This window comes from Macrosteles quadrilineatus, unplaced genomic scaffold (genome assembly GCF_028750875.1).
Source record: "Macrosteles quadrilineatus isolate MER2022 unplaced genomic scaffold, UCM_ALF_1.0 Scaffold_4__1_contigs__length_99947679, whole genome shotgun sequence".
NCBI lineage: Eukaryota > Metazoa > Arthropoda > Insecta > Hemiptera > Cicadellidae > Macrosteles > Macrosteles quadrilineatus.
The window spans coordinates 54,397,241-54,469,329 of NW_026542597.1; the positions used below are offsets into that span (position 1 = coordinate 54,397,241).

The window sequence follows — 72,089 nt, forward strand, 5'->3', positions numbered from 1 at the left end:
TCTAAAATACAGTTTACAAATCCATTTTCTTTACAAACATAATATGCTTCCGTTTTGAATAATATAATTTTTTTTTAAGAAATTATATCATAAATAATTAGCACTTGATTTTGTTGAATTACAATCAAATATGGCGTAAATAAATATTTCATAGAATGCCATGTTTGTTTACTTTTAAGCTAATCATCGCCTAACTTTAAATCGACAATATGAATTTTTCTTACATCAGATAGATCACTAACATTTTGCACCAGAACTGTTACATCAGTTATAAAGTATAAAATGCGATAAGGTCCGATGTATCTGAAAGCTAACTTCTTCGAGAATTTATTCAACTCGTTGCTCAAATAATGAGTCTTTATATACACAGTTGAATTTTTCTTGAAGGGGTGTTTGTTTCTTGGATCACAATATTTAAGTCGATTTCTATTCTTCATGTTACTCCTCTTGATATTATTTATGGCTTTCTTCAAGTTTTCTCTCTTCTCATCTTCACTAAGCTTGCTTGAAGTTAGATCTTGAATATCCCACAAGTTAGACAATGTATTGTTGCAGTCGTGGTAAAACATCATCTTGAATGCTGATTGTCCGGTTGATGAGTTTTGTGCAGTATTGAGGCTTGTTTGAATTAATCCCAAGTTCTGATCCCAATTTGTTTGATCGTGGTGATAAAAACAGCGCAAAAGACTATTAACTTCTCTGATATAACGTTCACAACGATTTCCATTCGCTCTGTATGCTGCTATTCGCCTGTGTTGGATGTAGTTCTTAAATAAATATGATTTAAATTCTTTTGAAACAAAGTAGCTGGCGTTGTCTGAGACTAAGATTCTTGGTATGGAGAAATCTGTGAATATTAGCTGTAATTTATTGATAATTAATTTAGAGTTGCATTCCCTCATTGCATGTAGCCATACATATAGACTGAAGCCATCCACCACAACTAACATAAATTTATTTTAATTCTTGGATCTTGGCAGTGGTCCTAATATATCAATAAATACAGTATTCATTGTTTGTTCCACAGGGATTGAAATTAATTTGCCCTCATACTTAATTTGACTGCTTTTTGACATCATACATATTTTACACTTCTTCACTTTTTCCCGTACGATGTTATTTAAGTCTGGGTGGTAAAAATATTCATTTATCTTGCTTTGTGTGCGTGCGATGCCTAGATGTCCACCTAATAATGAATTGTGATAAAATGTAAATATCATGTTTATCAATCTCTCGGGTAGATAAATCCTAGCTTTGTTAGATGCCGCTTTATACATCAAAACATCATTTTTCATAAAATAACACTCTTGATTTGTTTTGTTATTTATACTCTGAATAATTTCACAACATTTTGCATCATTTTCTTGATGATACTTTAAGTCATTAAATTCTAACGGTATTTCACTTATCAAATTGTTAAAATATAAGTTTTCTTTCATCATCCTTTGTTTCATCTTACAACTACTATTTACAGATTCATTTCTTTCAAAATGTTTATTTACATTGTTATTTAGTTCTCTTGTGATATTTACAATTTCCTTAGTTTGCGATGTAGATTCAATTTTATTGTCCTCAATCGTTGTATCATCAGTTGATTCTTCATATAGCCTAGACAATGTGTCGGCTAAAATGTTGTCCACACCTTTCCTGTGCTCTACAGTAAATGGCAAGTTTAACAATCGTTCTACCCATCTAGATAGTCTACCAAGTTTCCTTTGGGTGTTCAATACATAGCTTAAGGCTTGATTATCTATAAGTGTGAATAAGTGTGAATGGTCGAACTTCCAAAAATTCGTGCCATTTTTCTACGCATAAAATCACACTATAAGCCTCTTTCTCGTAGACGCTGTATTTAAGTTCATTGCCGTTAAACTTTTTGGAGTAATAGGCTACTGGTAATAAGTCGTTTTCTTCATTTGCTTGCAGTAATACTCCACCAGCTGCGCGGTTAGATGCATCAGTTTGAAGGACAAACGGCTTATTAAAATCAGCCAATTGTAATATAGGAGGGTGTGAAATATTCTTCTTAAGTTCTTCGAAGGCGTTCTGGCAATCCGCAGTCCAAATAAATCTAGCTCCTTTCTTTTTCAAAGCGTGGAGTGGTACACAAATGTCCGCAAATCGTGGTATATATTTTGCCCAGTAGGAACACATTCCCGTAAATTGGCGCACTTGTTTAACATTTTTAGGCACAGGGAAGTTCTTAACAGCAACTGTGCGTTCGGGATCAATCGTTACTGTATTGTTCTTAATAATGTGGCCTAAGAAACTGATCTCTTGACAAAAGAATCTTGCTTTATCTACATTCACAGTTAACTTGTGTTTAGCTAATCTGCCTATAACATCCTTGACGTCCTTCAAGTGATTTTCTTTATCTTTGCTGTAGATAATGATGTCATCGCAGAAATTAATGACGTATTTAAATTTGATGTCATTGAAAACTTTATCTAAGTATCTTGATAACACAGAACTCCCAACCTGTAAACCAAAACAAACTCTTTTCATTCGGTATTTCCCAAAGATTGTACTGAATGAAGTTATATCCCGTGAGTTCTTTGCTAATGGACACTGTAAAAAAGCTTTGTTAAGGTCGATGACTGTGAAATAATTTGCACCTCTTAAATGCTGGTACATGTTCTGTAAATCCCCAATTGGGTAATTCATTTTAACTAACTTTTTGTTTAGCTCCGAATAGTTAACTACTAGCCTATCTTTAGCTGTTAAAAATGCCGGACTACTCCATTCACTTGTGGAAGGTTCTATTATGTCTTGTTTTAACCATTCATCTACAATTTTCTTCATTTTATTCAAAGTAGGGGGACTTAGGAAGTATGGTCGAATGCAGATAGGTTTGTCGTCTGTTAACTTAAGTTCAACTTCAAGGTCCAAAGCTTCGCCAATGCTGTCTGTAAAAACATTTGGATAGGCTGTTATTAACTCTTCTACATCTTTCTTCATTTCCGAACTTCCGATCTTGATATTGTTAATACTTAGGTCGTCCAAGTCCATATTTAATTTAATCTTCATTTCAGGGTCAAATTTAAAATAACAATTTTGTTCTTCTAAGTCTATCATCAAACCTTTGTTTCTCATAAAGGGAGCGCCTAATATCATTTGGAAATGATTTTGCTTTATAACTAAGAATTCTTCTGTCCAAGATTTGTCATCTATTTTTATTCTTAGTTTGCATGCCATAATTATATCCATTGGATTATCATTCGCTGCAAGTATAACGCCAGACCATTTATGACGCCTCAAAATTTGTTTTGACTTGCTTAACTTGTCATATAATTCTTTACTAATAACATTTTTACTTGCTCCTGTATCTAGTAAAGAGTTGACCGTTATGTCTTTATTTAAGGATACATTTATGCATGGTAAAGATTCAATTACTTTTCCCTTTACTTTGGTTAGGTTGGGTTGTTTTAGTTTATTCCAGGATTTTACTATACGTCTTAAATGTGTCTTAAATTGTTTCTCATTTCTATCCTTGCAATTATTGTTTTGTGAGTTGCATATGGGAGTATAAGAGGTAGGGTGTGTTGTACAAGAACTTATAACTCCCAGCGTTACTCGTTTTTTGGAGCTCTAAAACAATGTCTAGCAATGTGTCCTTTACGGTTGCATTGATAACAAATCTTGACTTGGCCTTTATCTTCACACTTGAAATATCTCCTATTCCCTTGATTGGAAAATTGATTACGTCTGTCTTGGTAATAATGATGATTCGATGAGCTGGGAAACATATGTTCTCTAACGTAGTCATTAAAATGGACGTTATTTAGGTTTATACAGAGCTGATCCAGATCTTTGAATGTCTGAGGGACTTTTTCGAAAACCAACTTGTTTCTAATTTCTGGATGGATTCCATTTTTAATAAAACACACCAATTCACTTTCATTTAGATTACTTCTTAATACTTTGCTATTTATTTTTATCTCGTTGATGTAGATAGATAACGGTTCTTGAGGTTGCTGTGGTCTGAAGATAAGATCTTGTTTGAGTTTTTCCCTGAGTGTAATAGGTATGAATGTGTTTAAAATGTCCAAATGCAGGTTTTCAAGGGACTGCCCATTGTTTCTGAACTCTAAAATGTTGCTGGTTAAGGGAGGTTTAGTGTAGATTGGTAGTATCTCATATAACTCTTGTGAAGTTAGGCTAGTCTCCATTTGGATAGCTACTAGGTTCCTCAAAAATTGCAATAATGGATTAATCTCCAAGCCGTTACATATAGTAAACTTTTCCAGATAGGTTTGTAAAGGATTACTGAGTTTGTTGAAGATTTGTGAACCAGGCTGAATTGAATGGCTTAGATTTGTTAGCTACCTGTGGATGATTTAGGTTAGTCGCAGGTAAAATAAAGGAGGGTTGTGTGATAGGAAGTTCCTCATTTATATTTATTTGTTCAGTTGATGATGTACCTTCTTTATTTATATGCACGTGTTTACCTATTTCTGAATCCATTTCTTCCTCTTCTATCATAGAATCATTCAATTTTTGTTCAAATGCAGCTAATGTTTCCTCTTGAACTCCTGTCTTGAGTTTTTCAAATTTAGTTTTATTTTGTGGTAATTTTTCCGCAATGCTTTTCAGTTTTTCAAAGTAGGATTCACCTAGCTTACAATTACTTAGATTGCTTATTCTCAGCGTTAAGTGGGCGATTTTTGCGTTTATCTTAGCAATTTGTAAGTTTGAGGTGCATTCTATACATTGCTCAAGAAGCAATTCTAAGGTAGAAATTTTACTTTCAATATTCTCATCGCTTAGTGATAATTTCCCTTGTAGATAGTTTACACTTGTAGGTATCTCCTGAGCGGATCTTAGCTGTTTTCTCAAAGCTTCTACATTATTGTGAACAATAGTCTGACCTCTACAAATTAGTTCATAGGCCAGTTCTTCCTTGGCTAAATAATTTAGATTAAAACTAGCCATGACAATAAGTCTTAATATAGTTATTTACAACGATTCTACTTGATGGTAATGTTCCTTTAGATTTATCATCCAAAATTACCCATACCTGTGATCCATTTGTGAGATTAATAGGGTTGGTAGCCTATTTATTTTTGAAAGCAGAGTCACGCATAATATTTATACCCTTTACAAGATACCAATTGGATATAAATATAAAAGATTTTGGGGCTGATTATCTCACAATTTAATTTGTTCTCTGGATCACGGGTTTCAATTAAATCAATGCCATCACATGTTAAATCAATATACGTATTTATTAAATAAAATAAAATTTACTCTTCAAATAATACAGTATTCTCAAAATTAGCTTTAACCTCGTATCATATGCTTTAATTAATTAAATTACTCATCCATTTAAATTATAGTAATGTCTACTACCTTACAATGACGTATACTTGGCAAATCTCCCTTATTCCACTCGAACTCGTCTGTGAAAAATAACCCCACAGAGCATTAATAAATTATATTAATAAGTTAACAAAATAAAATTTCCTGATCTCTGAAACCATTTGAAACATGAATAATTGATTTGCTAAAAGAAAAGATTTGCAAAAGTGACTAACAAGATTTCAAATAAAATACAATTATTGACAATTTACATTTGGTTTAAGACTAGTTTTACAAATGAATCTTTTGGCTTGGAAATTAGACATCAGACAATAAATTAATTAAATAAAGAAACTTACATTTTCTACGAGTAGTGTTCGTTTCGGAAGATGCCAATACAGTGACAGTTTATTCAAATCAACCTAGGTTAAGTCGGCGTTGTCAATGCCTTTTGAATCTACTAGTCTTAACCTATAATATATAGTACAAAATGACTATCGATTTCATACATAGTTTATATTTCTGTGAAGACTTTTTTTGAATCTAATATTCGGTATATTGTTTATACAGATATACAACAATGCAGTCAGACACTGACACTCTGCCAGCTACATAGTGCTGATTTGTGTAACTATACAGTCTAACTGTGTTGGTTAAGTTCTACTCTGAGAGGTTCATTGTATCTTTTTTGTTGTTTATACAGATAAACCACAATCATGTCAGACACTGACACTCTGCCAGCTACATAGTGCTGATTTGTGTAACTATACTGTCTAACTGTGTTGGTTATGTTCTACTCTGAGAGGTTCATTGTATCTTGTTTGTTGTTTATACAGGTAAACCACAATGATGTCAGACACTGACACTCTGCCAGCTACATAGTGCTGATTTGTGCAACACTATACAGTCTAACTGTGTTGGTTATGTTCTACTCTGAGAGGTTCATTGTATCTTGTTTGTTGTTTATACAGATAAACCACAATGAAGTCAGACACTGACACTCTGCCAGCTACATAGTGCTGATTTGTGTAACACTATACAGTCTAACTGTGTTGGTTATGTTCTACTCTGAGAGGTTCATTGTATCTTGTTTGTTGTTTATACAGATAAACCACAATGAAGTCAGACACTGACACTCTGCCAGCTACATAGTGCTGATTTGTGTAACACTATACAGTCTAACTGTGTTGGTTATGTTCTACTCTGAGAGGTTCATTGTATCTTGTTTGTTGTTTATACAGAATAACCACAATGAAGTCAGACACTGACACTCTGCCAGCTACATAGTGCTGATTTGTGCAACACTATACAGTCTAACTGTGTTGGTTATGTTCTACTCTGAGAGGTTCATTGTATCTTGTTTGTTGTTTATACAGATAAACCACAATGAAGTCAGACACTGACACTCTGCCAGCTACATAGTGCTGATTTGTGCAACACTATACAGTCTAACTGTGTTGGTTATGTTCTACTCTGAGAGGTTCATTGTATCTTGTTTGTTGTTTATACAGATAAACCACAATGAAGTCAGACACTGACACTCTGCCAGCTACATAGTGCTGATTTGTGTAACACTATACAGTCTAACTGTGTTGGTTATGTTCTACTCTGAGAGGTTCATTGTATCTTGTTTGTTGTTCATACAGATACAGATAACCAACAAAATAGATATTGTAGTTTATATTAAAGCCAGGCCAAACTGTAGTAGTCTGAACTAGAATATCTTATCCTAGGAATATCTTACTATAAATAATTACTGGAATAATAATACTTACAGTTTCTTAATTGAAAGTGGATATCATAAAAATGTATAGACAACTAAATCATTATAGATATTTTTTTTAATTATAGATATGAATTTCACGGAATAGTAAAGGTTCAATAATATTCATAAGATTAATAACGATGATAACTAAAAAAAAGTTATTTTTAGGCATAAACTTTACCTCAAAATCATTGAATCCTCGTGTATAAACACTCAAATAAATTTTAGAGACTTAATAGAAAATCCGTTCAAACTAAAATGTTTGTTAAGATTTTATAATCAAAATCGATTCCTCTCCTCTATATTTTACGAACATTTACCATCTTGAAAGTTATAAATCGTCATTCAGTAACAAGCAATCTTCTGCAGCCAGATGGGTTTTTTAAGCTTTACCGACGCCTATCGATTCCTTATCAGATTTTAGTTACTTTTTCCAGAAATATCTAGCTGGTATTTTTGTTGATAAATGATATTTCATAAAGAGATTTGATATTAATACATTTTCGCGACATAGTCAGCAATTTTACCCGTATTGCGTTATGAATGTTTCAATATAATTAGAAATCTAATGGAACTCTAATGGTTAAAAAGAATATAATGTATACTATATATACAGTTTTAAATTCTCATTTTAGTCAGATTTCCCCCACATTGCTAACAGCTGATTTTTAAATTTGAAATTTAATAGGAAACATTAAATGGAATCAATAGAAAATCTACAATGGGGTTGGTGCACAAATTTTTTTTCCAAAAATGATTTTATACTGCCATTTTGTAGCCTGAAATTTCCAGTTTCCTACTATATACAACAGTAAGTAAGTTATTGACCCTAAATATAATATAAAAATTATTCTTTAAGGGTATTTTAGCTGTTTACCAGTTGGGGCAGAGGACACTTTGACTTTTGTATATTTTTAGTCCTTTGAAAAAATATTTTTTTCAAATAGATTTTATAATACTATTTTGTAGCCTGAATCTTCCCGTTTCCAACGATATGCAACAATAAGTAAACTTTTGATCCTAAATATAGTATAAATTTTTTATTTTTTTTTATAAGAGTATGTCAGCTGTTCTTTTAGCACATATGTTCTTTTTTCTCAATAACCGGTAAAGATATCAATTTGAATTTTTTGTGAATAACCGGTAAAGATATCAATTTGAATTTTTTGTGCTCATAAAAGTTGCCTAGATTCATAATTGGAATGAATAAAAAATCACAATTACCAACAGTAAAAATAAAAAAAATATATATATATATATATATATATATATATATATATATATATTTATTGTAATTTTTATTTAAAACTATCAATTTGTCTTTGTCGGAAAAATCTAAAAAAATCGAAACAACTCAAAAGGTTATATTTTTTACATTCCAAATGTGCAGGAAGACTAGATCTGTCATGTAAAAAAAAGTCAGCTATCTTTAATAGTTTTTGAAAAGAGGTACATGTTAAGAAGGATGAGGATAGGGCGTACGAACACCAATAGTAAAAAACATGATTTTAGTAGCAGATTCAATAGGTTCGACTTAGTAAAGAAGAAACTAATTTTACAACAAGTATACGAAACTCAAAAGCAAAAATAAAAAATAATCAAAATAAGATATTTGATTACACATGTTTAACTCAACGAAAAACATTAATTGACTAACCATATACATTTTAATTAAAAAAGTATACCTTATTCTACTACGTATTATATGTAAATTCTCTAATTGATACTTAATTTCGAAAATACGTGTTGAAAAATAAAACGACAAACTTGACTTGCTTTATTACATTGGAAACGATGTAACATTCTCTAGCGCAGGCTTTGTAAGCAATTTTCCTTTAATATCAGTCTTCTTTAGCTCCATAGTGCTGACTCGAGTAATACAATAAAGTCTAACCTAGTTACAGACGTCTGTTGTACTCAGTGTATCTTTGATGTTGATATTTTATAGTTTAATTTAGATTTTAGATAGACTTGATATATTTACACCTGTACAGTACTGTAATTCTACATAGAAGGATACGAACAAGTATTAGGCTAAATGGTAGGCTGCGTATAGAGATAGACTTTAAACATTATGAACATTGGTATTGGTGTGATTTCATAATGGTTATAGGTGTTTAGATTTAACACTAAATAGTAGGCAATTAAATAAATATAGTTTTAAAATAGTAGCTGAGAAGAAATACTGTATACGGTTAAAAAAGCCAATTTGATTCTGCTTTCAAAAAAATGATATAAATACGATTTAATAAGGGTTATGGAATTATATTACAACGAATTCATATTATTTTATTTAACTTTGTTTTTACTTTGTTACATAAGGGAAAAAAGATTCATTTTGCGATTTCATTCTCTCGTAGAAAGTATAAAATGTTGGATTGTCCATTTCTTTACTGTTATAAACTTGGAGTCTACAGGGAAATACTGTCCAAATACTTTTAAAAAGATCTGCCCCTCGCCTAATTGCGAAAGTGTAAAATCATAATACATATAGATAATTAAAGTATATATTTAAAGCAAATGCCATTTTGATAACTGGTTACAAGAAATAAAATAGACTATAGTTTAGCTACAAGAATAATATTTAAATAATATAACTCTTGATTTATCATTCATCATATGAATATAAGAATCATACAGAATAAAATATAATCTATAAATTTATAATATACACATACCGTTTAGACTCTAATAATGTTATTCTCTATCAATGCTTTTTTATCCCTCATAATTTGAACTCTCAACTAAAGGTATTTAGTTGAATCAAGTTACGTTTAAAAATCGCTCATTGGAAAATTAAAAATATAGGTACAACAAAAAAACAGAGTTATAATAGTTTAAAATCATTATTAAACTTCAATAGAAAAATTAAAGGATCGAAATTTGTCTGAAACAATGTATGGCGTGTTTATAAATCAAAACTTTGATTAATATGATTTTATACTTTTAATAGTTTTTACGAAATTTTAATATTTAAGTATAAAATGCATAGAGGGATTTTTCTGACAGTTTTGCTTGCTTGCAGTTTATAAGTAAAATACCAGGTACTAAGTTGATTTAAAAATCTTTAGATTATTTTAATTGATCGTCAATCTTTTAAAAGACACTCTCAGTACATAAAGTTTTACCCTTTTATTCAAGCCGCAAAATGTTATTTATCAATTTTTAATTTAAAGTTATGACTTTGAAATATTTAGTTAAGTTAAAAGAAAAATAACATTAAAATGTATACAAGAATGACAATTAACCGGCATACATTAATATTCTCCCAGCTAACTAATCTAAAGAAATGTAACATTGTAGTGTTATCACGGCTCACAATGGTCTTTGCTGATAATGAATAGCAGGTGCAAAAGGTTAAACGTTGTCCTTTGTAAGCGTTACGTGACCTTTTAACACAATTTATAGCTCTCATTACAATGGGTATTTAGAAGATAAGGAGAAAAATAAATTGGTTTAATTTAAGGGATTAAACATTGAATCGACGTTCGTTGGATAAGAAACATAAAGTGGGTGCTAAGAAAATGCTTATATGGGTGTTTATTTGACTGCAACGGATCCTTTAGTTAAGGATTCTTTCTCAAATATTCATACACGCAACTACTACTGAGATCTAAAAAAGTAAATAATTAAAAGATAATTGTAATATATTAAATCATAATAAGAATAATAGAAAAAGTATAAATGTAACAGTCAAAAGAAGATTAAATGTAATATGCAACAACAATCTAATTAAAAATTAGTATCACCACCTGTAGACTAAGTTATTCTGACTGGATTTTACTAAAATACTTTCTTAAACAAGTAATTTGTATTCCCTGTTTCAATAATATTAGATCTAACGAGTATTTAGGTTAGTGTTTTTGGAGACAAATGTTAATAGTATAGGATAAAATAAATAAATTTGCCAAATTTGGTTTAAATATAATCTATTTGCCCCTAACAAGCATATCTGACAGTTTTATATTTCGACATATGAATAACATGGTGATTTTGAATTACTTTTTTTAACTTAGACTATACCTAGTTAATATAGGCTAGGTAGGGTTGTACCATTGACTATTGGATACTCAATAACTCAATAACTCAATAACTCATTTATTTAGCAAGATTAACATTACAAATGCATTAGCCAAGTCAAATTTACTAAAAATAACTATTAACTAACTTTTAAAATAATTAAAATTAAAATTCATTAGGACTGTCCGTCAGCGAGAAAGGCGCGGACACTGTAGTAGCCTTTACCCACGAGAAATGACCTCAAGTGCCTTTTCAAGCATCCCGGATCTGATGTGGACTTGATTTGAAGTGGGAGAGCATTGAACAGTTTGATGGCATTATAGTTTAGATGTCTTTCAAAGAATGTGGTTGAATGGGCTGGAATTCTCAGATTGAAAGTATTGCGAAGCAGATACGAGTGGGTGGATGTGGTGTGGAAATGAGAATAATTTGACTTCAGAAAAGTGAGGACTTCTAGAATGTAAATACAGGGAAAAGTTAGAATTGCGGATGATTTAAATACAGCTCTACAAGTTTGTTTGTAGGGAAGGCCGTGAATTATTCTGATAGCTCTCCTTTGAAGGCGAAAAAGGAAATGGGTTCTTGTGCTTTCACCTCCCCATAGTGCAACTGCATATATCATGTGTGGATAAAGTACACCGTAGTAAGCAGTAAGAAGTACATCTTTGTTTGAAAATTTTGCTAGTTGGCACAGAAGAAAAATTCCTGAACTGATCTTTCTACAGACAGAATCAATGTGGGGTTTGAAACACAAGTTCTCGTCCAACAACAAACCCAGGAATTTTACTTGAGCAGTGGTTTCAGTTTCAGTGTCGTCCAAAATAAAATTTTGTTTGTTTTTGGTTTTCCTAATTGAGAATTCAACGAGCTGAGTTTTTGTTGAATTGATTTTGAGGAGATTTTCGTCGAACCACTGCAACAAGCAACTGGCTTGTATAAAGGCACACATGTCTAGTTCGAGTCGGTTTGGGCTGGAGACAGCGAGAGAGGTGTCGTCAGCAAAAAGACATATTTCACCCTTTTGAAAACTTGATGGGAGGTCGTTAATAAAGAGGAGGAACAGTACCGGACCAAGAACCGACCCCTGAGGCACTCCACTGACGATCGTGCCAGTAGAGGATCTGTGAGGGCGTAGACACCCAGTGCTATCCACTGCTTTCACCTCCACATATTGACTTCGGTTGGCAAGGTAAGACGAGATCCATTGTAGTGACAGCCCTCTAATTCCATAAGAGTGTAACTTCTGCTTGAGAAGGTCATGATCCACTGTGTCGAATGCTTTGGTCAGGTCGAAGAAAAATCCCAAAGCTTTCTCACCTCTATCCAGTGCACTGACCACAGTCGATACAAGGTGATAAATTGCGTCTGTTGTCGACCTGTTTTTTACGAACCCAAACTGTTTACTGGTGTGTATGTTATTTTTATGTAGAAATTCCAGCAATCTTTTTAGGAATAATCTTTCAAAAAGTTTGGAAAACGTTGACACAATTGATATTGGCCTGTAGTTATCGCACAGACGATCATCCCCCTTTTTATATATAGGCTTAACAACAGAGAGCTTTAGAGTATCAGGAAACTGACCAGAAATAAAAGACGAATTAATTAAATGAGTTAGAGGTGTCAAGATTACATCACCTATTTCTTTTAATAGCCTTGGGGATATTTCATCTGTGCCGGCTGAACTCTTATTTTTCATCAACCTTATCTCAGTTGCAACTTCTTTTTCAGTTGTTGGGCAAAGGAAGAGGGAATTTGACACATGCCTTGTACAGCTGTTAGTACCCTTTTTATTTGACTGGGTGCCAATCTCAACAAAGAAATTATTAAATCGATCAGCTACTAATTGTGGATCTGTGATTAAATAACCTTTCTCATCGAGGAGGTGGGGTTCCTTAAATTGTTTGTTTGTTCCATTTTTATTTTCATTAATTGTATCCCATATAGCCTTGCTTTTATTTTCTGCCTGGTTTATTTTACATAAATACAGTTCAGATTTCTTTTGCCTCACAAGTTTTCTAAAATTGGATTTTATTCTTAAATAATATTGTCTCATGTAATGTTCGGAGGGAAGATCTTTTGTTCTGTTGTATAGGTCAATCATTTCTGTCCTTTTTTGGCACATTTCTTTGTCTAAAACTACACGACCTGTGTTTTTCCTTTCTTTTACTTTCTTTCTTTTCAATGGAAATGCTATTTCAAATATGTGGCGTAACTGGCTTTCAAAATTGGAAAATTTGTCATTCATTGTTGTTGCGTTGTACACTGATATCCAGTTCTGTTGCTTAAGTAATAGCTTAAAGTATTGCTTTGTATTACTGTTAAATTCTCTGGAAAATTTATATTTTATTAGATTATCTCTGTCATTCAGTGAACAGTTTATGGAAGCTAACTGGGCGTGGTGGTCTGAGAGGGCTGTCACAAGAACTTCACTTTTAATTCTTTTATTATCTATGTCAGTAAATATATGATCTATCAAGGATCTAGAACATTTGAACTCCCTTGTATATGAACTTATCGTGTTTCTGAGTCCAAAAGATCTCATAATGGTTGTCAGCTTATCTGCTACGAAGGAAGTTTTAGACAGATCAATATTTAAATCACCAACAACAAAGATTTTTTGGTTGAAATTTACAAGCTTATCAAGGCATCCAGTCATGTTCTCAAAAAATAAATCGTGTTTATTAGTCGGGGGTCTATATACAGCAATGACGAGTATGATTTCATTTTCTAAATACAGTTTTGAAGCAGCTAATTCGCACTCACCTTCCACACAAAACTCAGACACACCTACTTTTGTGCTCCTTAAAAAATTACTTACAAAAATACCGACACCACCTCTCTGCATTGATGATCGGCAGAAAGCAGCCACATTTGTATAACCATTGAGCACTAATAATAATACTAATACTAATGACTAATAATACTGGAGTTGTATTATTAGTCAAAGTTCTTACATGTATCGTACACGTCCTCTTTAAACTTAGAGGCTGGTGTGCAGAGGTAACAGTAATATTAAGTATATTGTAGATAAGAATTACCATAAAATAAGAGTTGGTGATACAGTAGTAGTAAATACTTTATCTAATGATATGAATTCCATTGCAATAAGACACCAGCGAAATTTAAGCACAATTTCATAAGTCCTTAGAAAGCTTATAAACAAGTACTTGTCCTATATTCTGAGTTAATAATTCATTAACCGAATTTCCTTATTTTAAGCTATTAAATTTAGTATTGAAGCAGTGTGTTTCGTTATTAGACGAGCTTCTACTTTCAAGATGAGAATAAACATTTGCGAAACCAAATTCAAAGACAGGAAGTGAATCTTCTGTTTAGAGACTACCATGGAACGTAATTTTTAGATTTTCCATAATTAACTTTATACTTTATAAATAGTTTTATCGATAATATTTATGTATATTATCCCTTATCTCACTTTGACTACATCATTTAACAGTGTTTGATGCCGTAAAATAAGGTGATAACAATATAATTTTTACTAAGATTTGAAATGAATGTAAATAATTTATTATAATGATCGTTTTACAGAGGTTATGTAAAAGAGAACCTACATAAAGGAAGTAAGGAATGTAGTATGGAAAGATAACTTTTTTCAACTAAACTGAAATGTTGTTTAAAATTACATGAAAAGGGGAAAATGCAAAAAAAGTGTTAAGAAGGAAAATATTTAAGGCAAAGGCTAAATGTATTTGAGTGTTTTGGCGTTTTGTTGGTTACAAAATGTCGTAAGCAAACATTATCTTGCTACACATTCACATACTCCACGTAACACAATGCTGGAATGCAATGCCTATGTAGATGCTACTTACAAATGAACCGGATGGCTGACGTTGCTGAGTGTGTCCCTGGCAATGCAATTACTGTTACGGACTTGGTGTTACATTCTATTGCTCTGTGTACCGGATATTACAATAAATACATTTTCATCAACATTAAAAACGATTTTTTTATCGTGTAAGTTTACGTACTGCACATTAAAATTGAAAAAAATTGTCGTTGTAGAAAATACATTAAAGTTTTGTTGGGTTTGTGATTAATTTAAATATTGATTGATTATAAATATAAAACGAAAGTAGTAAAATACTTTGTTGGTGAAAGACAACATTACACAACGTTAGTTATGTGTTAAGCTGTATAGGTTGTAATATTCTATACAAATAGTACTATATCACGTCCATAAACCATAAAACATAACCGTTTAGAAGACAACATTACACAACGTTGGTTATGCTGTCTTCTAAACGGTTATGTTATGACAATAGGTTCTATTGTGCTATACAAATTGTACTATTATGTCCATAAACCATCAAACATAACCGTTTAGAAGACAACACTACTTATCTCGACTGTTACTTTTTTGCAGTAACAACATCTACCTCCCTATCAGCTGCAACTTACTGTTTCACCTATTAACATCGGAACTGTGAATTCAAATAGTTTATAAGCACTGTGACACTTATTTCTTTTATAAAACATGTAATATTTTTCTTCAAATGCATTTCTATATTTTTTTTACCACTGTTAATGTGGGAAATATTATTCTCGTCAGATAAGGTAGATTTGAGCATTACTATTCAGTAACAGTCAATTATTGTCAATTTTGCTATCGCTGGCAAAACATGCCAATGTGGTAGGGGCAGATTTTCATTACGTTGCGTAGCAAAATTCAAAATATTTAAGAAATTATCTTAAGTTATGTATTTAGAGGTCATGAAAATTATTTATTTAATGTGAAAAAGAATCAACAAGAATTCAGTTTAAACTTATACAATTCGTTGATTTTAAACCCCTAGGTTTAATTATTCGGAAATATGTTTTATGTATACATCTGTATTGATTAAATTGAACATATTTTCTAAAGATTTTTGTTCACGTAACGAATACATTTTTTACCAGTCAATTCAAAATTAATGAAATGCATTAAAATTGTATAATAGTTAAGTAACAATGTAATTGGCTGATATGTCTGAGAACATGCTAGTATTGTAGTCTATATATCATTATAGTTTGGATACAATTGACAACCAAACAAAGGGACGAAGTACACATAGTGCTTTAGTAATCTGCTCAGAGGAAATTTCGTCTTGGTATACAGACTTTATAATTTAATCAATGCCCCAGACAATGGCTTGATATTAAGGCCATTTCGTATAAGAATCTTTTAAACGTCATTATGGTAAAGTGTTTAAATAAACATTGGTTAACCCAGTCTTTTGTACGATCATTTGGTAACTGAATATTATATTACTATTTAATGACATTTTTGTAAATGCTGTAATCATCTAAATATTTATGGTTTCGTTTAGAAATTTATTTATATTATTAATGCAGAATAACTTTGGTTAACTTGTTTGGGAGAAAATCTGAAAAAAATATTGTCTTTCATAGGTGTGTTAGTTTTTTGTGCTATTTGTATCCATGTTAAAAATTCCATTTTCAAACGCACCAAGTTAAAACTAATTAATTTACAAAACATTTTCATATTAAAATAAATTCATAAAACCCGTCTTTAGGCTCTGTCAGATTTTGAAGTAAATAACTGTAAAAAGTAAACATTTATAAAATTTATTTGAATTTTTAACGATATTGTTTAAAAAAGAACCTTCAGGAGATAAAAGAAATTTCACGCTATTCAAGAGATAATTTTCAACTTAGTTCCGCATTATCCTAATGACAAACGAGTCTTTACTGGGAGTCTTATTGTCTCATTTGGAACGAAGTTAACATTTTATTCCACATTGTGAAATTGTGAATACAACTTTGAATATTAATTAGGACGTTGTTTTAAGCTGTATAATATTTTAATATACCTGTTTTGGGACGTATTTGGATCTTTACATACAAAGCATTTGAGATAAATATTATTTATAACATTAAAAATTGAATGAACTAATATAATAGAACTAATAGAATATAGCTAACTAAATAACACTAATATAATATAACTAATAGAATGTAAATAAAATAAAATAAAATAAAATAAATGACTAATGTTATTGAACTTTTGGAAAGATAATAAATTAGAATAGTTTTAATGGTTCAAAAAAGGAGCTCTAGGAATCACATGAAAGCTTCCAATGTTTGCTTACGTTTACGCATAGAAACAATCAAATTTCGATTCCAATCCAAAGTAGGCCTATACGTAAGAGTTTGATATTTATAAACATTTTCTTTAAATCAATACTGGTCAACAGATTTAAAAAGACTAAATAAAATGTTTACATGTTCCAATAAATTCTTATATTAATTGCACTAATAGCAATTAGTGTACACTTATACATGTTATACATGAAAAACGAAATAAAAGTTTATTTAAATTAATTAGATCTAAAGTTTATCCATTTCTTTTTCAGTTGTAACTATATTTTTAATTACTAGGTAAATTGAAAGTTATTGAGTTTCTGGAAGATTTAAATAAACCTTTATATTGAATACAAATTTAATTTTGACCAAAAATTCAGGCATATCAACTTATGGTTGGGTGCGAATTATCAGCTATCTAGCAGTTTTATTATAATATAGTTTGATATTTAGTTTTGGTTTACGTTTAATGTGATATATTTGAGCTGAATTTGTTGTTTTGAGTAGAAATAATTTTTAGATTCCGTATTCGAAGCTAAAAAACATTGGTATAGAAGTTAAAGAGTATATTTTTATGCATTAACAATCATTAGTATTTTCATTGATCTTTGATTTGTGTTAATGGAGAGTAATTTTCGTTTGCTAAATTTTTATGACATTATTTATCATCACTTTAAACATCCTACCCTCAATGTTGTAAGTACAAAATATGTTTAGCACAATATTTTTTAGTTTTTACATTCCAAAAATTGTACATACAATATGATGTGCATTCGTAAACAAATTATTTCATTTTAAGTTTTTCTCATGTTTAAAAAGTGCCACTTTTTTCATTAATTTCACTAAATACAAATGTCTATGAGCTTAGAATTAATATTCAACAGCTAAGAATTGATAGAACATATACTATTTGTTAAGGTTATATAAAAATAGGGTTTGTAGAGTAAAAAGGAAAGGTGGAAAACCCAAAAATGTGACATCCTTTCGCAAAGAAAACACCCTTGATCTTGTTACGGCGTTCCTAAGGTCTCTGCAAATATCAAAATGTTAGAGAGTGTATGCTTAGGTTATAGAATGTAATTTAAAGACACATAGTACAACATCATGTAATACTGTTGTTTTTATCTTAAGATACATTTATTTTTTACATCTACTCTTTCATGTTGAGATGTACCGGGGACCGGCCCATCGCTAACTTTACTAGTATATCATGAGGTAACGGATTAAGATTGTGAAAATGTAGTTGAATGTTTATGGGGTGCGTCATCTAGATACACGTGGAATAAAATAATAAGAGAGTAAGAACTGCCTCTTAAGAGAGACCATCTTTGAGTTTCTTAAAGGTAGTTCTTTGAGTCTTATTCCTTTACTAACCTCTCGAAATGAAAACGTTGGGATTGATTAAAAGGGAATTATATTTCAAATACAGACCACTATATAAAAATGCAATCAGGCAAAAAAAGTAACAGAAGTTTATTTTTATTTTTCTTAAACCCATTATTGATCAAATAAGTACAACCAAGAACCTTGTAGCCTCATTTTTAGATTGGAAGTCCAATCGATTCTGGAACTATACCATTTTGCCAATGGACCATAATTTACTGATGCCAACTAATAAAAGATTGATGCAGGATAGTAGCAAGATTGGGTATGCAGCAGTTTTCTTACAAAGTCCCTAAAAATTTCAAGGCCGTAAGAAAATATTCTTAAATATAATGCAGTTGTTAATTTTCTTATAATTTTCCTACGTAGTGGTTATTACTATTCAAGTGCATAAGATAGCTATGAATCTGCTAAAACCGTGCAAAGCACTATAAACCTGTTCAGAGTGGAGTAGATACACTTATTTTACAACGTTAAAATACAAAATGCTAAGCATAAGTTATCTTTTTAGTCATATTAAAAATTACAAAACAGTTACAAATATTAGAACTGTATGTCAAACTGACTAAAGCTGAAAGTATGCCTGTGAGGTCGACGTGTCTGACAGCAAAATGAGAAAAGTTTTAATGAAAGATTATTACAGTTTTGGCATTTTTGTTTGTTGTTTGACGCATGAGTCGGATAAGCTATTCTAGCTTATTTTAAGAAAAAACATATCCGTAACATATAGCGTTTATTTCAAAAATACTGTGCATGTGTCTTATAAATAAGCCAATATTAACTGTAATATATTTGATTAAAATCTATGCTATGATTATGTTTATTAAACCAGCATGTCTATCTAAAAGAAATGTGTCATATTAATTTAATTTGAATCAATAAAAAAGCTTTTTTGTATTAATCCTAATATCAAAATACTTATTCCAAGAGAATTTAAAAAGGTTTGGAAGAGTATAAGATAAGACGCGTTATTATCGACGTGAATGGTTCAATAACCCTTGCAATTTGTTTCATGTAAGTATATTGTACACTAGGCTACATATTGTACAAAATCTGACTGTCTTGTCAGATTTTGTGGTATAAGCCAATTAAAAAATTACAAATTGCTATTGGGCAATATCTTTGGTTATACAGTACTTTGGCATTAATGAAGATATTCCTCAAAAATATAACTATTGAATTTATTTCTCAAAAATATATTCAACTGAATATTAAACATGCTTACCTAAGAACTATGTGCTACTTGATTTAAATGTTTTGTTAAATAATTATGGCTGGACTTTAGTACAGCGTTTCCTAACTGATGTTCGAGGCACAAGTTTCCTTTTCAAATAGGGAGGCAAATTTGAAGACAGTGTCTTATGAACAATCAAAACATTTTGTAGAAAACATTGTTTTTTCAAAGAGAGCACCTTAGCCTGTTTGCGATAGGCAGATTTTATGACCAAACTTCCTCAGATTGAAGACAAACCTTAGGGCTCGGTTTTGCAACCTTGTAAGAAGAACTCTACAAGTCAAGAGTAAGACATTCACCAAACGATGGAAGTGCATAGTGAATTCGTATGTCAAATTAATCGTATGTCTTTAGAGTCAGAAATGGGGAAAACCAATTTTCACCCCCTGTTCCGTAAAAGTTCGATCATGCTGGTTCGCGTGAACTCGTTCGAATACACGCAGGTTTAAGGGTTGTACCAAATCAAAACCGGATCATTTGTGCTCGAGCTATTGCGCTAACGGACATATATGAATTCGAACGGATGGTGTTTTTGGCCTCTGGAGACCTCCAAACGAAAAAGAAAAACGGTCCTGGGTCTAGGTCTTACAATGAGACCTACGGTAATAGCTTATTCCCTATAAAAGAAACTCGCTTAAAGGAAATACATGATAGTTTATATATCTTAAGACCTATCGTTAATTATTTTTCAATTTTTTTTTTCAAAAAGAGGTTGTCGGTCTCTTTTCACCTTGCATTTGCCTGTCCACATAGACTGCAGATCTGTGCGTGGAACGTATCCAGCAAAGCAAGGAGTGAGCCGGTACAGTACGAAGGTGAACTGTACTTATAAAAGTTTTTGGCAGTGCAAACGTTGCAAATTACTGCAATACAATTTGCTAATCTATTTCAAACTGTTTCTGAACATGATTTTTAGCATTTGCTCATGGTCATAGACATTCCCCCCCCCTAGAAAAGGCCCACCTCATCAAAATTATTGCATTTTAAATAGTATATATCGTGAGTATAATGCATGTGTTAAATGTGTTAACCCTCAACGAAGTTAGTCACGTGGATTTAGCTGTCGAAATAACATTTTGCAGAAACAAGCCACACCATGAAACTGCCGACATGTACTGAAAATCTAAAGACTACGTTGTATTTTTATGTCAATTATAAAGAATTCCAATACTTTAAAAATGACTTTGGTTCTATTAATGTTAGTCTGACATCTTAAAATAATATCAACGGGTTTTTCTATACGTAGATTTTAAACTACAAATACACATTATTTTCACAAAAGAACGGTATTGTTTTTAAACTCCTATAAATCGTTGAAGTCGGTCAAGAGTAAAAACGTTTCATTAGGTTGAGTGTAAAGAATAGGGAAATAAATACATCAGGCCAGCGCATCAATGGCAGAAGCGAAGTGCTATTGTAAATCACAAAGAACGTACGTTACCGTAAAAATGTTGCACATCACTGGTGTTAATCCCACTCTCTGTTATTTCAGGTAAAATAAAACCCTGAGTTTTCCCTTCACATTAATTCAACCTTTGAATGTGTTTTTAGCATTTTTCGTGGTTAAACCATAGATTAAACATACTCCCTTAGTAGATTTGTCATCCTTTTCGTCAGCTGAACAAAACCTTTTTGTTAATTCCGTCCGATGCCACTGGGATCACGTTTTTTAATCAAAACTTTTTTGCGTTTTAATTATTTAACACCTTGTTTAACCAAATATAATAATCTAATAAGCAGTAATTCGTTACCTAGGTATATACCAAACAGTAAAGCGGAAATCGTAAAATTAACCCTAAATAATATAAACAAAATTTTGTTGACAATAGCGCCCAATGTTGCCAAAACGAACTAGACACAACAAGCTTCAAATGTTACAATGGGATGGCAAGTCTACTTGTGATGGTTAGTCTATGATTAAGCATCCTCACGTATAAATCTTTATCAATCTACTGAAGAATTAAAATGTATAATCATTTAAGTTTCGGCAGGGTGCAATTTTATTTTTATTCGGCAGGACTAAAGCTGTGTAACTCAATTCTAGAAGTACAGTGGGTAACTTAGTTTATGATGCAAACGTTGAACATTCGGCACAAAATACAACAGTTTTCTAATATAATAATATAATATAATAAGGGGCGAATAAAAATTACACACGGAACAACTGTAAATTTGCAATAATAAAGGTAAAAAGTATTAAGAAACGTTTAAATTTCTACAAATAGTGTGAGTTTGTTTCACGAGTAAAATAATACCAAACACATACAACTTTTTTGTTTATTTGCAATATAAGTTATATAAGACAAGTCTCACGACAATATGAGAAAAGTTTTAATAACTGTTCTTTGGGAGGATTTTTTGTTACAAATCGGTTCACATTAAAAGTTAAATAGCCTGAATCCTTCTATTCGGATAACTACAGATGAAGTTATTCAAAATTCGTTTATAATAACTTAAGTTTTTATCAACTCAATTATAGTTTTACTTTATGAATGTCAGCAATTTGACCTGTGTTCTCTACCAGAAAATCTCTTTGTTGATTTGTTGATAATTTTTTTATCCATCCCACTGTATGGTTACAGTTAAAATTCAAATAAAAAAATAGAGTGTTTTGTTTGTAGGTTCCCGGGGCCAAATTAGAGTGTCACATTTTATCTTTGGGAGATGATTACGTCAACATACGAAAATGCTGGCCAACATTTCAAATACATTTCCAAAATGTATCGTTAATTCCGTATCGCAAATATGTAAAAAAAAAACTAATTTGCTTGACGTATTGAAAACTACAGCCAGTATTTCCATCACTTCAATCAGGCGGTGATCTCCCGAAGATGCAGATTACAAAATTAGAATGGTGATTAATTTGTATCAGTTGTAAGCTATTATATTATTGATTAAAACAAATTAAAATAGTTCTACAAAACTTTAAATATCTTCAATTTTAACCTTTACAAATAATAATTCAATTAACTACTTTTTAACCAATTTTAGAATATTTTGCATGATTTTTACCCATAAAATACAGTTTTGCAAATCCAGCTAAATATTTCACAATCCTAAAATGAGGGCCTACATTGGCTTGGCAACCAAATCATAAATGGTTTCTTTAAATTAGAACGTTACAAAATAAATCTAGGGAGTGAAAAACGAAAAAATAACGAAAAGGGCGTGGCCTTTATTTGAGCCATGTTGATATTTCACAATAACGTCGTGGTCTTTCTGATGCCCATGCTGGATCATGAGCTCATAACATTGTTGAAAGGCATCGGAAATTTTCAGAGATGATCGGGTTTTAAACATGGCCTCGAGAACATAAGTCATACCATTTACTATACACCTCTCCACAATATAGGCCAATGGTCCTACACTTCAACAACTTTCCCAGCCTCCATCAAAACCTTGAAAAACATAAAATAGGTAAAATGAGTAGTAATAAAAATAATATTTAATAGTAATAAATTAGTAGTAAGTAGTAATAAGATTTATACCCCACTTGATAGCATAAAAATAATAGTGGATAATCTGCTTAGGTGCAGAGGAAGTAGCTTATGGGTTTTCTTTATGGGAGAAGATCACAATTTAAAAATCAAACCTTAAAGAAAATCCTGGTGATAGTACTAAATCTGTTGTCTGTATCGCTGTACACATCCACACACAGCCATCACTTCGAAAAGCATTTCTTTTGGTCCTGAGTGACTCACAACGAATAATTCCACCCAAAACTCAATTCCAAACATTTTTACGAAAACAATAGGCCACTTTCTTTGTGATTCATAAGGGGAGATGGTAAAAGATAACACAATAAATTTAGAGCACTCGTATGAAAAACGCATTAAAAATCGCAACAAGTTGTAGAATTTTTAAGACATTTTACCCAAGGCCACCCTCTAATTAATAATTTGTTTCGAAAATGATTTTCCTAATAACGATGGGTTTCAAAAGGCTAACTAGCTAAATTTCCAAACGAAACTGAAGAATGATGAACGTCGTAATAAAGTGTAGAGTTACGTTGAGTGCGAATGCAAACATTTATCATGTATGGGAGTAATTTTGAACAAAAACGTCTCCTCTTGGTGAACTCATTATCTCTATGTACGCCTCTCTCATCGCTTTGTCAGAGCTTTGCCATTCTCCCGAGCGCTTACAAAGTAGACATTTTAATTTCCCATTTCAGCTTTGTGTTTGCTACTGTAATATCGTAGTTGTTTTGATAATAAATGTCATTTTCAAATGTCAACAAAGAAATTGGTCCATGACGGTGGTTAAATATGTATAAGAACATGATTGTGATGTATTTCATGTAGATAATTAGAAAATGTTCGTGCTTTGCACAAGTAATGCGCTCTTTTTTTAAATGTATAATTACTACGTCATCTATAAAAGCATAGGTACCAAATTTAAAATAATTATTAAATAATATTGATTGGCATCCACTTATAAAATAGGCTACAATACGTCTGCTTGTATTGAGGATAGACGTGACTAGGCATATTAAAACACAGATAGGAACTTCAGAAAGATTCAGACTGAACGAGATGCATTATTTGTTTTACTCTATTAATTATCGTATAATCAAGATCAGCTACGGTACCATCAACAAACGGAACCATACTGGACTTCAAAGTGGTGCTCCCAGGTTCTATTAGCCTGTATTTCTAATTGTGTTGTCTAAGTCATTGGCATTTTTATAATCTCATAAGTAAACAGTCTGAATCCGTGTTACTATCTAATGCCATTCTTTCGTTAGGTACATCATTTATCATAGAAAAATGAGAAATTACACCTGATTCGGAATCTAACCTGAGACTCAAACAACTACAACTACTCAGCTATCACGACTTAAATGTTTCTTTGCATATCAGATTATATGTTTCACCAACGCCACAAGAAGCAAGGTGTTGCACTGACTGGGGTGGTATGTAAAGTGCGGCGCGTGTGAATGTGTGTGCGCGTGCGTGAGGGATGCTCGTGGTACGGAGGTTCCTTCATGTTAGTCCGCGCGAGTCTTTGGCGGAGTTGGGTTGTCGCGAGTGTCACCTCTTACTGGATACTCAACTGACAGGTACGTAATCATTGACTTTGGATACTGCAAGTACACTCATCTCATTGTAAGACATGAAGTTTGATGAAGTGTCTCACAATAGTAATGTTTAAATGGACCGCCATTAAATCTTCTTATTTCGGGCTAGATTCACAATTTGTTTGTTTATTACTTTGTGCTTATGATGAGCACAAAGAAGGATGATGCTTGGAGAAGGAGCAATATGGATAATTAAAGTAAAAAAAAAAAACTTTAAAACTTGAAGAAACAATAAACAACAAACGCGTAAACAAACAGGATATAAAAATACTTTAAAATTATCTTCAGCTTATCCATCAAAATACAAGTGTATAAAAGTGTTCCTTGTGCACAGTTAGACCTGATAGATTATACATAACGTTTTTTTATTTTGGCCAATATCTTTTTAAGCTTGAATAGATTAAATTGTTCGATATATTGTTATGTTAATTTTAAAACTACCACACTAAACCGCGCGTTTATTATATTTCTTAAATAATATATTCCGCTGGTAAAAAAAAAACACAATTAAGCTCAATTTTATGGACTATTTTTAGTAGAATTCAATTGCAGACAGAAAGTTTAAATTATTTTTGTTATCTGAGTTTTTACATTCTGAAAACTTAATAGTTTAATTTAATGGCATTCAAAATCAACGTGACAAAATGCAATAGATAAACTATGGTACAACATATTATCACCAGATTCTATATATAGTGACAGATACTATATGATGGTGATACATTACATAACATGTACGTGGTAATATTAACAAATCTTTGGTTCAGGTAAAGAGAATGGGTGATAACAAGTAATGCAAGTAGTATCAATTCCATAGTTTGCTTTCAATTAAATTTTGTCACGTTGATTTCGAATGTCATTGAATTAAAGTATTAAGATTTTTTCACATTGTAAAAGCTCAGATAACAAAATTAATGTAAACTCTCAACAGCACAATACATTATTTAAGGGTTGTAACAGTATTCATCTTTAATACAGTGATTTATTCAATAGTGTTATAATATTACAGGTATCGTATTCCTTTCTGATAATAAAACGGTAAGCTAACATCTTCCAATCATTTAAACTTAGTTCCAATGTAAGCATTCCAATGTTTTTGAGTTTAAACAAAAAACAACTTATACATTTTCTATAATCATGTTTTTCTGACTCAAGGCAAGTATAATACACATTTTAATCTATATAAATAATGTAATGTCTTCAAATACTACATTAATAATAAGGGATAACACTTACAATTAGAGTTCTCGTGCAGAGAAGGGAGGACAAGCATATACGTAATTAACAACGCAATCTAATCACTCAAGTAGGTAATAGGATGACACACAGGCAAACAACTGAGGCAAGCTGGTATTAAACACATTGTCAGACTAAACCTTTCACTCAAATAGAGACTAAGTGACAATGTGCCATACCTTTGACTATATGGCATGAAGTATATAATATGATGAGCCATGACTTTACAACTGGAACTAGTGGAATTTTGATATCGGTTTACAGTCCTTGTCAGAGTTTTAGTTTTTAGTCGATGTCAGCGTTTGACTATAATTTACGCCAAGACACGATAACACACAATAAATTGTGGTATCAAATACAATGTCTGAGTAAACCTGCTATTTTGAAGTGACAAAGTGGTATAAAGTCAATGGTGGTATTGTGTGACACACAATAAAGGAGCTCCACGTGACGATAGTGACCGCAATGTAAACGTAAATTAACAACAATAGAAACAAAGACAAATTATGTTTTACAACAAAATGCTTACAGTTATAAAACTGCAATGGTGATGGTTTCATTGTAAATTTGTCATCACAGTAGTGACAAGTGTCAAAGTGTAACACAATAAGGGATCCACAGTCCCATTGCTGGGACCAGCTATATAGCAGTAGTGAATAGTTTATCCGATGCCCAAGTTTGTCACATGTTTCACCAAACTCACTCTCAAGTATTCAAACGGATCTTTTTATATAAATACGTATGGTAGTATGCTTACTCTTTTACTCTACGTGGCAAAAGAAAGGTATCCACAACGTTGGTATGATTCACAGTAAATTACATATTGCGACATTATGGTAATATCGAACACAATGTCGCAATAAACTTCTAATTCTGTAGTGACACTCTATTTTCAATAACAAGCCTGACTGGACTTCTACTGTTGGGGTGAGTGACATAATGCTGTTGTTGACAATGTCACGGTAGTAACCTTTCACAAAAGTAGTGACAAGCCACACAATGAAAGATAAACGGTAAACGTAGTCATATTGACCTAATGTCACAGTTAAACTTTCATCGTAAAGGTGAAGTAGTGTCACCATTAAAAGTTTTTAGGTAGCCGACCGGTTATAGTGCTTGCCTTCAAAAGTTCCTATACTTTGATTCCAAGTGGAATCAATTCTGCACCACGATGCCATTTTTTCTCAATGGTCGATTCAGTCCCGCCTCATCACAGTTCAGTTACATAATTCAAGTCACAGCAAAGATTTTTTCTTAATAGATTTTCAATTCCGCTATCTACACTCATATGGCGCACTCCGTCAGTAGTTCTGGGGCGTCCGTCAGTCAATTTCAGATTTCTCCCCACCGATATTTTTTTATTGTTCGGACGCGTGACATATGCTGAAGGTCGTGTGAAGTATGTGTTTCACATTTTATAAATAGTGTTCGTGTTATTTATATAATTGTGTTTATATGTACTGTTTGAAACAATTATCAAGATCGTAGGTGAAAGATTGATAGAATATCACACTCTAGAACACACACTTTTGACTCTAACATCACTGCATATAAGTGACGGAAGGCCAACTGATAGGCAGTTGACTAAGGAATTGCATTTGCAACTGACACTGAACTGTGACTGCACTGATGTGTGAATTGACTTTTAACGATGCCGCTTTATAAAAAGTCGACATAGTCAAGGCCAGTATTTGGACAGTTCTCGAAATATCAGCAGATATCACAGAAATGTTCAATGGAGTAATACTCATAAATACAAACCAATCAATAACTTCAGTAAAACTTCAGGTTGGCAAGGGGCATACTGTAATGATATCGACCACGTCAGAGTAAACTTTTAAATTGAAGTCGAGACAGTGTCTCTCAGTGAGACATTGAGCGTGGAAGGGGACTTGCTGGATCTTTAGTTGTAAAATATATCACCAGTAATATCGTTGGTACATCAGAAACATTTTACACTACGTTTGGTGTCTAAAGCCGCTGTATTTTGTTAGTAATATTTCGTTTACTGTACTGTAAGTATGTACTGTATTTCGTACAGTAAGAACGTTGGGATAAGTATACTGAAGTTTTTAGCTTTATTTGAATGATAAACGATCTCACATGCTTTGAACCATGTTAATATTAATACATGTACATATCTTAAGCTTGTCAACATACGGTTTAAATACAGTGGTGTCATAAAATAATGGTGGAGGGGGTTTAATTGTCTGACGAATTAAATATTCAATATTGGTACCCCTGCGTCCGGTAGCTCAAACAGCCTTGTTTAAACAGCTTTGTCGATTGTTGTGCTAATCGAAAACTCTTCTTTTTAATAAACTTCAATTTGTATTTGTTTACAGACTTACTTTCTGTTTGACTCCGGTACAACGGGAATTTTGAAGAACATTTAACAAAGCTCCATCTCAAGAAAATAACATTCGTCGTTGTATTGGACAATTGTATTGGAGTAATTAAGTAGTTCATAAATACTGGGTCAGTTAAAAACAAAGTAGGCCTGGTACACCACCAGTCTTGTTGGTCTTGAGCCAGGGAGTTGGAAACATAAGACCATCTCGTGAAAATCCCTCCCTAGCCGTAGTCTGAAAATTAGAAATTCCTGTCAGTACACTTCCCAAAGTTTAACATAAAGGACTCCATCCTCATGCGTATAAAATTAAATTCATTCAAAAAAATCTAACCAACGGATTTGATTAAAAGAGCAGGATTTGCTAGGTTTATTTTGAGCAAAATAGCGGAAAGCGAATTAATTTTTAGTGAAATTTTTTTTTTGCCGACGAATCTACGTTTCACATCAAAGGTTGTGTCAGTAGTCACAACGTTAGAACTTGGGGATCTCAGAATGCTCATGAAATGTTTGAAAAGGAAAGAGAATATTTTTATTCGCCTAAAATGAACTTTTGGTGTGGCTTGTCCAGAAAAGAAGGGACAGTTTTTCTTCATTCAGAAAAAAACATCAATGGGTATGTTTATTTGTACATGTTGGGAAACTGTTGATTTCCTAATCTTGATAGAATGAAAAACGCAAACAGTCTTCGTTTTAAGCAGCATGGAACCCCTCCACATTATAAAACCAATGTTCTATCTGTCTTAAATAGGTTCCCAAACAGTTGTTCCCAAACAGGTGAATTGAATATATGTGGCCCTATGGCATTGCCTCAAAAAAGCCCGGGCCTGACTCCATGGGATTTTTTCTTTGGGGATATGTCATTAAAAACATAGTTTATAAAAAAAATCTAATTCGGCCCATCCGAGAGAAAGAATTAGAGATGCTGTCTCCATTGTAACAAGAGAAATGCTGCACAAAATGTGGGCTGAAATTGATCATCGTCTGAACGTCTTTAGAGAAACAAATGGTGGTCATGTTGAAGTTTATTAGCTTTGTATAAAATATTTTTGATGTCGAGAATTCAACAAAATAAATACCTTTTTGTATACTTTCTCGTTTTCTTTTTTATTTCATAATCAAACCACACCGAAAGTGGTATTGAGGTAATGAAATATGAGCATTTGTTTAAAGACAGGTTTGAGGCAAAGTTAGGACGATTGTGATTACATTTTTAAATTATTTATAAGATTACGTGTGACAGTTTTAAAAAGAAAATTCATCCATTTTTGTCTAGTGATATGTTAAATATTTGATAATTTATAAGTCATTTTTGTATCCTAAAGTAAAAAACACTCCTGGTAGGTATGTTTATTTAGAAAGAACCAACATAATAAAAATTATACGAAATAGTATTTGACTATTTCATATTCTTCCTCTCTCTCCCAAACAATTCTAACATAACATAAAATACAGAAAATCAAGTTAAAGTTGTCTTAAACACTTATTCAAACGATTCTTCTCAAACTTCGTTTAGAAATATTGATTTATATACATCAAAGTTAAAAATATCAATATCGATATCAACGAGAAATCACCTTTCTGAAGACATTTCTCATGTATTGCAGTGAAGAAAGATGTGTCAGAAACATGCTCAAGTTTGACAAGTCAGTTTAGTATTGTTTTGCCAAGCGAAATGCATCTTGGGAGTTTGACGTGCTTACATCATAAACCTTGAATAGAATGGAGTATCAGGTTCTGCGCGAAGAATACTGAATAGTTTATCCTCTGCCAAGTGCGTCACATCACCAAACTCTTGAAGGATGGTATAACTTTATTAACGTTCTAACTCAAAAGCATTCAAACGATTCTTTTGATGGATATGATAAGTATGATATATTATTTTGTGCCTTGCAACAAAGAAAGGCGTATACAATTTTAATACTACGTTGTATAATTTACAGTAAATTACGTATTGAATGATGTCATTGTACTCATTCATTTATATTTTAACTGCCCAATACTAACGTTCATAATATATGGTATACTAATATACTATTTTCTAAGTTAATACTTTAACAGTACATTAAACTGTTACTATCCGTATTGGTTTTATATTAAATTTTTAATATTGAGAAAAATTTAGTAGATGTTAGCAATAAGAAAACAAAAGAACAATACTTCTATGTGTAGCTTGTTAGCAAAAAAAGGGGTTTGTTTTGATTTGCCTGACAAGATCAAAATCTATTTGATGAAATGTATTGTGATGTAGATTTTCAGGTTTAAAAGTTTTGGCAACTAAACAATCTTTCTTAGTAATAATCTTTTCCATAGTAAATACGTTTTCCTACATATAAAAACAACTGTTTCGTATGAAGAAAGCAATAACACAACTCAGTTACTGTACATTATGACGACACCTTGGCAATTTCATATCTTTTAGAAGTAGCGATGGATGCTGAAAGACGAAAAATTTCTCAATTACTCCATATTATTAAGTCTTAACTTAATTTGTGCAACAATATAAACCATTTTATTTAACAGAATATTGCGCACATTTTCTATCACGAACAGTAAAAACAAAATTTTCACGACGTTTCTGGATCTCATTTATAACATTTTGACTTGTATACCTACATTAATATTTTCACACTAAATTACTTATGCATATGTGTCCTTCTACTATAGTATTACTAAAATATTGTGTTAATAAGTTGTTTTAATTGTAGTGCTATTATGATTTTAACTTACTGATCTCGTGTTTTACAGATATGTAGCTGGTTCTGGTTGCTCCCAGCTTCGCAGTTGTGTAATTTTCAATATTTTTGTTAAATGTTTTTTTCCTACGGTCTTTTTTAAAGTAGCAGTTTCAGTTGAGTTCTTAGAATTCAAAAAGTTTCACATAACAGCGTTGTTTACTTACATAACAAGATTGTTTACTTACATAACAGCATATTTTTACTTAGCACCACAGATAACGGACCAATGAGGTTCAAGGATTGAGAGAAATGAACTAAAATTGTGATGCTAGGAACTTTATAATAATGAACTGTTTACGAATTTAATTGTTAAAGACTGGTGCAATTAGTGATTGGTACAATGAGTCGCTGCATCAATATCAGTGGCAATGAGAGGCTTTAAACGAAAACATAGTCTCTCTTAGAAGTTTTGAGTAGCGATTATTAGTTATAATTAAAACCCGGTCGAAGGTAAAGTAGAGTACGCAATTCACGTAAATAGTGTTAACAACACGAGTAAAACTTTTTTAAGGCACTCACCAAGGCTTGTACCTTAAATTTTGTACTCGTGTCGTTAATTACAGTAACGTTGGTCCGTTAACGTTGTGAATACATAATGTTTACTATCAGTAATCGAAGTGTACGTAAAATCTGCTAGTCAATGTCAACTCACCAATCACCTAAAATTAACTTTAAACCAGACAAAAAAAAACTATTTTCGACACAGATACAATAAAATCCAATTAAAATGCAGCGCTGTAATTGGTTTTAAACTGGCCTAACAGTTCGTTAGCCAGCTAAACCATTAACCTTAAATCAGCGGGACACCGTCAGAGATAATGCGAATTCAAATCGAGCTGCGAATCTACGTGTTCATGTAATATGGTGACCCTAATTACATCAAAGTACACGGTTTATTTTTTCAATCTACGTGATTTCAATTTTATTGTTATGATTAGAATGCCTGGGTCGATTCTCTTTTTAACTATTAGATGTTTAATCGAAGCTAATCTATCCCTGTGAAGTTTTAGTTTCATGAGAGTAAACCCTCATTTATCTTGGGGTTTTAAGACGAAAGAAGTTAAAAGAAACGTTGATGCTCTATATTAAGGGAAATAATCCATGCAAGGAGATTAGAGGAAAAGCGTTTGGAAAGCCTTAGAAATACATTTTTAAAAGAAAATTTGAATTACGTATTCCAAGTACTATATTTATACACTAAACGTTATATACACACGATATATAGCTTACAATGATGCAATACCAACTTAAATGTAAAAAGATGCTGCATTTTGTAAAGAAATGTCACGTGACCATCTAAAATTCGCAAATTTCACATTATGTTTTGTGTACTGTGTTTTGTATTATATTTGAAATTCGTACTTAGTAAAACTGACAACTTGAATCCCTCAATAATTTAACAGCTTTTACGAGAAAGAAAAAACAATATATTTGTAGCAATTGGAACTATATAAAATGGAATATAAGAACACATGCAATAGGTGTTCTATTTGTTTTCCATTCGTCCCAAAACATTTCAAACGTTGTAAATTGTATGCTACGAATCTACAGCTTTCTGATCGAACCAGAAACATTATGATATAAAGGCGAATACTTGTAACTCAGCATTAGAAAATCAGCCTTTGTAAGCTTCTACTATCTCATTGTGAAAAGTAGTCTATATAATTTCGAATTACGTCTATTCTTTTTTCTTCTTCCAATAATTAGTTTTTACTAATGTTAATGATATCATGCTTTCTCGCTCACCATTAAGTTGAGTTCTGCTTCCCCTAAATGTGACGAGTGTATTAAATAATCCAAACTTAAGCCTTATCACTTATACATATGTTTGAGTGATTATTTAGTTTAATCAGCTATAGAAAAAAAACACTATGATATACAAGTCATACGACATTTTAAACATTTACTGCGTAATATTAACACTATTAACACTTAAAAAGTACGAAGCAACGAATTAGTTTGCATTATGAACAAAGTGCTCATTATTATTATTACTTAAATACAGTTATTTATATTTATTTTTCTAAGAGGTTGGCGGACTCTTTTAACCTTGCATTTGCCTTTAAGATAACAATTCACCCTTCGTCAAGTTTAGTTTAAATCTTTCTCATTTTTTGCCAATTATTGAGTAAAAAAGGTTTTGAGAATTAAAATAAGTGCTTATTTAGCTATTACGTTTGAAATCTAACTCGGGGTTTTTTGCAAACAGACCCTTCAAACAAAATAGTAAACGAACTTTTGTTTTTCTTTTATTTTTAAACGACTTTTAAAGCGATGTACCATAAAATGTCCTTTAAAACTTTATTAGTGCTTGAATAAGCATTGTCTAAGCTAAAGGGATGCATCTGACCTCATAAATCATCCAAGCATCGTGCAAAACTAAGTTCAGTTATTACTCTAAGTTTGATAAACATCCCATTACGTAGTCACAATCAAAGTATTTGACCTTAAGTTGCCCTTTATGAGTTGACCTAGATGCTCGCCATCCTATCATGCAATGTTGTGTGTCAGTCAGTCTTTTATCTATTTTTCCACATTTCCCTCGCGTTCCCTTAATCCTCCCGACGATTTGGCAACATTGTACTGTCTCTAGTAATAACTGGTATTTCCTTATATATATTTCATAATATTTGATCTGTCAACCTACTATATTATTGCACAAAGCTAACCACACTTTCAATATCAAAATTAGAAATAGAATACTGTTGCAAAAAAAAAACAAAAAAACTAACAGATATACAATAATATTATTCAAAGTTTTACATTTAACTGGCACAATTAGTTTGTTGTACAATTAGTGACTTGGATTTAATATGGTAATCGATAAAGATGATCATAAGCAACGAATTAGTTTGCATTATGAACAAAGTGCTCATTATTCGTATTACTTAAATAGAGTTATTTATTTTTATTTTCCTAAGAGATTGCCGGTCTTTCAACCTTGCATTCGCCTTTAAGATAACAATTTATCCCTTGTAAAAAAAATTGTTATAACAAACGTAATATATTTCATAATTGTTTCATACAAACAAATGGTTACAAAATAGTTGTACACAGCTGAATGTTCATGTTCACCCTTCTCTTGGCAGAGTATCTCACCATTTACTCAGCATCAGGTCTTGTTAACAAAAGACAGCCAGAGAGAAAAGTTTATCTCCAAGTCTACTCACGTAGGTACAGTCAGTCTCAATGTCCACCCTCTGAGGCTCATAGCTATATTGCTTCTTTATTGGTGGGTAAATTGCTACATTAGGTGGTTTATTGTTAGCAAACTGTGCTGTAATATATCGTAAAATATATGGTATTTGCGAAGAGTTTTCCTTTTGGAATTTACTAGAGGGGTTTTATGTTTGTCTTCTGTCAGCCATTAGTATATGAACTTGCCACAAACCGGTAAAAAACAGGTTATTACTAGAAAAAGGTTCGCTGGCTCTATTTTGTTTGGGTCCAAAATTAAAATAGGAGGAACAGGAAGTATTGTAACAACAGATGCAGCTAGAAAACCATACGAACCATAATATCTACTACAACCATGTGTCTTTTATTGAGTTATATTTGAGGTTGCAATATTTCTTTTATGATTATTTTCATGGGGTATCCCATGGTAAAAGAGAATATAAAATATGTATTTAAAATCACATTTCAATGTTGTGAAACATAGTAGATACTCGTAGTGATCAGGAATAAGTAAATAACATAATTTACAAAGGAAAATATCCTGCAATAAATTCGATCAATATTTTTTAAATCAAGAAAACACTCGTAATCATCATATTGTACAAACTTTTAGCTTCAACCTTTTAAAGTCATTGAACTGGAAGACATTAGGTGAATGGATATTTAAATTAAATCCTTAGAACGTAGTAGCTATTATAGAAAAACATTTTGAACTTTATTTTAAATTTCACTCATCCGATGCAACGGCGTGTTTTACACAAAACCATTAATGGTTGCCGTTTTAGAGTCAACCTTTAGTTGATGTAACAGGTCGTATTTCATCTAGAAAAATTAAAACATTTTATTTTCTTGCATGATGCCAAAAGTATGGACCATCAAATCTGTAAATCTAGGTTATTACTTTTATATTCTTATGACTTTTCATCGTTTTATGATCTGTTAATACCGTTATTTTCCAAGCCATACTTCACGTATATGTAAACAGATTATCAATCTAAAACTAGATGACCAACGACAATTGGATGATTCCGTGCCTCATAATAGGCATATGCAATAAAAAAAATTATGATAGACTGTTCGTTTTATAATAGTAAATAACGTTATTCGTCCTGAAAATAGGTGTTTTCTGGACAAGTGTGGCCGTTCCCGTTCGAGACGAAGTCGAGTGCGGGATTACCATACTAGTTTGGAAAACAAATTTTGGACGAGTGACGTCAAAGGTAGTACGTAATAAAACCCCATTTGATGAAGCTGGCGGAAAACAGCTGTTTTCTGGACTATATCTTTGAGCGGGAAGCTCGTTAAAACAGTTTTAATGTGGCGTAAAATATATTACCGTAAAAAATGCGGATAAAAACTAATAAACTAAAAATACGTTTTCAATTTAAAGAGTGAGTATGTCAATTCAACAAATACATGCCTTTGTAATTCGAACACAACGAACCAAGCAAATTAATATCAACCGCCTCTATTGATCTGACAAATGTGGTTATGGTGAGTTTGTCTCTCTTGTATACAAATATCAATGCTGGGGTTTCTGGCTGGCTCAACAACGCCTTCCTTTTAAAATAATTGATTTGAATAGTTTGAACGTCGCATTAAAGGCTTTACTATAAGCCATTGCTAAGCTGTAGCGGTGTACTTTAATATTTGGATTATTTTAATTCTTCAATAAACTGAGGATATTTCTTTCGTCAAATGTTTGTTTATTTTGAATATATTTGAAAGATGAGTGTTGAATGAATGAAATTCTACAGCTTTGTCAATGTCTAAATTTGTCTAGTTCTTCAGCTAGTATAATTTATTGAAAATAAAATAAAAAATATATTTACGACCAGTATATCTAGTTAATTATCATCTACAATATTCTAACATTGTAACTTAAATTCTTAAAGCTAATGGCTAAATATCCAGAAATATTGAAATCATATTTAGTGTTCAACTTAGTATTCCTATAGAACCCAAAATATCAACAACTCATCCATAACCATATAGGCAAGTATGTAGTTTGAGAGTGTTAATTTACTTACTTACTGATGGGGCATCACAAATCTCAGTCGAATCTTTTCCTCCTAGGTTAGCCTCCTCCACTCTTCTCTATCCTCCATTATCCGGATTCCTACCCCGCATTGGATCACATCCTTCGTGACTTGGTCATACCATCTTAATTTAGGCCTACCCAACGAAAGGCCTACCAACGAAGGAGAAATCGGGATGGCGGACGATAGAAAAGAGTGGAGAAGGCTAAACTACGAGGCAAAAAATGTATTGAGATTTGTGACACCCCATCAGCAAGTAAGTAAATAAATTAACAATCTCAAACTCCTTACTTGCATATGGTTTTGGATGAATTTTTTTAACTTAAAAAGATTAAAATCTGCGAATTAAAAAATATAATTAATACATTTCTTTCTTACTAACCCCAATTAACAATTATTAGTAAAATTATTGATGAATCGGAATTTATCTTAATAAAATTGCAAAGTAACATCTCTAACCCAACTCATCCAAATTTTTATAAATATACAATCGTTTATTCTATTAATATTTTGTCCGTTTATTATAGAGCAACTACTTTGCTAGTTTAAGTAAAAGAACAAGTGATGAGACGACTACAAGTAAGAAATGTTGTCATCAAACTTTGCGTACACAAGCTTTATCGGATTGTAATGTTGTAGAATGTAAAATCTCATTAGAGCAGCAGTGAGCCAAAGGTAGACCTCGCATCACCTGAGTTACCGCCCCTTATTGATCAGAGCCTGGTTACATTGAGTGCTTTTCTCACAGTCCACGGCCAGAAACCACTTCATTCGAGCACAAAGCCATCCAGAATCATAACTGTTCGTCTAATAATATACATAACCATGTACCTTACAATATTGTCCACATAGGCCTATACTTTCCCTTTAACGCGTTCATTAAGTTATGAATGGTACATATTAATTGCTAATAAGACAAATATAAATGCAACGTATACAACTACTTTATTCAATTCATAATTTGAATTCAAATATGCTTATTCACGAAACAATATTATTTTCTCTGAAGGTAAGAAAATCAATCAATCAATCAATGATATATAACATGGGGACGCCATTATGTGCGTATTTTAACCCAAATATGAGTGAAGGATGAGTGGCACGATCTTGTAGTCTTGTTAGTGACTAAAGCCGACATGTTCCTTAGACATAGCTATTAATTGATAGGCCATACAGCCAATGATAACTATAATTGATCTTATGTTAAAAAACATGTTTTTGGATCTGTAATCTGATATTCACCTAAATGAACAGAGTATTTCCATTAAAATATAATCAATGCTTAAATAGTGAAATATCAGAAACCCTCAACCAGAGCCTCAATAAGAACCCAAGGTAAAATAACGCCCGCGAATAGAATTACACAGATATTAATTTTAGCAGTAGTATAAATGTATATACGAAAGCAAAAGAACGACCAAAAACCGTTTGTAAATATGTTCTTGTGTACTAAGGACTACTTATAAAATAAATTATTTCTATTGTTTTAAGCGAAGCTAAAGCAAGGCAGAAGATAAAAAGGTTAAAAGGGCACAAAGGAAAAACGAACAAAAATATTTAAAGGAAAGGTTCAAAGATATTTTTTGCTAAAGGGGAAGTCATTGGATGCATTCAATCAAGTAAAGATTCACTTATAATATAGTTTTATTTTTTTGGGGTATATTTTTACATAGTGTTATATTTTAATATAAGCTAATATTATATTTATTTTTTTTTTATCTGGGTTATTTTATTAGTAATCAGCCTAAAAATATGGTCGATCAATGATATCATTAAGGTTTTTTTTAACACATTTTAATAATTTTAGATGATTTTTTATTCTAATACTGTATTTTAGTCAACAAAAAAGTATCTATAAGTTTCAAGTGTAAGGTTTACAACAATGTGTAAATGTTTACACATCTTTTTTGTGATAATTTACTTCAATATTGTGAAAGGAGGCTGGTTTGATATGTAGAACATTTTCGGAGTGTCACAACAGGACCTATCTGCTCTTCATCGATTTACTTTTAAAATGGCTCTGTCCAAAGCCAAGTCAAGTCCTTGCATATAATTAACTCCATACTACCATCACCTTTGGATTCACCTTAGCTTATGTACACAGCATGATCGTGGACTTGATATTGTTATGGATTGGAAACAACAATTATCCAATCTTACAGGCATAGACAACAACTACCCAAATTATCTAAAATAAATGTAAAAGAATCCAGCACAATTGATAGAAACACTCTAGAAAAATTAATTGTAGGTAATTGCCTAAACCATCTTATACCAAACATTGTCCGAATCATCCTCAATAATTATTACAACGTACTGCACTGCACGAGTTTTTAGACAAAATGACTAGACTTCGTGGCGAGGGTTTCATTACAAGGATTAGGAAGATTGTGGTTTGTATCGATCTTACGTCGGTTTGTGTCTCGGTGAGTGAACAAAAGTGTGCTTTTCAAAGAGTTCCGTCGCCTTAAAGCAGCACTAGAAACAGAAACATGATAAAGCCATGAACATTTCGCACGATGTTTTATAAACCACCAAAACAAAAAAACTTTGAATCAGTGTTTGTGTTTATGGTCTTGGGCATCTTTTAAGTTTTTTTCTTATTTTAGGGAACGCTCGATGAAATTTAAGAGAACAAACACATTTAAAATTTTAAATTGATAATCTACCATACACCAAATTGAAAATTTGTAACACTCAAATTTTTATTATAACTGTTCACAAACCATATTTTACATTCTCATACTATTTGGAATATTCACTTTGCATGCTTGGGAAAATCTATACAACTTTAGATCAATGCAAAATACTTTTATGAAGCAATGCATAGTAGCGTCCACAATACTACATCCACAATACTACATACATCCTAAGTAGCATCCACAATACTAAAATATAGTATTGTTTCATTGGACTCACCATTCTCTTCGGGACCCCTTCAGTCAATAAGTTCCCATTTCTCCCGCAAACATTTACTTAGTTCTGTAATTCAGTTTTGGTTTATATAACTTTGCAATTAGTTCCTTTTTTAAATAGAATATTCTGTAAAGGAAATATAATTTGGTTCGCTTGTTTGAATAGTATGTATCTTTACGTTGGTGAGTTATATAATGTATACTAGCTGGCCCGACAGACGTCGTCCTGTCCTAATGTGGTTTTATGTCAAATACTCGTTGATTTTCAAGATGAGTTCGTTCGCATGGCTTAATCAAGTCCTGGTTAAAGTTCGTTCGCTACGCTCACTCACCTTTTGGTTGCTAATTAGCTGTTGAATGTTCGTTCGCTACGCTCACTCACCTTTGGGTTGGAGCTCGTTCGCTGCGCTCACTTGCCTTCAGGTTAGCTCGTTCGCTGCGCTAACTCACTTCCAGGTTGAAGTTCGTTCGCTACGCTCACTCACCTTTTGGTTACAAGCTAGCTGTTCTCATAAATTAAAAAGATATAGTGCTGCACCCTGTTGGTAAACCTATTAACTTCTTAATGCTATTGAACATCACAGAATCAGATAGTTTAGTTGAAGCAGCTGTTAAGATTCTTTAATTCCATTTAAATATTAGTACTCATAAGATTAACATGGGAAACTCCAGAGCCACTGGGGCGGAGCCCTTTTGATGGATCTGCACCAAACTTCACACAAACCATCCTTGAATAATGCTTAATAATGCCTGAAAGTTTCATTACAATCTGTCGAGCGGTTTCGGAGTCCATAAAGGACAAACATACAAACATACATTGGATTTTATATATATGGATTTACTTCCAACGAGTAGTAATCTTGTTGATTGATTACATTATAGTTTTGCAGGAAAAAACAAGATTGTAAAAAAAATAACTATGGGTTCTTACGATTTTATCCAATTTATACTCTATTTAGTATTTATGGGTTTTTACATACAAACTCTATACATTGCCTTATTATTATTTTCGTCGATTTTATCATAAAATAACTTACATTAATAAATGTCCATATCTGGAATACATATAAATCAATAACGGTTGAGCTATATTGTTGAAATTCAGAAAACAGAGAATAAGAAATAAAAATATATCTTATCGTTTCAAAGTGGCGGTTATTTTTTGTTTTAAAAGCTTAATATCTTTTAAAAATAGCCACCATTTCGATACGGTTATACATTTTTTATTTATATTATACATAATGGTAGAGGGCAAAACGGTTAACTATTTCAATGCTATAGCTTAAACCGTTTTGGAGTTATTAATGTTTTTGTAAAAAGTACATACATACAGACAGACGCTAAACGATTTGAGATAGGATACAATTTGTTGTATTGAATTTTTTGCTTGTTTTGACCTCCCGAATAATATGGTAAAGTTTGTCCTAGTTGAAGCTGGACACTCTGTATATTTAAATTTAATAAAATATTTCTACAAAAACTAGATGAAAAATGGAGAGTAAAAGTTGGTTTTCCTAAAAAAGGTATGTCCTACATTATGTCAATATGTCCACAAGATAAAGTTTATTATAAAGTTCAATCTTTCTACCTAACGTCACAATAAAAGCGTATTGCGGATAATAAAGCTATCAGAGCAAAACGTTTTAAGGACGAGAGCCAATTTTCTGACAAATGCACAAGAGCAGCTTGCCTGAAGGGGTTACAGGAAATCCATCCATGTGATTGCAAACGTGCTTGCCATCCTAGCTGGAGGGTCCACGAGCGTCGTTATTTCCAAACCCCGTCCACATATCGCGGACCATAAACGTGCGTATTGCGAGGCAGATGTGGCTGTTGTTATTTCATAACGCCGGATGACCATCACAATATCCTATGTTGTGGGACGGGATTTCTGTAGTGAAAGTGAAATATTAATCGGAACCGATCGATGGTAAACAATCCCTCCTTTAAGTACGCATGTTTTACCGTTGTAACAAAGCAGTTACTTTCGTTATTATTTCATGACGCTATCTAGCCATACAAATATCCAATTTTCTAAATGGTTGTTTCTGCATAAATAAGACTAGACACGAACCATCTATAAAGATAAATAACGAAACATGTGTCTATAGATCTATAGCAGGTTTGAAACCGTCAAATTGTTGCACAAATAGCTTGTAATTTTGTCATGGTACTTACCAACCGTCACAACATCTTATGTGGAAAAAGGGGGACGCCCTCAGCTTTAGGAAAAAAAAATATTTATCAGGATAAAGCTAATTTTAGCAATTAACATTTTTAAAGTTCGTGCTTGTTAAGGCTAAACGTGTTTGTTATTAATATACAAGATTTTGTATTTACAACATAGTTCAAGCGTATGAAGAATCGAGGAAGAGGAAACATGTAGCCACGAACAGTCACCAAGAAACATGTAGTATAACCAGGCAAAATATTTTTATATGTAGCGCATCAGCAATAAATGTAGTATTTATCATATAACTAAGTATCTTCTAAAAATAATTATTTTGTAATTAACCAAATGGAAATAAAGTTTGATTAAAACCTCAGGTGTTTCAAAATATTATTTATATGTGGAATTACGTTTCTATAAAACATAGGTAAATGGTTAACCATCAATGATTAATTTAAATTTACCATCGAGGGATCATTTTTTGCTGTATCGATACAAGGCAATTTTTATATTGGTGTACAAAAATATACTTTATAGGGACAAAAAAGACAACGATTTAAAAACTTATAAATATTAGAAAGCAAACCGTTGGAAAAACCGATTACTAAACTAAACTTACTAGTTACTAAACTTAATTGTTCATCCACAAAGTAGCACATGTCTCAAATTACAGCCTTACATACAAACAAGTTTTCGCCATTTGGTCAACAGCTCTTAACATTCTCTGTTTTCGACGAGTCAAAACCATCAAAACTAATGTTCGATTAGTAAGGTATGAAGCTACGCCATCAAAATCGGATGTGGCTGTTATGCGGTTTTAGTTCAGTCTGGTTTTGTCCAAAATCGATTACACTGTGAACCGTGGGTTTTGCTACGCCATTATTGGTAACGACTTCCTGTTGACACAGATGCCCTTTCAGTTTGCCCTTTCGTACAACAAACTTTTCACAACGGTAACATGATTAACCAACACTGGAGCTGAGCTGTATGGAAGGTATATACAATCTGTAACAAACTATACTTGTATTTTCATTTAGGTACTTAGTAAAATCAATTTATCTTTCTTAATTATAGGTATGTTTTGTAGTTTTATGAACATGTCGACATATTTTTGGATGATTTTGGATACTTAGGTTTAGTAAAAAATACCGTCAATGTAAATATTGTAAATGTTTACTCAGGTAAAAAAAATAAAAAAAACATCATATTTTGCCTTTATCTAACCAAACCTTTAACTCAATAACAAGATAAAAAAACCCTCTTTTATTAATTTTTTACTCTAATAACCTCAAAAAAAAAAAAAAAAAAAAAAAACTCTTTAAATAAAATAAACGCACTACTACTATTCATTACATTACAACCTATTTGCTCTTTTTTTTATTATATTTATTCAATTATGTGTTCTCTGTGATTTATTTAAATCAATCCAATTCTGGGGAATTGCAAGTTGTCTATAAACAGATAATCATTGTGCATTGTTGTATGTTTTATATATTTTAATGATTTAAATAATACAAGTTACTTTTCTATTATAAACTCTTAAGAGTGTTTGAACATGTTTTGTTCATGTCCGGTTGTGATCAAGTGCACTGATGTGTGATTGCATTTTTTCCTTTATTTGAAAGATGCAAAATATTTTCACTTATTGTAAAAAAAAGAAAAAGAAAACAGTATAAATTTACAAGTAATTTGGTCAATTTGGCCGTATCACACAAACCGTTTATGAAATAGCATAAAAAAAATAGTAAAATATTGAGGCACTCTTTATATAGCGGATGAAAACATGTCTTAAAATCTTACCCACCTGCTTTAAATGTACAATGAATGAGGTCAGGAGTACATTAAAGAAATAATCGGCGCTGTCTTAAAGAGTTTTAGAATAGTACTTTCCCACATTCATTAAAAACTTTAGATGTTTGGAATCGTTAACTTTTGAAGCTAAGTTATTTGAAACTACTTTGAATTCTCGTAAACATTATTATAACCACGTGAAAGTCACACACATGGTTCTCAGAGTTGTGTTTCTTGTTTGTTTAGTTTACACACCACTATTGTTTACTATCTCAATATAACTTGCTTTGGAAAAACTTGGAGATAAAATTAGCATAATTTATTGCATTGTAACTGGAATGGATTTCTCAGAGGCTACGAGAGATCAGTTTGTCAAAAACTCTAAATAAACTTTGGACGAAACAAACAAACAGCTCAAAATAGCATGATTACTAATGTAATTTGTATCTTAAAACTTTATTGTACCGATTAAATTTTAACGTAAATATATTTTATTTGCAATGTTCAAGCAAAAACATTGTTGATAATATTTTTGAACCGTATTTCAGGGATGTGTTATTACTGTTCATAGTAGAAGATTATTAATGTAACATTCGGGCCAATCTGGATGATACACTTTTAATTGACTACCAAAGCTATGCATTCTATCACTAAAACCACTAATTAACGGCGTTGATATTTGATAATTACTGTTATGGTCATATTAAATGTGTGAGGTAAACATAGCGTAATTAATACAACCAATTCATTGAATAACAATAGTTTTAGTAACCATTTTTATTGGCATTTTTTATCTGTATACTGATAATTAAACACAAAGTAAAAAAAAGCGAATGCAGCTATGACCTCAAACATGTATTTATTAAACTTATGTCTAGGAAATAAATGAATAATAAACCTAAAATTTTTAACCATTAATTTGTTTATTTTGATGGCAAATACAAACATGCTTACAAGGATCAATGTTGAAAATTAAAATTGTGTAATTTATTAAACTAAATTTTTGTTTATCTTTATTTCAATTTGACTATGTATAAATGTTAAATAACCAATAAATTATTGTTTTAACTGTACCATTAGTTTAGTTCAGGAATGTAAAACTAAAGGCGTGTACAATAGGATTTTGATATGGTATCAAAAATAATGATAATTAAAAATTAAATAAAAACATAAAACATAATAATATCTGGCGAATAAAGTTGCTGTAAAGCCACGTTCCGAACCTATGGGCTTATTTATGACTCTAAAAATTTACGTATTAGTATAAAAACTTATACGAAAACAATTATAAGTAATTTAATGATTAACCGATTCCCAACAACAACAATTTCTGAAAACCTGACTCATTGTAAACGAAAATAATGTTTACATGGTTTAAAACATAACAAATTTCTATTAGCTCCACATAAAAAACATTAATTTGAAATTATGAGATCGCATTTGCAATGTAAGTGTTAAACTGTGAATCTCCATTTTCGCATTCAACTGTTTTGAATCATGACTGTTGACCAACCCCTCGTATACGTTAGTTCATGAATAAATTTAGCCGCTACCTGTCCTGTAAGCTAGTTTACTTAGGACGAGGTTGTATGAGCGACAGTGATATTAAGACTCTTGCGAATGAAAACAATACTGGGTGTACCTGAAATAACTAACAGCTGTGATGATAAATAACTTGGAATTAAACATAGGTTTTTACATAATGGATGTAATTTAATTTCTTTCTAGCGTATAATCATTCAATTTGAACTCATTAATAAAGTCTATGGTCTTTAAAAATCCGTTTTAAGCAACTAGTTTAGATAACTTGATATCATACTTGTGAGTTCATAAACCTCTCTATAAATACAAAAATAGTTCAAGTAGGCTAAATATTATAAAATTATACGAAATTTGTGATATTGAGAGTCGACTTAATTTTTTTTTCCTCTCTTCATTCATTCATTCATATAATATATTATACAAATTCCTATTATTATATTTTTATATAATGGTTGAAAACAAACTTATTATATTTTGTAAGATTTATATTAAGATGAAGAATGTTTGCTTCTGGTTTTACAAAAATCGAATCTAAAAATGTATATTTTGATATTGAAGAATATAATGTAATACTGATCGAGTAAATTCAAATAAAATGTATAAACATTTTATAACTAAAGAAAGTATGACCAAAAACGTACGAAGGTATACATTATAGGCAAAAATACGAATATTTGTCTAAGTATCATCTTCGGGTATAGAAAGTCTTTGAAGACTTTCTGGAATCCCCAAAAGTACGGTGAATACTTCATTTGCGCTGAGCTAAGGATTTTGAACGGAACGTGTTGCCCTCAAGGGTGTTCTGTAATGCTAAGTAAAGCTTTGTCGGAGCATTTGCTATCTTTTTCGTCAAACTGCTTCTATCTAAAATAACGTACGATATATGAAGTATTAAATAATCATTTTATTATAATCGTATTTTTGTTCACCTGAAGTTTCTTTAAAATGCACATCATGTATTTAGCAGCTTAATAAAAGCGAAATTAAGAATCATTACGCTCAGAATAGTCTGATCAAACTTTTTACATTTAGTTAGTTTACTTGGCTACATAAATTTACGTTAAAATTAATACTTACTAAGGTACTGTATTATGCAATTTAAGATATTTTAAGGTAACAGCGAGTGTATAGTAGTTTCCTTGATGAATATAGGGGGGTTTGTTGTACGTGATATTTATATACAAATAATATTGGAAGAAAGAAAATAGATGTTTGTGTGTTAAGTTTATCATAGAAAAACACGATAAAAGTCAAATATCTGTTTCGAGGTGCATATAACATGTGTTGAGATGACTAGAACTATACAGCCATGGATTAGTAGGCCAATCACAACTAAATAATAAGTTTAATAGCTACCTTTCATACATAAATCAAATCAAATAAATAATACTAGGAAATTGCATGTAGCCAAAACCAAAACAATATAGCAAAATGTTCTCCAATTTTTAACGTCACTATTATCATTGACTTTGAAATACCAGGTTGGATATCCATATTTGTTGATCAACCGCAGTCAATATTTCATTTAAATAGAATATACTTGACGAGTCATTCACGAGCTTTTGGATAAATTTGGGGGGTTTCTCTTGGTTCCTAATACCATTATAGTTAAAATGATAAAAAGATGCTACAGCTTACAAAAGGTTAACGTTAAAATTTGAATATGTTAAGCAAAGTGTCTATACTTTAACATAAATCAGTGATTGACATGAGCAAAAAATGACAGAGGTTTAATTAAACTACGAGCTTTGTACAAGTGTTTTAAAACCTAGGCTAGAATTTTATTTAGGGAAATAATGTCTAGTTTTATCTATGACCATAATAACATAATTCTGTACACCGTAGTCCTCGCTGATTATTCATTGTTGAAATATATATATATACATATATTATGTAGTTATTGAAACTGATATACTCCTGTTTCAGGTATGCAGGAGGACCATGCCCTCGCCATGGAGCTGGGGTTTGTGGTGTCAACGATGCCTTCTGCTCCACTCGCCTTGCCTCATAACAAGCAGAGACCCATCCCTACAATCTACGTCTACCCTACAGGTGGGGTTCTTGCCTAGGAAATATTGAAAAATATTCCATTGAAAAAAAAAAAAAAAAAAAAAAAAAAAAAAAAAAAACTAACGAAGTACAAAAGCATACATGTTTCAATTACCCTATATGGGCTTATAATTTTTCTTAGAGTGGGCAGTGAGCTTATCTAATGATATGTTGAACTCACCCTCTATTTTCCATAAGTTTCGTGGGTTGTTTTTACCCTAAAACAAAAACGAATCACCCACGTCCAGGGTAAAATATGATTACATGACAATATAATAGACATAAACACATAAAAGTACATGTGTTTGATACATATTATCATACTTAATTGATTTTAAAAGATTAAATAACCCTTTAACTTTTAAATGCAAAAAGAATTATGAAGAATCCAATCCTGTTTTGTAGGCAACTTTAAACGGCACAGACACATCTGCATTAATTGCATTATGTCAGAATATATGTTTTAAAGATTTATCCGTCATCCCTGAGGAGAGGGATTGGAATGTTGGGTCATATTTCTATAGAAGATTGAAACGAAGAGTAAATTTACAATGAAAGAAAGGAGATATGCAATCTGGGAGTTTCAAGACATTTTTTTGCCGTTTCTCGAGTCAGTTACATCCTTTTCAATTCCTCATAAAGATACGAGTATAATTTTCTTTTATGAGACAAGGAAAACTCATGAAATCCTTTATAAATGTAAATGAAAATTATTAATGTATGTTAAGTTAGCAAATAACACTTTTCATTTAACTATTAAACTAATTAAACTAAAGGATTTCCATTAGCTTAATTAGTTTAACAATGGCCCATAAATTAATAAGTTGGGTTTTTGTATAAATATGAAATATATGAAATAAATGTGTATGAAATATACAAAAATTTATTTGAACATATACCTAGGATAATAAGGGATCTGCTAGTATTAAAATTAATTAAAACACCATTTCTTGATGGTATAGGCCTAATTTTTGTTTTTTAGTACTTAAAAAAACTTTTAAGAGTATTTTGCAAAATCCAAAGTTGAAGTTTTAGTACAAAGTAAGGGATGGGTGAAAACCCACTATAAAATAATTCCTACCTAAAAAATGCAAAATCTCTTCTGTGAGAGACCAACAAGACCAACAGCTAAAATGACGTAAAATCAGGAGACATTTTATGTACCCTAGTCTTTCTTTTTTATGCAAAAAATGTGCATGGTTTTATTGGTTTTAAATTGTGATAGTGTGTATTGTGCCAGTTTTTAACAGTTTAATGTTTTACCCACAGTTCAGCCGGAGACCATAGTGATCCCCATAGTGTCCTGTATCTTCGGGTTCCCGTTGTTGGCGCTGCTGGTCATATGTTGTCTGCGGCGTAGAGCCAAGCTGGCTAGGGAACGGGACAGGAGAAGAGCCGGGTGAGTTTAGCATACCTACAATAATATTGAATATTATGGTTATATCCGTATAGTTTATGAAAAAATGTAGGATTTATGTATTTTTAATAATTTAGAATTACCGTATACATTTTCAAATAGAACGTAAAGACGGAAAACTAGTTGGAAGTAGAATCAGGGGATGCCTAGCAATGAGAAAAAGAACATCAGGAAACATCAAGATGATGGTGAGAGATATTTGTAATAGAGTAGTGGGGGAATATTTCTTATAGGACCGGTAGGGCAAGGATGAAGCATTCAGTCTATGGTATAGGGCTCCGAAATAAAAAAGGTATAATTGACTAAAGATTTCAAGTTATTTTAAATCAATATTATTAATAAATTTGAAAGATTATGTATAATTTGCTGGAATTAGTTTTACTTGTTGATGAGACATGCCATTTATTGTAGATATGGATGTATGGCTTACAGTTTCTCATAACATTTGAGACATCAGGTTATAGTACTGCATTTTTTTTAAAACTAATTTGATTAAAGATTAATTTCGGTCAGTTGTAGGCTAAATAGTGAGACTAGAGTTGTTAATCTAAAAGGTATCGTTATTTATTTTCTTTATTGAGAGTTGTGATCTACTAGTTCAATTAAAACATAAAAATACTATTTGTTTTAAATGTAAACTTTAAGTTTTTTTCTGTTAAAGGATGGAATTTTAATTTTTCATAAACAAATTACAATTTATTTAGGAGATACTTTTATAATAAATTTTCACAAATTGACAACAATTCTCATATAGCTTTATAAAATAGTCGATGTTTAATTTACTTTAATGTCAGGAATTGAGTTATTTATCTAAGCTATTCATTTCACATTCTGTAGACAAGTAGTTTATAATTATTTAGGAAACAATATGTGTACCAAATGTTTGTATCACATTACAGCAGAAACATGTTGGTTTGGTTAGCAATGGTCTCTCTTGGGAATACTGTTTGGGTTTGTAGAGACTCGAGATAAGAGAGTTAACTGGAATAGTAAAATATACGTTTTTCTTACAGTAACTGCGAGTCCGATCCTGGAGCTATATCTTTGGTCCGTTTCAGTCCAATGCATCGACTAGGTAAGTTAAACATTTAACACAAACACATTGGAAAGCTACAAAATCATTGTTAAGGAAAATTAACAATTATTTAACACTTATCTAATAGTAATAATAAAGACTTTCTGAAATAATTTTTCAGAGATTTTGTTTTAATTGTGTAATCAAAATAAATATAAGCTTGGTTCAAAAGTTATAGTTTAAACATTTTAGTGAACTATCTGTAGCTACTAAAAACGTGTTACATTTGATTTTGGGTTAGATTTTCTTTGTTGCTTGGAAAATATTTCCAAGTAATATACAAGTCATTGGTGATCCATAAAAATACACATTGTTGGATTAAATCAAATAATTTAAGCATCATAGTATTTAATGAATATCTAATATAATATATTAGATCATCATTATGCATATTATGCAAATAATTGAAATCAGTGCAATATTTGAGAATCGCTCTACTGTACTACCATAAAAATTGAAATAAATGCCAACTTATCAACAATGAAATGGCTTACTGTAAACGTTTTAAAATATTTTTCTGCCATCTTGTAATCTAACATTTGTAACAGCATAAATTCATGCTCACATTATCTATTTTTTATAATAAGGTGTATATTAATATACATGGTTAAATATTATTTTACTACTTGATACACATTGGTAGACATTACAATTTGTATTCTCTCAACAAGACGTCTGTCAGACCTTTAGGTACACGAAGATTAATGAATTAGTTTAAGTTGTCTTTTATTCACTAACATATGTTTACACAGAAGACGAAATCAATCATGTTTTCAGTGAAGACGAAGCCGGCCAAGTAATGTACTTTTGTGTGCAAAAGTTACCCTAAGGTTTAGTGATTTACATAGGTAGTAACGTGATCATTTATGCACCAAGGGTAGTCCACCAAGGGGATTTATACTACTGTAGTTAATAGTTAATATTTTAGTGATTATTACACATTTTGTCCCACAAATTTCCCACCAAAACACATATAATTATTTCAATATTTTACTAGGATTATTCGTTTTAATTGTAGATATACAATCATGCGATAAGTGGTATCTAATTTTAACCTTTTCCAAGTGTTATTCTATTAAATATTTAGTTTAATGACAATAAAACCTAAGTTAAATATATAATACTTAATTCATATTGATAGAAAATACAGTACATATTTTATTGTGTTAAATCTTGTCACCACAACAAGGATTTGTGTACAGAGACTATACATCTGTAGTATACGATTTTATATTTGAAGAAGTACAACATTTGTGCACTTTTTATTTTAAATAGATCACAGATTTTTTGACATTCACGGTTTCCTAGAAGTTACATACACTCCATCCTTAGCTTTTTCCCTTTCATTTTGGTAGTTTAAGTAATTAGCTTTATTGAGGGACGGATTGTCAAACATCACAGAGTACCAGAAACATTTTTATGTTTGGCTAGGCTGGTTTATTGTTTATTTTTAGATTGTTGAGATTTTTCTCTATTGACCACACGACTTGATAAATTGGTCAGTTATATTTCCAACGATAAGATTGTTTTTACTTTGCAATTTTTAATGGAATTAATATCATTTATTGACTTAGATGACACCACATTATAAAGAGTAGACAGAATTAACACTAGTAAGACTTAATGTTTAAGAGCATTTTTTACATATACATGCTTAAAGCATATTTTCTTAGTTCATTTACAAAAACATTATATCCTGTAATAAATTTCAGTTTTATGAAAATACCACTAAACGATCTGCTACACCATATTCGAAAACATTCTACAGATTTATCCGTGATCATCGTAAAGAGAGACAAGCTGTGTCACATTTCCAGAGACGTTTGAAACGGAGAGTAAATAAACAATGAGAGAAAGGAGATATGCAATCTGGGAGTTTCAAGACTTTTGTTGATGTTCCTTGAGTCATTTACTCCCTTTTCAATACAGAGATACGAGGATTTCACGTAAAGGATTTATTTCAATAGATGGTGTAATTACGTAAAGTTTATTTGCACATTGTTTTGAATATGTACCGTTGATGTACATCAAATGGTTATTTATTTTTGGATATTGTAAAGTTATTTGTTAGTATTATCACGATGACTGTTGTACTAAAAAAGATAGTCAAGAAAACGAGATCACTTGTCTTTACAAATGAATTAGAATTATTATTAACCAAAACATGTAAATATGCCTTTCAGGCCTTGGTAAAGCAGATCAAACACAAACTTTAGGTTTTACAGGAAAAATTCTTAAAATCGGTACTGTTTTACAAAAATAGGTTTGTATAACTTTTGGGTTGAATGATAAACCTTGTAAATTAAAACTTTTATTCTTGGATGATAAGTAACGGAATTTTCTGACCCACTGATACAGCTGCATATCAGATCAATATAATAAATTGGATTTCCTACCATTCTTAATTAAAAAGAAGTAATGCTGTAGAAAAACTAAATATTTTAAATATTAATTAAACATCGTATTTTTGCAGAGGGGTTGTTATTAAATACGAAAAAACGAAACCTGAAGGACCAAACCCGATATTGTATACAAATAAAAAATATGTATATAGTTATCAATATCAGTATAGTAGTCAATTTCAGTCACTTTACCCACAAAAATATTGTTTGTAAGTTTTACCATAATCTAAACGTATGATTAATATAATGGTTATGCAACAGGAGTATACCTGGCAGGACCGACAGCCAGTCGAAATCGAGCAGTCAGTCTGCGTAGCGAGCGAGCCCTCAGTAGAGCGTTCCCCTCGGCAGAACTAGACACCGTCGTGGAGGAAAGGTCCGATCCTGACCCAGAGTCTACCGCTGTAGAGGTTAGTATAGATTAAGCCTAAAAACCTGAACTCTACTCAACCAAGACCTATGAACAAAATCCACTAATCCCCACTGTTAGCCTGGAATTAGCGGCTTTATAATGTAGATTGTGGTTTTTCGGTACAGGTGTAACAGGAATCAGCAACAGGAAGTCTTTCTTGCATAGGTTCGATACAAGAGCCTTACTTTTGCCTAAATGCTTGGTTTGGATGACGATTCTTAGTTACTCCCTTCACCTACAACCAACCCTAGTATGAGAAGCAACTACTAACGCATTTAACAAAGTCTGTTTCCCACAAGCCCTCATAATCCGATACAAGTTTATCAATCATTGCGCAGCCTTATATGGCTAAGTACCTTATAAAACCATAGAAACCTAATTGTTTTTACGTTTACCCGACAATTCAGGGAGTTTAACTTTTTGGTCCTTATGGTGGACAGACTGTGAGAAGTTTTGTTACGATGGTATATGTAAGTAAGTGTTGTGAACATCCTTGTTTTATTGTTTTATGTTCATACCTTGCTTTCCCTCCTTGCACATAAAACAACCATTTGCTATACATAAAAAACAAACACACAAAAGACACAAGACAAAGAAAAATAAGCAAACAGAGTGTTTGAAAACAGTTTATGTTTTCTAATTTTTCGTCCAACCAATTGAGGCAATCGTGAATAACACTACGACCCACTATCATATACAGGGTGAATTTTAAATGAGTTCCCCCCCTACTTTTTTCTACATTTCTTAAGATATCAACTTCGGACCACGTCAGATCATTGTAGTGTAGTAATTACTTCATTTTGATAGGGTAAACATTTTTGCCCGCCATCTTGGATCCGCCATATTGGATACAAAATTTTTTTTCAAATGTAAAGGTAGGGTTTTGACCTATTGTTTCAAACTAGAATTTTACGCTGATTACAATGCCGCAATTAGTTTTTTAAAATCTTGATCCGTTCTAAGGTTATGAGGACGTTTTATATCTTTATTTTTGGCCTATTTTAACATTGTGCATTTACAAACTAAGACCATAATCTCAAAATAGTGTTAGATAAAGATAAGTATACACCACCATTCATTGTCGACCTATTATCACTTGCTTATGACGGATGTATTTTTTTCGGCCGCCATCTTGGATCTGCCATTTGAAATGTGATAAATTAATTTAAATATGAAGGTGGTGTTGTGACCCATCATTTTGAACTACTTTTTTATGCTGAACTCAATGCCGCAATCCGTTTTTGTCTCTCAGGCTTTCTTGATGAAATATTAAAATTATCTTACTTAAATTTCCAATATTTCTAAACACAAATATGAAAATGCAAAACAGATTGCGGCATTGAATTCAGTATAAAAAAGTAGTCGAAAATGATGGGTCACAACACCACCTTCATATTTAAATTAATTTGTCACATTTCGAAATGGCAGATCCAAGATGGCGGCCGAAAAAAATACATCCGTCATAATCAAGTGATAATAGGTCGACAATGAATGGTGGTGTATACTTATCTTTATCTAGCACTATTTTGAGATTATGGTCTTAGTTTGTAAATGCAAAATGATAAAATGGGCTAAAAATAAAGATATAAAACGTCCTCATAACTTTAGAACGGATCAAGATTTTTAAAAACTAATTGCGACATTGTAATCAGCGTAAAATTCTAGTTTGAAACAACAGGTCACAACCCTACCTTTACATTTGAAAAAAAAGTTTTGTATCCAATATGGCGGATCCAAGATGGCGGCCAAAAATGTTTACCCTATCAAAATGAAGTAATTACTACACTACAATGATCTGACGTGGTCCGAAGTTGATATCTTAAGAAATGTAGAAAAAAGTAGGGGGGGAACTCATTTAAAATTCACCCTGTATACTCAAAGTGTCCCCACTCCATAATAACTGCTGTCTAATTATACGAACCACGCAGAGTGTCTGTGGTGTCTCTGGTGAGAAGGTTTATGCATTAATGGATGTTCCTATTCCCAGCGAGATGTCCCAGGCCGGGATAGCTTGAGTAATGTGTTTCCCTACCCTTGTCATTGCCTCTTACACGTGTATTAATCCAAAATCTAAGTGTACTTCGGTTTATTGGTAGTCGAGTTTGAAAAGATGTATATAGTTTAATATTTTAGTTATTTAATGGATTTACAAATTGATTTCAGTAGGATGAGCTTTTTAATTTGTTTGTAAAACATAACTAAGAAACTCACTTGAACGTAAATAAATTTAAATACTTTCCTTTCATCCCTTGTGTTTGCAATTTTTGCATTCAATGGCTGTGTTTTATGGATCATTTGTATTTAGCAAGACTTTTAAGCACTTCACATTTTTGTTGCGGTTATACTTAGATATTACCGTTTGTTGGAAAAAGTCTAAAACAAGATGTATTTACATTAGTAAGTACACGTTAAGGTTATTTTAATAATAATGATCCATCTCGTAGTTGAAATTATTATTGTTACAGGTCTTAAGTCCGGACAGCTAGCATAACGGCTTGGAGGGCAAGGCTATACCTCGCTCTCCGCTATGGAACACCCTGACCAACAATTCAGATGAAAATTCCTCAGCTGATGATCGCGACCTTATGCCCAGCTGACATCATCTGAACATCTGACACTCGATTGTAGACATGACAGTGCTACCAACACTGCTGACATGGCCACCTACGCCTGACTCGGACAGTTCTACCAACCACAAGGTGAACGTTGAGTGTGTATAGCACGAAATGTCTACAAAAACGTCGATGGAGTGAGTGTCAGAAGACATACATGACTTTGGAGAAGTTTTCTTAGAATTATTTTTGAAAATTAACTCGCTAGGGGTAAATGTGTCAGGGGATCAAAAGAATAAAATGTTAAAAGAGATTAGTAAACTATTTTTTAAATTCTAAGTGAATTTCAAAAGTTCAGCTTCCGTTTTTCGTACCTATTAGAACATATTTTTTTAAAAAATAATCGCCTATTATTACAGATAATTACCAAAATACAATAATTAAAGTTGAAGTAAAGGTTAAAGGGTGATATATAATTTATTGAGTACAATTAATGTTTATCTTATTTTTACATTACAAAACTCCTTTTACTAGATAAAATCACTGGATTAACTTTACTTTTTTATTTACTTTAGCAGTACAATATTAGTAGTAAAGACAAAACACTTAATTTAGCAATAAAACAAACAATATTTTTAATATTCAATATGTAATTGAAAGTTTAGTTTTTTATGGACAGAGATTTTTACCTATTATAATTAATTGTTATTAACTATACTACGCCAAAAAAGGCTACATCAGTACCAAACAATCAGCAAAAGGCCAGCCTTACCATGTATATAAATGAAATAAGTATAGAATATAGAATGTTAGGTGCTATGGACTACTGGGCCTTTTACATAGACCATGCATATGTATATTTTACATATAAGAAATACTTGTTATTGTTATTAATAAATTGTTCAAAATACAAACTGTTTAGACTATTTTGTATTGTTGAAGTTTAGTTAGATTAGTCTTGAGCTCTTAAGTTTTGTTTTAATCTCACAAATATGTATTTTCTATTTTTTTCCATTATTAGTTGGGCTGATTTCTTGATAGAAACTAACACTGTTAAAATAGTTTTTTTATTATATTAAGTGTAACTTTTTACATAGAATGTATGGCTGAAAATATGTTAAAGAACTATAATGTATATAATTTGGTATTATGTCATGTGAACAAAATTGTAATTTATTACGGGAAAAGATTATTTTGGCAGAATTATGGGTTTGGACAGATTTATGAAATGAAATGAAAATGATTCTTTATTGAGGCGAACTTAGGACTTCATGGTACTTTCTTACAGTTAACCTCTAAAGGCTATTTAAAGGACTAAGTGATAAATATTTAAGGGGTAACGTGTTTAGAGGTCTTTCATAATTAAAACCGTTATTATATTACCGATACGAAACAACATTATGTGACGGTTTTCAGATCAAATTTTTTCTGTATTTAACGTGTTGGTTAATTTGTTTCACATAACTAACTATTTTTATTAGGCTACAAGATTTTTTGGATAGTCGTTTCGAAATACTTGCACTCTCAAGCAAATATAAGCGATGCGGTGTAATATAGGGCATATCAAAAATGTGTTCAAAGTGGTTGGCTTAGGCTAAAAATGTAGTAAAGGCCTTTGTAGCATTATCTCCTTGATTAAATTACATTTAAATAAATTACTCATTGCGTAGGAATTAACTCGAACAGGGTAGTTTTGAATAATATCGATAGTTAGTTTTGTCACGGGCTACAGCGTAGAATTTTGAAATAGGCCTTGCACTGTGGAAGTGACCAATGCTGTAGTGTTTGATAGTGTAAACAGTCCGTAGATGTAATGTTATGTAAATGTACATAGACCTGGACTATGTACATAGACTGGCTGTATGTACCCGACATTGTATACAAACTATGTAATTATGTCAACAAGGCTTTACACACTGTTTAGAGAAGCTAAAGTTATATATGTTGTAAATTTTAATAAAACTTATTGCTATATTTCAATTTTATAGATTTTTACCCTTTCATTATTATGTGAAGAGGCTACTTGATTATAATATTAATCAGAGATAAATACCATCTTATCAATTACGTATAATGAGAGCAGATTGGAGCGAAATTATCTGTTTAGCTTTTATAATTACACCTACGTTACTAACGAGCAGGTCAGCAGTTTCAAAACCACAATTTATTAAGCCCTCAATGATAAACGGTAGCTGGGGCAAGTTTCGACCAAATACTACTAAATTTTCCTAAGGTAAAACCTTCGAAATTTGAATGCTAGGCGAATTCTTCACTATAGGCCTACTCACTCCGCAACCCAATCGTTTTGAGGATATAAGAGTTTTGAGCTATAGTATTTATAACTAATTCATATCTATTTGACGGTCGTTTACAAGGGAGTTAACGTATAAAGGGTAACGCTTGTCATAGATTTACTTTCATAGCAGTCTAAGTTATAAACTTCCACAGAAATGATATTGAGAAAACCGTATTTTTTTTATCCACCGATAATAATCATGGCAAATCAATTATTTTTCCGTATATAATATTATAAGGCCTATATATGAACAGAAAGAAAAATAAATAGCACAGTACTATTGTCTTGCACAAATTTTGTTTTACTAAGATTAACGGGTAATGGTCAGCAACAACAGCTTTTAAGGTCAAGAAGTTTTTTTTCAGTTGTAGCGGACGAATAACTTTTCACCAAAAAGTGACTTATCTTTATATTGAGGGAAATTGAAGACAATGCTAATTAAATTCGATAAGTTTCGGGTAGACTTTTGTCCATCTTAACTTGAATATGTTAATATATAGGATTTGAAATTGCCTACAAGGGGCACGGAAATCACTGCTAGTTTCATGAGAGAAAGAAAGGACAAAAAACGAAAGAAAGGAGAAAGAAAGGAAGACAAAGGAAACGGTTCTACTCAAGTTCAAGTTCCAGAGTGTAGTCTGGTTTGTATTAAACTCCTCAAAATTTAGTTTAGTTTTGATTTAACATACATCGTTGTTCTAGCATAGACAAATTTGTCAATAAGTTGTGATATCCGTGTATAATCGTGATAATCATGTTTGCTTATCATAGTTGTATGCTGTTAGTCAACCACAAATGCGAGAACCATGTTTCAATACAAAAGATCCTTGGGCTGTTAGAGGTCCTTTTACAAATGTCGTATTCTGCTGAGAACTACAGTTTATATAAAACATCTAAAATTAAAGTTATGAGCACACTTATAAATTCGTAAAATCAACTAACGTATCGTGATTTTTTTTAAATCAGAAATATATTAAAAATAAAATAGTTGTTAAATTCTCTTAACATTGGATTAGGACTAGACGATCTATATTTCACAACCCAAGAGTTTTCAGGATTCTCTATAATACAAATTAAAACAAAATCAAACACTTAGATAAGTTCATGATGAAAGAGTGGAAAAAGAGAACTATCGACTTTCAAAGAAAGTAGGACAGCGAAGGACAATGTCAGATAAAACAAAGTTATCGTCCAACGCTGCAGTCCCTACTTACTATGCAAAACTGCTATGCATGGGCTGAGAAACGGGCATTTTGCTTTAAATCGCATTACCAAATTACATGTTACTTATATAAAGTAAGCTTTTTTATCCTGCAGTATACCATTCTAATAAATTATGCCAATGAATAAAACATCGTAATATTTTATTCAAGTGGAACAGTGATGCTGTAAACAGTGTTAGGGAAATTTATTTTTAATACTTATTGCCGGCCGGGTCCACAACCTTAGCATGAAGCACACGATAATCATTGTAGTACACGGTTCTTTAATATTCAATTTTATGCTTAAATGTTTTTATGGATTTGTGGTTATACAAAAGTGACGAACCTGCGAAGAGAATGTTTCAGTTTTCTGCAGATCTTACGGTTGATTGAGCCAACTGGAAAAGTATACATAGTCAAATGTATTGGATACAAGGGTTTGCCTGGACTGAATAAGATACGCACCTTGATATTCTACTTTATTAGTTTTTAGGTCGGTTATAGGATGTGTGTGTATGTAAGATGCAAGGAAAATTATTTTATAAATTTAAATGGTGATTAACTAATATTTTTCTTTGAAACTTATATTTGGAAACTACATTCTAGTGACGCACTACCTATTTTTGGGATAAATAATATTTAGATACGATTTGTAGTAACATAAGTAGATTTAATGAAATTTTATTCTAATACAGCTACATAATGTGGTGTTAAAATTAACTATGGTCTAACTTTCAATTTATTATATTTATTATTTAAAATGATTTAACAGAATTGTTGTAAATTTTCAGTATTGCTTTGAAATCTTACATTATTATTTTTGTATGCTGTAATCTAATTATATCAAAAATCTTAATATTAAACTGCGAGAATAATAGAAGGTGTACACTACAATGTACAAAGACATAAAGGAATGTATAACTACAGAGAAAATGGGGTACATGATATGCTCAATGATCTGTTCTCAACCTGTCTGACCATGATATTGTTCAAGCACTCCCTTGAGTAAATAATAAAAGCATGTTATGACAAATTTATTCAACGATTGAACTTTGAGTTTGAACTGTCTTTTCTAAATGGTTTTATTAAAAACCATTATCTATTGCTATGTGAGCAATAGATTGAAACGTTCAAAGTCATACATATTACAATTAGTGAGTGGTATATTTTTACAGAATACAATCTTGTTTTACCAAATACCAACCATGAAACTTCTTGGCATATCATTTAAATATCCAAATGAAATAAAAGTGTAATAATATTATGTATTTTAAAACACTATATACAAAGGCTGATCTTGTAGACTAACCAAATAGATTTATGTTACTAAATATTTAAGTTTAGTAATGTGCTATTAGATTCAGACTCAAACAGTTTATATCTTGTGAAACTTATCTTGCCACATTTCTTCACTGGAATCAGAAAGTAACGATAAAATAGAACCGGATGTCAATCTACATCATGTGGAAGCTTAAATTATGCTTGGTCTACCTATGTACACATCCAACTCGTCATTGGCAATTGTAAAAAATATTCTATGTTGTTGTCTATGTAGCTATAGAACATGAACCGTCCACGGGGTGTAAGGTCTAATTCAGAACTATACTGTACTTATCTGCGACGCTACCTGAATTGTCATGAACAAAATTAATAGAAAAATGTCAATATTAATCTTGTTTCACTTTAGGTGTAGACCTAGGTTAAAGCTAGGTTAGAACTAATTATCTATTAGATTCTATAGATCATTAACTCATGCTAGAGGGTAAGGGAACAATTAGAAGTTCATGAACAGTACCTTACAGTAACTTGTCATAAAAAACCTTCTGTAATTTCCCTTATCTTTCAGCTTCTCTTGCTTGTGCCTTCAGTATCATAAAGTACCACTAGTCTCTGGTAGTATGTAAACTTAAGTGAAGAAACTAGTAATGCCCTCAATAATTTGTATGGGACTGAACAGGTATAAGGTATATTCTGATTGTCAGTCTTGGTAGCAAGAATGTTTAAGTGATCCGTTGCCAATGTTGCCTGTGTATCAATAGAAGGTGGAGCTTCAGGTGATGTGGTTTGAATCAATACTGAATTTAAAGCTTTTTATGTGGTTTACTATTCACTAAAGAAAAAAAAATTGATTATTTAACAACGCATTTATTCATTGATCTACGTTAATTACATACTCGACCTATTATTATTATTATCAAATCCAACCATCCATTTTACCATTACTATTTTATCCATTTTTAATTATATCAAAATTATAATCTAATTTATTATACCTTGGTTTAGTCAGAAATTGTAAAAAAAGTTCAGGAACTAAACATATTAAATTTTAGAGATGCGGGCCATCGAAACTTATTATTGAATAGAAAATATTATTGAATTCATAATAAATCATGGCAGCTTGATTATTAACCAATAACCAAACTCCGCCATTTTATTTTGCACTATCTACAAATATAAATAAAAAACACAAACTCAGCGAGTCTTTATCTAACAAATAACCACGGTAACGTCTCCAAACCATTGTCTACTCAATTGAACGTTTAGTGTTTTGGAACAATAAACTGCTAATTTACTTTACCCACTATACTTAGCTAACTGTGAATAACAAATGAACAAAACGAAATTCATGCCTTCCAGTGAATGAACAATAATTATTTATGACTACAGCAATGATACTCCCACAATCATTGTTCTTCTGCAAACAAGTAGATCTAATATTGAGGGAAATGTGGTGTAAAAATAAAATAAAAACTTATTGCTGGTAAATCATTGCATTAAATTACTTTTTTTTTAAACTCTGCAACTAGCAATTCCTGAAATATACTTTTTCTTATCACACAATTACAACTGTATTGTTAACTCGTCAAGACTTGAACGTCATTATTTTACATTTTGTTTAGAAACGTACCGCGTTACTTACTAATTGCACTGATATTGTTTTCAAAGTACAATAGAGGGATATAAACCTTTGAGGGTGGACATAGAGACTGACGCGGCCGTTGGCCGTATCTACGTGAGCAGACTTGAAAATAATCGCCTCCCTCAGTCTTGTGGCCATGGATGGTAGTGATGATATATATTAAAATGATTTATGTTTTAAAAGGTTGTTTTAAGTTTTGATGTTTACCTATTGTTTTTTTTTTTTTATAAATAATCACAATGGAAAATTTGTTACGGAAAGTACTACTTATTGGGTCAAATCAGAAACTATGATTTGGTTACGTTTTGCATGTAGTAAAAGTTACTATTCACAGTGTTTTAAATAATCTAGTGGATTCACTAGTACTTATTTAATTAATATTTAAAAAAATAATTATTTTCATTAATGCTAAAGTAATTTTTAGTTGTTAGGTGTGTTTCCACAGGTCGTCAAAAATTTCCGAAAAATATAACTTGTCTCACTTTAGATACATATAATAACTTTAATTTGTTATTCTTATAATTTATTATTGTTATTACAAGTAGACTGTAACACTAAACTATAACACACATCAAATAGGTGAGGTAAGATAGTAAAAATCACGTAAATTTAACACTTTCCTTGAAAAAAAAATATATAATTGCCAATTGTGTTAAAGAAAACTAAATAAAACAGAGCGAACTTTCCTGAGAATAGTGGTAGAATTCAGCCCGTAACCATTGTTATCTTTAACATTTATTTGTAAATTGGGAATTATAAAGAAAGATGTTGCAAAAACAGCTAACAAGGTACATGTAGAGTAGACGTTGTGACTCATTTATAGAAGAACATATAAAACAAACATAGTATATTATATACTAATTCATGTATATAATATCATGTTATAATATCATGTTCGATATGTATATATTTATTAACAACTTATTTCCCTCATATCTGTGAAGTCTAATTATTTTTAAAAATTAAAACAAATGCCAGTTCTTTTCCGTTAATTCACTACCACTACTTTTTTATTGAGGTACCGATATTTTTAACAGTTAGCCTAGTCTATAAATATATCAATTATAAAATTAAACTATTCTAAACTAACCTAATCAACCAAACATTCTGATTATGAAAAAGAATCTGGTATTGAATAAACGGAATTGCAATAAAAAAGTAGTGGTAGAGAATTAATGGAAAAAAGACCCAAACGCCAACAAGCCGGATAAATTTTTCACTAATTGAATTTGGATTTATATTTTTTTGTGTTAAAATTAAAAAAAGTTATAAGAATAAGTAGGAATAAATAAATAAAATCTCTAAATGGATTTCTTTTTCATCCATACAGATTGCTTCCTTGCTGAATTTCAATTGCGACAGTAAAAAATGCTAAGCTCCGGGTAAAATTATGTTTACCTATATAAAACAACTAACTAGCTTAAACATAAAATTATACCATTAAAATAAATTAAAGCAAAGGCATGGGATTGAGTAAATAATACAGTTAAATGGAGAATGTAACATTAAGTATAAACCGAGCTATTATGTAGTTCAGAATAGACTGTAGATACATCAGTAATACAATGCTGAGTTGAGGATAGCGTGCAACATCATATCAGACACGATATTAAACTGAAGGTAGCTAAGTTAAATTGCAATAAAAGCTACACTGTTTATAATGTGCAAGTTGTTTGGATCCAGATTGAGCAATTATATGTTGTGTAATGTCAATTTCAATGGATGCCGACTATATAATTTATGACCAATGATACAAAATATTTTACATAATTAAAACGTTGTTCTTTTAGAAGTGAAAGTGGTTATAACTAATTTTAACAAGCGTTATATTATTAGTTGGGTTAGTGATGGACTATAATATGACGTGTTTTCACGGTCAAAATCAAAGATATTTTTAGGTACTTAGGTACTACTGCTGAAAAGACAAATATACATACACTTTCAAAGTATTTGCCAATTTAGACCAGTCAAACTATTATACGTAAATGAGTTGATTGTAGAAAGCTCTTCTTTATATTTTGTTTTTTGAAAATAATGTTTTTCCAGTTAAATATAACAAAATACTATAAGTATAAATATTATCAAATTAACATTCATTTTAAAAGTTTATGTAGTGTTTCGAGAAACATGGAGGTCCACGATATATCTTTATGACAAACAGTGTAATAACCCAGCTACGACAACAGGACCTGCTACCTTTACACTGTATCGCTTATTTATAATACAGTAGGTGAGTACACTGTAGTGTAATGACAATACACTGGATTGGCAAACATGTAAAATTGAGTGATATTTATTGAAAATGTGTAATATTATTACATGTTTCTAACAATCAGCTGTTACCGCACTGTACCCCAGTATTAAGGTTGTAAGCACTGCAGTAGGAAACTCAAACTAAAAAAAAAATGCTTGCCCTGTAGTGCTCAGAAGGCGCAGAGAAAATACAATTTACAGATCGATCTGGTACTAAGTTTAATTTGTAAATTTCCAATTCCTATTACATGTAAATTGGTAAACCTTATTGTGTGCTTGCATAGGTAAAGTTTTTACCCTTTTCAATGTGTATATTTTACAAAGTGTAGTGATAAATTTCGAGATATAATGTAAAGGAAATGATTTAAAACTATAAAATAAAATTCTATTTAAAATATAAATCTTAACAAAAGAATACTGTGGCTAGAAATGGTAGTTCAAAGGAAAATAGAACAATTTTAGTACGACTATGAAAGAAAAAGAAACACTTGCTAACTACTAAGGCCTCTTTAGTGTTGCTTTATTTTCTCTACATTGCTTTATTTTGAAAATGTTCATATAGTTTTAGTATAATAAAAAGAAGCTTACGCCATTTTATATTAGTTCAAATAATGTAGATAATTTAGCTTTTTTACAGAATATTTATTTTTGGGATATTTAAAAGTATTGAAATCGTTTGCTAACATAAATTTTTTTCTATTCCTTGTTTGAAGCGATTTGCTAGAGCAAACTATTCAATACAATTCTTAAGAATTCTCCTTCTTTTAAGTTAAAGGTAGAACAGCCAGGTCTGGCTGAAATCCCCAGGTACTGTCGTAAATATGTTAGTGCTGACGACTGAATCTAGTACACTGCTTCAGAGTTGAACTGTATCTTCAAACGTGGCTTGCACGAATGAAACAATATGTAGTATACACGAGCTTAAAAAAATGGGTATTTTAACTTTTTAGAGACAACAATTTATCGATAATAGTTTTAAGTTAAATTTGTGTTTTCAAACCTAACATCAAAACTAAGTAGTCGCTGTTCATTTATCAAGAAACAAAAGAGTTTATATGAGTATTTCTATTGGTAGCAAATAGGAACGCAGCCAATTTTTTTAGAAATAATTTTCCGAATGCACCTAGGGGTAGGTCATCAAACATAAGACGAACTTATTACAAACATGCTCTGGTGTTGTAGGAAAGGCAAGGGTACATTTTATTTGAACACTTTTTCTTACCAACTTCGCCTTAATTTTGCATAAAGCAATGTCGAACCTGTTTATCTCGCACCGTGACGCAATCCATTAGGCCATCTGCACACTTAACAAATTTCCCATAAGAGAATACGCTATTATCGTTGGTATCTTGGTAAATCTGGGTCCGGGACCGATTTACTTTTTCATTTTGAGGTCCCCAGAGGCCAAAAACACAATCCGTTCAAATTCATGTACAACAAACAAGGATGTTTGGGTTACAACCATAAATACATACTGATTTTTCTCAGGACCAAACAGGGTATTGTCTTATCATATACGATTGCTCTATCCACCGAACAACTCAGTATAGTACACAATTTTCATAAGCGGAAAACTGCAGCGTAAATAGCAATTTTGATCTCAGATATTATGTGATACCTTAATGTGTAAAGTATTGATATCAATGATTGCACAAAGGTTGTGTTACGAATGTCAGTCAAGGTCATTAGATATTATCGTTGATGATATACAGACTAGCGTGTGGCACGATCGTGTAATCATCACCTTATTTATTAGTTTAATATTGTATACACATGAATTAAAAAAAAATCACAGTTTAAAAATATATAAAATGGGTCTGGTAATATAAAAGAATGGCTCCTTCAACAACTTGCCATGAAGATATAAGCCTCGTCCACTGTACAAAATCAACAACTGTTGCTGCTCATCTACATGGAACCCCTTATTCAGTATAGTCTGGTATTTCAGTAACCGAAACCTGACCGCAAAATGGAAACACTCCCATCCCTAGAACCTCCTCATCCCCACGCATATCTACACTTGACCGGAAAATGGACTGACCGCAAAATGAACTGACCGCAAAGCGGAAAACGCCATAAAAGCTGCTCTCAAACTATTTGTTTGTTAAAAACAAATCAGCGTTATTGTAGCTTCAACCTAAAAGAACAAATATTATATTTTACACAACTAACTCCAACATATATTTTATAGAGTTGAAAGATCAAAGTAAGTAGGGTGATTCGCACACTACTGCAAAAAATACTTTATTATCAACTCATGTTTTTCGCTTACATGGATATCAGCCAACTCAAGACGTTTGAAATATACAGCTGATTTGTTATTCCATTCAGATAAGAGCGTCATGGAGCTGTGTTCAATGGGACGTCCCTCTGTATTTGCAAAATTCCGGGATAAATAAAGGGTCTTTCCTATTTGTTGAGTATATTTTTTTTATATGAACATTAACTTACATTTACATGAAATATTCATTCACTTTATGTCATGATTTTCTAAGTAATTCAAATTGTAGGTTTTCTAACTAATATTTTGAAGTTTTTCTGTATGTCTATATTAATATGTAACCATTTACACATTGCCAAAACCTCGTAATCTAGAAGCTATAATAGCTAAGAAACTTGTGAAATGTATTTAATGTATTAAACAATGTATGTTTTGTTTATGTTTGAGTCATACTTTTACAATACTCACATCTTTTAACAATACCTTTTTATGCATAAGGTTTTATGATTGTAATTAGATTTTGTTTGTTACAGTCGACAAGGACATGGACCAGTAGTTTGTTGGATTGTACAAAGGACATAATTACCTTCTAAGCAATCCGAATTTTATCGGCTATCAAACATAGTTAGTTGCGGAATATAGGTTAATAACAATCAACTTATTGAGATGGGGATGCCCTCTAGGTGCGTATTTCAACCCAAATATGAGTGAAGGATGAGTGTAGGTGAGATGATCTGTGTAGCTTTTCTACTGACTAACATCAGCTGTTTCATAATATGTCAGGATAGTATTATTTAACGCCCAACGATCAGGAACAGCTACATCCAGTTTCTAACCATCAAGAAGCTATTGTCTTTACTCAGGATCCAACCGGTGACCTTTTGATTGTTGGCGAGCACCACTCCAGCTAGACATTTTGCACAACAGTAACTGATTCTAAGTGTCCAACCACATTCCTATTATTAATTGCCATATGTGTAAATTAAAATATAAGTTAACATTTTCTTAATTTAAAGTGAATAAGAAATCCTCTGTATAAAAATTTTCTTTGGATTATTGAGCTATAATTTGTCTATTGTTTACGTTGATTGTTTGTCTGATTTGTTGACAATCCTTGTAATTGACCTAACCTCATATCTAAAGATGAGATCGACTTCCAGAAAATAATTTTTATGTTGTTTTACGAATCAGTAATAGAAAATGTGATATTACGCCATTTTAAACTAAAAAAAAAACAATACTTAAGTAAGCACAATAAAACATTTCCTGAAAAGTAACTTGATGAAAAGCAATTCCACCAATGTCACTGGTATACCCTAGACAGCAAGTTACTAGAGTCCGACACTGATATACAACCTCTCTCTAGATTGTATTATTAAAATAATTGTTAGAAACTAAAGCTATATTATTTTAGGCACAAATTTTGTAATAAAATAATAAACCAGCCACGATTAACACATTAGTAAGTGAATAGTTGCATCTTAACCTTTCAAACATGGAAACAAAAACAAAATAAAAATCTGAAATCTAAAGAAAAATACTAATAAAAATATCTATGCATTCCAGCTTCCACATGATAACTCAACCAATAGATAATTCAACCAATATTGTTCAAATGTAAAATAATGTACATTACAGCTTACATTATATTTGCTGTCTATTAAACTTAAAGTATAATTTATTACGAAACAAAACATACAGAAATATGTGCTTGATGTTACCAAGTCTTATAATTTAAAGGCTGCTCTAAAAAGTGTTGTGTATCTGCTGTCAGTATTTTCTCAACATTTCCTAATGCTCCCAGGAATGTACTAGAATTTTACTCTAAGCTGCATTCTGATGCATTCCGCAATACTAGGAACAATTCCAGGTGGTAGCAAACAAGAAAATATGTTAGGACGCCAAATATTTGCAAGAGCATTGGCTCTGTAGATGTTAAGATTCCACACTGGCTTGACTGTATTTAAATATTAGAAGATCTATATAATAAAGAACGTACACTCAATAAAACTCATATAAGTTAAAACATAATCGATGACGCTGTTCAGATTATGTTGAAAAGACTATTGAAGATAGTTCTTTTGCCAATCGCTGATAAAATAGCCCCACGACTAATTATAATACATTTAATACGTATTACTAAATTTGTATACACAAATACCAAGAAGTATTTGAAACTAGCAGAGCACCCGTCCTTCGTACGGGGTTGGAATATAAGTGTAAAATGCTTATTGCAGTTATACTCCAACAGCGTTTGCAATGGGGGAGGACACAGTTTGATAAAGTTTGCTTCTTTAAATTTACGGTATCTTTTATAATAATGTTATATTAATGTTGTATTATCATAATGTTCTGACACTTCCCCTAAACAATATAGAAAAATAAACTATTAATAATTCCCAAAATATCACAAATTTTTCATGCAATTAAAAACATGAACATAACTGTAAACAATCCTCTCATTGAATATCACAGTTTTTTTGCTGCCTAGTTCAAATTAGGTGATTTCATAAGTGCAAAAAAATAATAGTGCTGCACCCTGTTGGTAAATCTTATAACTTTTTAATACTTTTGCATATCATAGAACCAACTTTTTAGTTGAAACAGATGACTAAATTCTTAGATTCCCTTTAAATATGAATACTACATAATTGTTCTTATGGGGAAGAAATCCAACATGGCTTCCACTACGGAAGACTCTTAACATGGGAAACTACAGAGCCACTGGGGCGGAACCCGAAAGGGTTTTTGAGATAAGAATATGCCTATATGTTAATCGGGAATATTAGCTATCATCATGCCAAATTTCAGCCCAATCCGTCCAGTGGTTAAAGCGTGATTGACCTTCAAACAAACCAACAAATAACCACACAAACTTTCACATTTATAATATTAGTAAGATATTCTGTTGATGTGCAGTATTGCATGAGTTATTTGTAAATTGTTGAGCGTCATTGGAAACGTTTAGGCTAGTCTTGCTTTTTCATAAAAAAATACTTTCTATAGTAAAAAATTAAATATACTATATATGCTTGCAAAAATATGCGATCAAACCCAACTATTCGTGTACGCTAAAATAATTGACACCCAATCAAATGTTTTATACATTTAATATAAAATAAACCGGGCGTTAAAATGTTTAATGATATCCACACCATGTAAACAAATAATTGATAGTTTCATTGTTATAATAAGACTCTAAAATCTCCAAAGAGATAATTTGTGTAATCCATTTTCAGCGAGATGCTCATTTCCTGGAATACAAACATGCATTGCTGCAACACCGTTGATGTATACCCGAATATAACACTGAAATGTTATTAAACTTCAGGTAATAGCAGTGGAGACTTGTTGATTATCTGTACCAAGGATGTACTAAAACATTTAATGTCCATTTTATCTTGAATATAATAATTACTTTGATAAATCGAATTTTAGATAAAATTAAACTTGTTCGCAAACTGTGTTTGGACTAGATATTGAAGTATAAAATATGTCAATTCATTTTAAACAATACTAAAAAAAAAAAAAAAAATGTATGCCTAACATATTTTTTCTTTGTCAAGTTGCAGCTAATATGAGTAGGGTATTATATTCAAACATAAAACACGATTACTATGTCTTATTGTAAAGTAAGACATTAGAGTTTTTATCACTATAAATACAATAGATATTGTGTATTTTCCTTGTAGTTACTGGTAAATATATCAAATTTACTGAATTTGTTATGGAAGTTTAAATACATTTAAATACAACAATACCTTTTAGCTTTGAACATAGAAAATTTATGTTTTATAAAAAATGTATTTTTTTATTAATATAATGCGTAACACACTTATTCCAATATTTGTGTGTAGTAACAAATGAATATTAAGTACTTAAACAATTTTGAAAAATAGACTTTCCAGCCCAATCTTACAGAGTGAAAGTCTAAAACATATAATGCCAGTTGTATGTCATGGCAAGTTGCAAGATTAATGTTTATATACAATGATGCTCTGGTTATACCGTGTGATAGTAACTTCATGCTACATAATATCAACAATGGCATTCATTCCCCAGAGTCTGGAGATTTACTAAACACTTCTATCTCGGATAGTATCAGAATTTTAATATAAAACTAAAATACATAGGTGACTAAAACAAAATACAATTTAACTCTTAGTTCATCTATCTATTTATATATTTAATACGCGACATGAAACTTTGTGAACAATAAGGCTTTTTTGTTTTAAGATTTAACCCCACATATTATATACCAAATTGCTCGTCTAGGTGTGTAGATGTGCAAACTGGCTTTAGATTTTCGAAATACATCTTTTGAAGGGCATGGGCTGCCCTCAAAGTTCCTTCCATAAGGATAACATTGTGATTGATTTGAAAGTTATTATATTCTGAAACAGATGTCAATACATTAGTAAAAGAAATCCCAGCCGTTTGTTTTGGTTTTAAAATGTCAAGTGTTTAGTGGCAACGCGTACTTACAAAATTACACTGACAAATACAAGAACTCAGCAGCATTCACTCGGCGAGATGGCATTAAAATGTCAGAATTGTGGTGTGCTACATTTTAAAGAAGAACAAAGAGGACGAGGCGAAGGATTTTCATCCTGCTGCAATAATGGAAAAGTGAATCTACCACCATACCGAGAAAGCTATTATATCCAGAGCCTACCAAATGGAGCAAATCATTTGATCAGAAACTACAAAGAAACTTTAGATCGTAAAACTCTGCGCTTGCAATGGTCAGCACTCGAGCTAAAATTGAAGAACATAACGGTGGAGGGCCTTTCATGTGTAAGGTGGCACGCCACAATTCATCGCTCTATTGACACCTTTCAACTGTCAGAAGGGGAGCATCCCACATATGCCCAAATTTATATCCACGACGTCGAAACCGCTGTTCAAGAAAGAATGCTAAACAAAGCTACTGGCTCTTGCAGCAATGAACTCATGCACATTTTGACTTAACATTTGGTTGATATTAATCCATTCGCGCAAGTTTTCTGCATGATAAGCTCCGTCCTGCAAAATATTCCTACTGAACAGCAAAAAGAACTTAGAATGTATATAGCCAACGATCGAGCTCGATAACAACGTCGATACAACGACGCAACTTCTACGTTGCTACAATATATCCTAATTTATTCGTGCGAATTCGCACGGGTTCACCTAGTTCAGTTTAATTTACATTTGGAGCTGCAAATTTGTTTCGATTCTGCTAGAAAGACATTTATGCCAAAAACAAAAATACAACAAACTATAAAGCGCCTATAATATAAGTAGTTCTAGAACCTTATTTATTTACTAGCTGTGTACCCGTTCTACGCACGGGGATCTTATAATATTCAGTTGAAACCTTCTTATATAACGAACAGCAGTTGGTTTGCATATTTTAAGATATGCTGGCCAAACTATTATACATAGCTTCATTTTATGTTGTTTTTTGTTGTTCCGGATCGGTATGACAATCAATAAAAGGTTAAATTACCTCTGTGTCTGCCGGTCGATCCTATAACGGTAGGCTTACTTTTATTTTTACTATCTGATCTCGTTTGCATGGCTCAATCACGTCCTGGTTGAAGTTCGTTCGCTACGCTCACTCACCTGTATGTTGGAGCTCGTTCGCTGCGCTCACTTTCCTTCAGGTTAGCTCGTTCGCTACGCTCACTTGCCTTCAGGTTAGCTCGTTCGCTACGCTCACTCGCCTCCAGGTTGCAAATTAGCTGTTGTCATAAATTTAAAAGAAATAATAGTGCTAGTGCTGCACCCTGTTGGTAATCCTTGTAACTTTAATGCTATTGAACATCACAGAACAGAACCAACTTGTTTAATTGAAACAGCTGTTAAGATTCAATAATTTCATTTCTCATAAGGTTAACATGGGCTTCCAGAAATTCCACGTCAAAAATCGACAAAAACTTGATTTTCAAGGGTTTACTGTTAAATATCTAACTGTCTCATATTCGATGAAATACGTCTAAAACCATCTCATATATGTATAGTATTTGGAAAATAAGTTTCAGGCGGGACAGTGCTATAGTTATTGAGGAGTAGTTGTAATAAAGTGCGTATTTTAGCGTTACCAAGAGAATGACAGATAGACAGACAGACAGACAGACAGACAGACAGACAGAAATTGAGATAAGGTTTGATTCGGTTTCTCTGACCTATGAAATGTAAAAATAACCAAAAAGTTCATTATTCTAAGCAATGTACAGACAAAACTCTAATTTTATTTATATAGATAATAAAAGGATTTGTTCTAAAAAGCATGAGACTGTTAAGCCTGGCTCTGAAGTAACGTATTAGATTGCGATTTCAGCAGTAACAGATTTACAGCTGTGTCTAGGGATTCGTCGACCTTCTTTTCAACCATTGACTGGAATTTTACTTAAATGTCTGGAAATGCTTTGACATGTAATTTAAGCATCACTATACCATTGGTCA

The 72,089-nt window shown here is 31.7% G+C and overlaps 1 protein-coding gene across 1 annotated transcript; it reads left to right on the top strand.

Moving 5' to 3' along the window:
- The first annotated feature begins 24,803 nt into the window (after nucleotides 1-24,803).
- LOC128992752 (uncharacterized) lies at nucleotides 24,804-55,158 on the top strand. Its single transcript, XM_054416483.1, has 6 exons — nucleotides 24,804-24,864; nucleotides 46,767-46,892; nucleotides 48,159-48,288; nucleotides 49,320-49,381; nucleotides 52,045-52,193; nucleotides 54,661-55,158. Exons 2-6 carry the CDS (start codon nucleotides 46,769-46,771, stop codon nucleotides 54,679-54,681), a joined length of 486 nt encoding a protein of 161 aa, XP_054272458.1. The 5' UTR covers nucleotides 24,804-24,864; nucleotides 46,767-46,768; the 3' UTR covers nucleotides 54,682-55,158.
- Nucleotides 55,159-72,089: the final 16,931 nt, after the last annotated feature.

Coding starts and splice junctions, on each gene's coding strand:
- LOC128992752 (XM_054416483.1), top strand. CDS start 46,769: ATGCAGGAGGACCATGCCCTCGCCATGGAGCTGGGGTTTGTGGTGTCA. Junction 46,893..48,158: donor AATCTACGTCTACCCTACAG/GTGGGGTTCTTG, acceptor TTTTACCCACAG/TTCAGCCGGAGACCATAGTG. Junction 49,382..52,044: donor CAGTCCAATGCATCGACTAG/GTAAGTTAAACA, acceptor GTTATGCAACAG/GAGTATACCTGGCAGGACCG.